Source organism: Nyctereutes procyonoides, unplaced genomic scaffold (assembly GCF_905146905.1).
Source record: "Nyctereutes procyonoides isolate TBG_1078 unplaced genomic scaffold, NYPRO_anot_genome, whole genome shotgun sequence".
Lineage (NCBI taxonomy): Eukaryota > Metazoa > Chordata > Mammalia > Carnivora > Canidae > Nyctereutes > Nyctereutes procyonoides.
This window is the reverse complement of record NW_026575121.1, coordinates 37,766,517-37,838,605: the sequence shown is the minus strand read 5'-3', so window position 1 is coordinate 37,838,605 and position 72,089 is coordinate 37,766,517. Positions and strand designations below refer to the sequence as shown.

Below are 72,089 nucleotides of genomic sequence, written 5' to 3'. Positions count from 1 at the left end.
TAAAATAAGCACTTCAAAAAATTGATGAAGTAGTTGGGACAAATTAAAAATAAGACAAATATACAACCATACAGTGACTATGTTGTTTTTATATTTTTCAAAGAATAATTTTCAAATATTATTCATTGTAGTTTATTTATTTGTTCATCAGAAATCGCTATTATTTCCTCACTGGCTATACATATTTTATTTTTAAATAAAAGCTTGTTTATTTTTTCAGGCTGGATAAATATTTCACAGAAACATTTGGCATTGTTTAGCAACTTTAGCAACTTATAACCCTAAAAAAGTTAACAACAAAATAAGTCACTCAAGGTAACGTAATTTAATAATAATCTGACAAGAAATAAATTAGCTTTGTGGATAGATATAAGAGCACAAAAAAAACAAGAAAAAAGTTTTTCTTTTTTCTGATTGAAATTTCATTCCATGCCAAAAAACTACTACATTATAATTTGTGGGGGTGTTTATCTAAGAGAAGCATAAGATATACTTAAAAGATACCTCTGCTCTTTTTAAATAATTTGATAGTAGATCATGCAATTAAAATTTAAGCTTCACAAGTGGATCTTCCATGCATCACATTAAAATTGATATTTTGACAATATAAAGGCTTATCCCCATTTTATAGTCAGTTAATAAAAATTTGAGAACTTGCCAAGGCCAAGATTTTGGCTTTTTCAAGGAGATAAATGTCTTAATAAAACTCCCTTTCATCTTTATCTTAGTTTAGAATGCATCCCTGATACTTCATCTGAATGCAGACTTTTGCATAACAGTAATAACTAGTCTATAAAGTCTTAATTTCTTATATCCCTACACTAGACTAGTTGCTATAACCAGTAATAATTAAGCAATGACTTTAAAACCATATAACTTAAAATTGAATATTAAAGAAATGGACAAAAGAGTGAGTTAAATATCGATTTCTTTAAAATCACTGGGCTAAAAAAATAAAAAATAAAATCACTGTGCTAATAATGTCTCCATTTTATGAATTAGTTGTAATGACCAATTTAAATGTACAAATAGATTACTGGCTAAAATCATGTAGACATATATATAGCTTTTAAATTCAACCATGTTTTAAAATACTAAATTATTTTGTTGCTTTCATGGCTAACAGCATGGGCACAGAATGTTGCAGGAATATTTTTTTACAGGATGCCTGGGTGGCTCAGCAGTTAAGCATCTGCCTTCAGCCCGGGGAGTGATCCTGGAGTCCTGGGATCGAGTCCCACACCCAGGCTCTCTGCATGGGGCCTGCTTCTCACTCTGCCTGTGTCTCTGCCTTTATCTCTCTCTGTGTCTCTCATGAATAAATAAATAAAATCTTAAAAAAAGAAATACTTTTTTACTGCCCCCAATTAGTTAAATGATTACACACACACACACACACACTGGAATATTAGTCATAAAAAACAATGAAATCTTGCCCTTTGCAACCAAGTGTATGCAACTAGAAAGTATTATGCTAAGTGAAACAAGTCAGTCAGAGAAAGACAAATACCATATGATTTCAGTCATATGTGGAATTCAAGAAACAAACCAAATGAACCAAGAAACAGATTCAACTATGGAGAAAAGAACTGGTGGTTACCAGAGAGGAGGTGGTGGGAGGATAAGTAAAACAGGTAATGGGGATTGAGGAGTATACTTGCTGTGATGAGCACCACGGAAATGCTGAATCACTAAATTGTGCACCTGAAACTAATATTACACCATATGTTGACTAAATGAAATTTAAATAAAACTTTAAAATAAGATATAATTCTGGTTTCACTTGCATATAAAAAATACCTCATTTTTTAAAGATTTTATTTATTTCTTCATGAGAGACACAGAGAGAGAGGCAGAGACACAGGCAGAGGGAGAAGCAGCAGGCTCCATGCAGGGAGCCTGATGTGGGACTCGATTCCCGGTCTCCAGGATCACACCTTGGGCTGAGGATGGCGTTAAACCACTGAGCCACCGGGGCTGCCCCAAAATACCTCAATTATTTTACTTCTCTATTTGTACCTTTTTTTAAAAAAAAATTACACTATGTACAAATTGTAAAATTGCTGTTAAATATTATTGTTAAAAATAATTTACTATTACTCTGTACTTTCTTGCTAGGAGTAAAGAAAATTTGTTCCATGTTACTCCAAAACTAATTGACAAAAAAAATGCCTTTAATATCTGATGATGTTTAATAAAGTGGATTTTTCAACTAGACTATAAATTTAGGTTACTCTCAGGCTACTGTTTCCCCTCTTCTAATATTGAAATTGTGAATAAATTATATTTTAGTATCCTATCAATTTTTAACTGTCAGATTTCACATTTCTAATATATACTCAAACTTCTGCTTAGAGCTGAAATACCTCTTTCCCTAGTTAAATGCTGCCCTCTAAAGATGATCTCAAATCATTTTCAACTGGAAATCAGTTTTTTTAAATATTGTCTTCTTCATGTAACAGGTTATTTTCTAATTTGAACATAGGCTTATATATAGAATTACATATTTTTTTAATAAAAATCAGTCTCTACTGGTTTAAAAATGTATTTCTAATAGTTTAGTTATTAGCATAATACAGTATTTTATTTCACTTAATAGAATATCTTTCTTGAGGAATGATTAGAATGAATTGAGTGAATCAATAGTATGATTTAAAAGAATTAACAGTTTATTATATATGCTAGATATGATATATGTAAATATTTTTAAATATACATTTTGTGATGTTAGCTTTGAAAAACAAATCCAAAAATATAGAAAAATAGACATAGAATGGCTAAAATTAACAAGCCAGGAAACAACTATTGTTGGCGAGGATGCAGAGAAATGTGAACCCTCTTAAACTGTTGGTGAGAATGAAGCTGGTGCAGCCAGGCTGGAAACCAGTATGGAGGTTTCTCAAAAGGTTAAAAATAGAACTACAAAAAAAAAAAAAAAAAAAAAAACAGAACTACCCTATGACCCAACAATTGCACTACTGGGTACTTACCCCAAAGATATAAATGTAGTGATCCAAAAGGTTACCTGCACCCTAATGTTTATAGCAGCAATGTCCAAAATAGTCAAACTACAGAAAGAACCCAAATATCTATCAACAGACGAATAGAAAAAAAAGATGTAGTATACATATATATATATATACTACATATACTATATATATATACATACATACTATATACACTATATTTATATTATATATATACATATACTATATATATATATATATATACACACAATGAACTGCTACTCAGCAATCAAAAAATGAAATCTTGCCACTTGCAATAACGTGGATGGAAGTGTAAGATATTATGCTAAGCAAAATTAATCAGAGAAAGACAATTATCATATGACTTCACTCCTATTTGGAATTTAAGAAACAAAACATAGGATCATAGGGGAAGAGATGAAAAACAAAACAAGACAAAATTAGAGATGGAGACAAACCATAAGATAATCTTAATCATAGGAAGCAAACTAAGGGTTGCTGGAGGAGAGGGGTTTGGGGGGATGGGGTAACTGAGTGATGGGAATTAAGGAAGGCATGTGATGTAATGAGCACTTGGTGTTTGATGAATCACTGACTTCTACCTCTGAAACCAATAATACATTATATGTTAATTAATTGAATTTAAAGAAAATTTTTTAAAAAGAAAAATAGACAAACATTCACAAAAGAGAATTATGAAACTACTTTTGGCATTATAGTGAATATAAAGTGGCATATATCCATTGTTTAAGAAATCTATTAGACAGTTTTAATTGGGAGATATGTTATCAAGTAAAAACTACAGGAGCTAATTTCACAAAAGGATTTTGTTTAGGGACACTGTGAATTATTTAAAGAAAAAGAACTCTATTTTACACTTTTTAAAATGCTGACTTATGGGGTGCTTGGGTGGTGCAGTCGGTTGAGCATCTGACTCTTGATTTTGGTTCAGATCATTATCTCAGGATCGAGAGATCCACTGGGCTCTAAACTGAGCATGGATCCTCCTTAGGATTTTCTCTCCCTCTCTCTCTTTCTCTCCGCCTGCTCTCTCTCTCTCTCTCATAAATAAATAAATCGTTTAAAAATGCCAATTTATGGAATAATGCCCTTAATTGAAACATACGATAGTATGCTGCTTTGATCAATTATAATTCATACTCTTTAAGGTCTGAGCTTAATTTTTAGTAGACATTTTCAAATAAGATGGTATTTTTTGTACTTTAATACTCAGTTTCAAGGAAATTAATTCGATTTTTCAACTTTTGAATATTATAAAAAACTTCTATATTTTTAACTGATGAGTAATTTCCACTATTCAATAAATACTACTCACAAAATGTATAAAAAGCTAGGGACTTAAGGGACTGATTGATTTGTTTGTTTGTTTTTATAAGTTCTTGTAGATTGTGTAGCTTTTTTTTTAAAGATCTTATTTATTTATTCATGAGAGACACACACAGAGAAATATTCTATACAAACTTAGTTAACTCTTAAAACAACTCAATTTCATTATACCTCTGTGTGTGTATTTCTGACAAAAGTAGAAATAGTATAATAAGTAGTTTAGTGGGCTTGGACTTTATGATAACATTTAATAATAAAAGATAACTAAAATATATTCTGAGATCAAACAAAATGTGAGGAAAAAATCAATGTATCAATCTGTTATACAATTTTGCTTTCATTTAAATATTTTGATTATCATGAAATAAGTTAATAAAGTTCCTTCCTCTCTGCCTCTGTTTCTCTTTTTTCATTCTGTCCTCTAGTTTGTATAACAAACACTACTATTGAAAAATAAATCATATCCATAAAACCTAGTGTAACTTTATGATTATTCAGTGTCCATGTACAGCTATGAATTGATAAAATAAATACATAATAATCTATTGGTTTCAAAATCTTCCAACAAATGTTTTGAAATATATAACATGTATTTGCTCAATAGTTTAGAATTTATAGCACACCAAGTATACGTTACTCATTTTGTTTTCCCAATAGTATGTGTGCTAGATATTATTGTCATCTCCATATTTTAAGTGCAAGAACTAATATATAAAATGTCTAAGTGATTTGTTCACACTTATTAGCAGTAAAAATAAAGAAATCAATTAAATAACAAAAATCCACTTACTTTCTTCAACTTTCTTTTTTTTTCCTTCAACTTTCCACAGAGGAAATGGTAATTATTTTTCTCATATATTAAAATGCATAGATTTTTATGAATTTTTTTATTTTTTATTTTTATGAATTTTATAAAAACTAGCAATTCAAAAATTATTCAGTTTGTATATAAGCTGGACACATTAAGTGTACTTCAGGTATTCCTGTATGAAATAGCCCAATTCTTCTCTCACTTGGAATTCTTAGCCAAGAGACATTTTATTAGAAAAGTAAAGTATAAGGTTATTCTCCTCACTCTATGAAGAAGATTAAATAGCTACTGTATGAAAGCATTAAGGATGAGATTACTTTAAGATCCAGAAAAGAACCTCAGACAGCTCATAATAGATTGGTTCTAAACCTAAGTAGGCAGGAAGCTAAAAACAAACTCAAGATTGATTTAGTTGTAGAACTAGCTGCAAGATAAGAACAAGACAATAATACTAATTTTTCTAAAGGTTGGCAAGAGGTTATAAGTGTTTTGTACATTACTGAATACTGATCAATTTTTATTTGTTTATAAAAAGAGAGTTCGGAAAGCAAATAGTAATAAAATTGTTTGGATTGCTGAAATAATTTTATAGATAATACATCCTTGTGCATGGCTTCAAAATTTAAATTTCTTTGAATACATCAAAGTTAATAAGATAACTTGATGTTATAGATTTTATTTTTTAAAAGATTATATTTATTTATTTATTTATTCATGAGAGGAGAGACAGAGAGAGAGGGACACAGGCAGAGGGAGAAGCAGGCTCCATGCAGGGACCCTGATGTGGGACTCGATCCTAGGTCTTCAGGATCAGGCCCTGGGCTGAAGGTGGCACTAAACTGCTGAGCCACCTGGGCTGCCCATATGTTTTAATTATAATAATCAATAGCTAATCTTTCAGAAGGAAATACACACTGCCTTCAATGAAAACCTGACAATATTATTACAAAAAAGCCATAACCATTATCTTAAAGACATTTATTCTGCATGAATTTCTTTAAAAATCTTTCTTCAAGTGACGTATATTTCTACAAAGAGCCTAGGATATGTTAAATACAAAGTAGTGTCAAAAAACAGAAGGCAAAAATATGTTTTGTTTTCCCCATAGAGAAAATACTGTAAAACACATACTTGATAAGAAGCCCTATACATCAATAATAATAAGATTAACAGCAGAATAAAAAAAAATAAAGGCATCTCAGTTGCTCAATTAAGCATCTGCCTTTGGCTCAATTCAGGATTCTGGGGTCCTGGGATCAAGACCCTGCTGAGCAGAGAGCATGCTTCTTCCTCTCCCTCTGCCATGGTCCCATCCACCCCTTGCTTATGCCCATTCACTCTCTCATGCTCTTTCAAATAGATAATAAAATCCTTAAAAATAAATACATAAATAAGTGAACAAAACATTTTACTGATGATGATATGTAAATAGTTAATGGGAACATGAAAAGATACTCATAATCATTAGTTAATGGGGAAATGCAAATGAAAAACTACAATAAGATCATTTTCTACCTATTAGAATGGCTATAATTAAAATACTGGTTAGGATATAAGAAGATGGGAACCATCATACACTGGTGATGAGAATTTAAAATGGTGTAGCCTCTTTGCAAAATAATCAGTTTTGCGAAGAATCAAGCATAAAAATACCATAAAACCCAGAAATTCCAATTCTATGTATAAATTTCAGAGGAATTTAAACACATGTGCACACAGTTGTGTACATGGATGTTTATAGAAGCATTATTCATAGTAGCCAAAAAATTGAAACAACCTAAAGCTTCATTAATTGGTAACTGGATATACAAACTGCAGTATATCCATACTATAGAATATTATTTAGCAATAAAACAGCATGAGCTACAGATGGATAGTACCTCATGGAAGAACCTCAAAAACATCACATGGAATGAAAAGGTTAGGTATATGAGTCCTATGATATAATACCATATTATATGAAGTGTCCAGAAAAGTCAAACTTACAGACAGAAATTAGATCAATAGTTTCCTGAGGCTGGGCTGGAAATTGAATGTGATTTTACATAGATATGAGAAATCTTATTCTCATATCTATGCAATGAAAATCTTTCTTATGTGATGAAAATGTTCTAAGACTGATTTGTGGTCATGGTTTCACTGTTCAGCAAAGTTACTGAAATCATCAAAGTGAACATTTAATGTGAGTGAATATTATTATATGCAAATGCACCTCAAAATTGTCTTGTGAAAAAGAAAAAAGGCAATAGTGTCCAGTTTAAAGATATAGAAATGCCTCGTACAATACAGTAGCCATTAGACCTATACGGCTGTTTAAGTTTAAACTAATTTAAATACAATGAAATTAAAAATTAGGTTTTTTGATTGTACTATCAGATATCAAGTGCTCAACTGCCATAAGTGGGTAGCAACTATACTAGAGACAGCGAATGTAAGATATTTCCATAACTAAAGAAATATCTTTTGGCGATTGCTGTTAAAAAATCGAGATAACGAGATAATGGTGAGTTAGTGAGAAGTGCTGATTCAAGACACAGTCTGAAGATAGAATATGTGAATTATTGTTTATAGGCATAAGACCAAAGGAGATTCAAGCAAGACTCAAGGTTTTGGCTGAAGGTAAAAACACCACAGAATTGCTATGAACATGGTTTTAATGGCACTGATAAACTGGCATGAAAATAAAGAATCAGTGAATCCCAAATTGAAATGAAATAAAATTAAGAAAATGTCATGTAATTCAATCTGAAAGCTAGTTTTTAAATAGAGGGTGTCTGTGACATCTCGAGACCACAAACTTCTGCTGTAATAGGTGAATGGTACTGGTGTGGGAATGAGGTAGAAGCAGATGCAGCTAGGCAGAAAATAATAAGGGAAAGGCCCCAGAGACAGGCTCCTACGCCATCCCAAGAAAACAGATAAGACAGTAAAAACAGAAAAAATAAACCCGGCTCCCTAGTTCCAAAATGTTAGGGAATATCCCCCTTTAACAGTTATTAAGTAATCAAAGAAACTCACCAGACTACAAAGAAATATGTCATTAAGGTGTTATCAATAGTTCCTGTTCAAACGAAGACAGCACAAGAATCTCAAGGCCATGATCGGTTCACAGAAATCCCAGATGTAGAGAAATATTACGGAAGAGATATTAACCAGAAAGAAGGGAACACCTTGTTTGGGCTCATGATATTTACAAAAATATCTTGTTTGTTATTATGATAGTTACAAGTTGACCTTGTTTGCTCTAAAGATCCACCCTGATAATGACAAGATATTTACCAAGTTCCCTGGTCAGTTTCCTATAAAAGATAGACCATAAAAGCCCTCAGTGGCAACCCTTTCGGGACTCCTCTCCCTTCGAGAGTGTTTTCTGTACCTCTGCTTACTAAACTTCTATCGCTTTGCTCACTCTTTGTTGTCTGCAAGATTCATTCTTCGACTCTATGAAACAAGAACCAAGCTCTCCTTTATCAGTATAAGGGAAAAAAGAGTAAACACAGTCTTCCCAAGTGGGTAATCCAATAAAATACCAGAGCAAAAGCCTGGCTTTCAACTCTATTACCTGTCAATGTAAAAACAAATGGTTAAAACCAACCAACAAGGGCAGCCCCGGTGGCGCAGCGGCTTAGCGCTGCCTGTAGCCGGGGTGTGATTTTGGAGACCTAGGGTCGAATCCCACTTCGGGCTCCCTGCATGGAGCCTGCTTCTCCCTCTGTCTGTGTCTCTGCCTCTCTCTCTCTCTCTCTCTCTCTCTCTCTCTCTCTCTCTCTCTTGCTCTCTCAATAAATAAACAAAATCTCAAAAAAAAAAAAAAAAAGCAGCAAACTAGCAAACAAAAACCTCTGAATAAAATAATGGCAAAAGTTTTTGTATTGCCTTTAGTGCTTAGGGGGTGCGGCAGAAACATAAATTAAAAGCAACAAACAAATATTCCTGCTAACAACTGATGAACACAAAATAAGGCTTCACACATTTTTCAGGTTTTCAGAGTGGATGTGAGATTCCAAAATATCCAAGTAGACTATTTAATTTTATTTGGTTTTGTGTTGGTAGCACTCCCACCTTTTCCTTGTAAAAGCAAACACACTTCCCACCTATAGAAACTAAGATTTTACTCAGCCTTCAATAAATTACTCCAGGAAAATTTTCATAAAGATAAGTTTTAAAACCCCCAAGAAATCAAGGCCACAGGAGTAAAAATTAGGAAAAATAAAGGTGGGACATACAGGAAGACCATTGGTACTTTTAGATATTGGAATTATCAGTCAGAAAACACAAAATGACAATGTTTTATACATTTAAGAGAAACAAGAAGCTAAAATACATAAATTAGGAATCAAAGACTATAGGAGAACATAAAACTTACAGAAATAAAATATGCAATAACTAATTAAAATTAACTGAAGATTTTGCACATCAGAAGATATAATTAGTTAGCTAAAATTAAAACTGCAGAAATTATGCAGAATACATGACAAGAAGAAAATGAGATTTAAAATATAAGCTTAAAGGTCAGTGATGAAAAGAAAATCCAGTAAATTACAATTAAAATAAACAACACACACTCATACACACACATACACAGGCGTACTGGTGCACACACATACCTGGATACATTCTAGTTTAATTCAGAACCCCAAAGAAAGAGAAAATAGAGATTATCTTCAGATCAGTGGCAATTATACATATAGCTGAGTTCTCAAAAGCAACAAGGGAAGACAGAACATAAGTGTTGTCACAATAAAGCTGCTGATAAGTAACTGAATACCTAATAAAAATACAAAATAAAACTCAGTCAATTTTGATGGAGAAATGGATTCACTTTCAAACAAAAATAGAGAACTGACCAGTAAAAGTAAAAGCACTCTAAAGGAACTTTGAACTAAATGTAATTCTCAAGAATGTGCTTCAGACAGAAAGAAAATTATTTCAGATGAAATGCTTAGGAGGTAAAAAAGAATTGAGAGCACATGTATTGGTAAGAATATTGGAGACATTAAGCAGAGTCATTGTTTCAAATAATATAGTAATAAAGTATATCTGTTAAAAAATACCAGAGTAGACCTACAATGGGTTTTCAAAAATAGTATGTTTATTTAGGTGAGGGTGATAGTAACTAAATATTCTAGGATCTTTGTGTTTCAGAGCAATCAGCAGTACAAATTCACATTACTATAGATACCACAGTACCAATTCATGCACGTTTTAGGCAGAGCGCTATTTGTCCACCAAAATATATCTTTTCATGGGATGCCTGAGTGGCTCAGTGGTTGAGTGTCTGCCTTCTGTTCAGGGTATGATCCCAGGGTCCTGGGATTGAGTTCCACATCAGGCTCCCTACAGGGAGCCTGCTTCTCCCCCTGCCTATGTCTCTGCCTTTCTGTGTGTCACTCATGAATAAATAAATAAAATCACAAAAATATATTTTTTCTTATTTCAATAGGAATACAAAAAATTACCTGTCAATCTGAAATATCAAATAAATTATGATTTTCAGTCTTCCTTGCAATTAGGAACAACTATGATAGCAATTAAGTACAACTCAAATCACACTATATCACTAAGTTAATGGAAACTGTCTCAACATACTCTCTCCCTCTTTTCCTTCCAGAAAAAAATGAGTATGTGGCTGTGAAACATGCCTGACCATGCACGTAAAGAATTAACTTGGGTTGGCAGAGCAACAAGAAGGAAGGTATCAGAATTTTAGAATAATCTTGTGAAACATAGCTCCAACCTATCTAAGCTGCCCTCATTCCACGAACCCATTACAGAAAACAAAACAAAAGCTCTATTTTAAAAAGCCAAATCAAAACAAACACACGACAGTCACTTATATTCAAAAGTCAGTATGTTCTAGAAGTTTCGCTAATATTCTCTACAACACAATAGTAAAACTGCTAAGGTTACCATTAAAATAGTAGAAATAAGACAATATCTAAAAGTAGAAATAAGAAATATAAAAAGATAACTCTTGATAAAAGAAAACAAATATATAACCACACAATGAAACAGTAGAAATCATCTTAATTAATCCATAAATATAGTAAATACATGACAATAAACTTCCCAAGTAAGAGGTAAAGATTGTGAGACACACTTAAGATTAAAACAAAAACACACATTCACATACACACATGATGTTTACAGGAAACTAATATCTAATAAAAGGCATAAGAAATTGATATATATCAATAAGGATCAAACCAAAGCATTGTGGTTGCTCCAATAATATCAGATAAAAATGTTAAGGCAGAAATGGATAAAGTAAAGAAAGTGATTCTATAACAATTCAATTGTTCAATAAGTTAGGAATATGGAAAAATCTACCCTGATATTAATGTAATTATATAAGTTTCAAAATATAAAGTACGCAATTGTACAATATAAACAGAATTAGAAATATATGCCAGCATAGTGAAGGTTTTAATATATCTTTTTCAGAAATCAGTAAAACAGGCCAAATTTTGAAAAGTACAATGAACAATATTGATCTAATAGATCTATATCATGTATCATAACATGTACACACATAAACATTAGAGAAGAATATACATTTTAAGTACATATAGAAATCTATAAAAATTATGCATATTTTACACTATACAAACAGTACAAAAAAACAAAGTGATGAATATTGTACTGTTTACATTGACCATAGTACAAGGAAGAGTTACCTCAGTAAGTAAATAATAATAGAAAAAATACATTCAAGAACTTACAAGCACTTCTGAACTTCTAAACTTTTTCATCAAAGAAACAATCATAATGAACATTAAAATGACCTAAAATAGGGCAGCCCCGGTGGCTCAGCGGTTTAGCGCCGCCTTCAGCCCAGGGCCTGATCCTGGAGACCTGGGATGGAGTCCCACTTCAGGCTCCCTGCATGGAGCCTGCTTCTCCCTCTGCCTGTGTCTCTGCCTCTCTCTCTCTCTCTCTCTCTCTCTCTCTCATGAATAAATAAATAAAATCCTTAAAAAATATAAAAATAAATAAAAATAAAATGGCCTAAAATAGAATCATAAAAATACTACACTTCATCTCCCCTTCTTCATCTGAGATGCAGCACAAGGGTTACTTAGAGGGATTGTATACCTTTAAATCTTTACATTAGAAAATGTAAAGGCTTCGAAGTCACACATAATCTAAGGTGTCAGAAATCAATGAGTGATACAAGGATTTGCATGCATGTAATTCTTTGGAAGATCACCCCAGTAAACCAAAATGAGAAAACTAGGAGTGAAACCAGGTATCAGATATGAGCTCACCCAAAAACAAAAATAAAAACAGAACAAAACCCCAAAACAACAACAACAACAAAACACCCCACACTTTTAAAGGGGCTACCAGGATGGGCAATCACTCCTATCCAGAAGCCTTAAAGCAATTATGAAATGTACCTCAGAATTACACCCTTCTGAAAAGGGAAGGCTGGGGCTATCCTTCACTGATGCATGTTCTTCATGCTCTCATCTGCTGACTTAAGAGGTGACTCTAGTTGCATTGCTTCTATTATAATTCTGGGCCCTGCTAGCTCATGAACTTCTGTGGATTTGGAGAAAATCCTGAAGCAGGAAAGCTTAAAGATAAAGTACTTGCTTAGACACTATCAGAATGCTTGGATATTTCCTCTACAGTTATATCTATCTATATTCAGAGGTAAATAGATAAGACACGATGTCTCATTTTCCCCAAGGCTGAAACCAGGGGCATATTAACAGCTGTGGGAGACTGCAAATGCAGCCTTCAGTGCTTGACCACATTGCAAAATAGGCAGAACAAGAAGAAATGCATCTGAGGAGAAAATTACCTCAGAACTTGCAGAAAAAAGGAATTCATGCATTATTCTTTTTCCTCCAGTGTAATGTCATTAATGTAGTGGATCAGTGTTTTATCTTGTGGGATCATGATGAATTCAGACTCCCAGGATATTTTGTGATACAGCATGAGAAGAGAAATACATCTAAAGAATATCATAAATTTATATGTTTTCCTTCCCATATAATAAGAATCTGCAAGCAGAGACTGTGTTTAACGTGAAATAAAAAAAAATGGTATCTATAACAAAAGCAACAATTGAAGTCACATATGACTAGGCTTATGATCATCACCATTGTCCTAGACTCAACCATCTAGGACACCAGTCCATAAAAAAATATGAAAATCCAATAGCAGTACACATATTTACAACTAACTCTTTTATGTTCCAAACACTCATGCAGATTAATTTTGGTTTGTTATTTGATTAAAAAGAGAGGTACAAATCTTCTAAATATTGCCTTATTACCATCCATGCTAATTCCTACAACTCAGCTTCAAGGAAATAATCTGAGGATCCTTAAAGGTTCTGCATTTATCCAATGTACACGTAGGAACTGAAAAACTAGCCACGATTTCTGCGGGGCTACTGACTTTATTAGAGCAAAATTCTTTTGAAACCTAAACGATCTTAAGCCCCCACATTGTGAATGGTTAGTCCCAAATCACTACCCAATTACCCTCAGAATTTGGTTATTTCTCCTTCCACACTTAAGGATAAATTGACATCCCTTGTTAACAAATGCTAGAAGGAAACTGCATAGTAAATAAATATAAAGCTACTGAAGAATCTTTTCCCAAGAGTACTTGAATCTCCTTTCTTTTAAGGGTCATTTACACATATTTGGATGTTGAAACACACATGTAATTTTTTAATCCAGAAAAATGCCTTAGTCTACTGAAAATTTACTTGTCAACTTTAAAAAAAATGTAGAATTGTCAGAGATTAAATTTAAAAAAAACTAAGAGAACATTACAACTATCTTTCCTAACAATTTGATATAAATGTGTACAATTACAAGAGCCATTGAAAAGAAATGTCATAGAGTATAGATAATGCTCTTACATTGAATTTGAATTCCCATGTCGAATAGCTCTAATCTGTGTCTTTATGAGATATACATCACGAAGTGTAAAGGGATCTGATTCCTGACAATTCACTGGGTGATGCCTGTGAACCAACATGTTTCTAAAGTACTCGGATTGAGCTTCTCATATAATCAGTCTATTTATAAAACTGATAAAATTTTTAACTAGTTAAACTTATAAAATATGTAATTCCTTTAGAAAATTTATCTGCTAAGTCATACTATTTCAATTTGGCAATTATGGCAGTAAATATCAGCTATTAATCTCTGTTTAGCTATTGCAGATTAGAGAGGATAAACCACCTCATAATTCTGACAATGGTATTCTAGAAAACTTTTTCTTCTTTTAAGTAGCTACTGAATCAAAAGAATCACTAGTGGCATGAATTGAACACTTTATTTTAATCCTTATAAGCATCACAAGCAATTAATTTTCCCTTCATACTCTAAAGTTACCTTCAAGGATAACAGAATTAACAACCATGAAAATATTCATAGACAGCTGTACTCCATGAAAAAACAAATGAATTAGTACAAAGGGCTATGAAAACTTCAGCGGTCCCATTTTCAATTTCCCATTTGATTGTTGTAGGTTGAATATCAGTATTTGGTATAGAGAGTGATTTAAAATTAATAAATATTTCAAGAATAAGTAAAATCAATTATATAAGCATTTCATGATACTGCTGTTACTAAAATTGTAATGAACACAGGAAGACAATGTCATCACCTCCAAGAAGCTTTCTTTGACTTTACAAATTGAAAGTGATAGGTTTTTTTTGCATAGCCTTCTTATAATTTGAACAAATCTCTATGCTTTATATTATAATGCCATGCATACATTAGGAACTTTCTCTCCACAACCATTAACCCCTCTCCTCATGTAAGGTAAGTTTCTAAAGGGTAAGGAACAATCATAGTCATTGTTCCTTCCCAGGTGCTAGTAAAGTGCAGTTATTTAATAACAGAGAAGTTCAGTATAGGTAGATATTAAATTAAAGTGAAGAAGGACACAGAGAAGAGGTATGAGAGAAGAAAGGAAGGAAATAATAAATACATATATCACTCCTACCCAATGTGTTTCTTTCCACACCACCATCATTGTAATATGCCTAAGTGAGGAATACAAGTCACAGGATCAAGACCATCATCAATGTGGCAAAGTAGGTTGTTACCTTGCAGAAGGGAATAAAAAGTGAATGACAATAACCCAATCTACTACAAGCACTAATGTTATCCCTATATACACACAGAAATGATATATTTTGGATTCAACACCTTTAAACATTCACCACAAATACAATGGCACATATATTCAGACACTACACCACACACACACACACACTCACACGCATCTTTTGTTCTACTATTAGTCTAAGAGATGGCATTACCTAGATATTTTATAGAAATTACTAAGTAGATTTCATGATTTGGAAAAAAAGAAAATAAATTATATACAAGTCTTTATTCATCACATAGTACAAACAACACAGCCTCAGATCTGATGACTATCATTTCCTAATGTCATTGGTAAAGCATTTTAACCACTGCCCTGACTTCCTCACTTATAAAATGAATATTTTTATGCGTGAAATTGTGCCCTATATAGATTCTTCTCTGTTTTTCATCTCCTACTATTCTTATCTTGCTCCAATCTGTTTGAAAATGGAATCTCCAGATGCTGATAGTCTTTGCTAGCCTGATGCTCTGGGAATATTTCAGGGGAACAATCTGAGTTTTTATTTATAAATAAGTACCCAAATACATGAAAGCTTATTGAGGGATCATTTAGGGTAATACCTAAGGCAATCATTTTATAAGTAGTTAAAAGAAAATGAGATTATATATTTCTCTAGTACTATACTTTTAGGTGCAATTATTAAATTAATTTAGCTTCCAAACAAAATATATAAAGTATACTCAAGCATTAAAGAAAGTTTTCATAATTTATAAAAATGTAATGAGATCTATTCTTAAAGGGAATTAGACATTTTAAGCCATATTCTTGTGTTATTAATTTAGGTAATACCAATCATTTTAGTTCTTTGAAAACTATGCTTTTTATATATTAGAAAATATATTTTTCTATAATATTTACCAATTTATTGAGTGTTATTAATTTAGCAAATTTAAAAGCTGTTTCACTGTGAGGGGGAATATTTGATTCATGGTTTTCCCACATTTTAGTTTCAAGCAGGAGTAAGAGAAGTATAAATTCTAAATTTCGCTTCAAATATGTCTTTTTTAGTTTAAATGAAGTTTTTATTTTTTGAATAATAAAAATACTTAAATATTTGGTTATTAATTTTTAACAATTATTTATTGTCTATTCTGTGCCATGTTATAGTTTAACTTCACCATTGCAACAATTAAAAAAAAGGAAAAAGAAATATGTACCCTGTCTCCACTGCCACAAGCTTGCCAGTGGGGGAGACCCTGCAACCAACAGCCAACAGCCATGGCCCTTCAGCTGCCTGTGCCCTGATCCAGCCCTGTCTCTGCACCACAAGGCTCACCTGCAGCCAACCACTTTAGCTATGCACCTGCTCACCCTCAGCCTAATTGCAGACACCAGCCTCCACTATCCAGAAACTATGGCAAGACCCAGCATCCACAATAACATAACACTGACAGCCAGGGCCCCCATGCTGCCAATGAGCCTGCAATTGGCCTGGTGTCTGCCAACACAGCAACTAGATTGGGAGGCTGGCTGTAGTTGAGCCCAATGGTGTAGCCCAGAGACAATACAGAAGGCTGAACAGGGGCCCATAGGCAGCTGCAGAGGCACTACTTGTCAGCATGCACTCTTGCAAGTACAGGATCTCTCTATAGGCACACAGATGTCAGTGGAGGCTGATGACAACAGGCCAGCAGTGTACAAGTACACAACTGAAGGGCCTTACCCCAAATGTGTATATGGCTGTGGAAATTTACAGGTACTAGCCTAGCATCTTGTACTCATACAGCCACTGAGGCCTGAGCTCAGTGGATCTCAGTCTTGGCAAAGGCAGAGAGACTCAAGTGGCTGAAATCTGCTAATACAAATATTTCTGGGGCAAATACTGATTAAATCTGCAGGGTGGGTGTCTATGATAGTGTGCTGTCCCTTGGTTTCTTCAGTAGCAATAGCTGCTGGGGTCCTCTGCAGAGCAGGTCACTGGGAACCACAGCAGCTCCTGTTTGGCGGCTCTGTTATTTGTACCTGTTCTTCCTTAGCTTCTCTCTATCTTTCTATCTTTGCTGATCTCTGGGTGGGGTGAAACACAGCACAGCACTGAACTGTGCCAGCTTTGGGGATAGGACACTGAAAGAAATATGAAGCTGTTCTTCTTTTCTCCGGGGGGCAGTTATTCTCAGGGTTTTTATTGTTTTACTGTGTTGTTGAAGTCTCTTAAGCGGACTCCTTAGCTCTCTCAGAGATGTTTGTGTTCTTGTGTTAATTGTTGATGTCCATGGGCTTGGATTTTAGGGCCTCCTATTTTGCCATCTTGGTGACACAATCCCTCAACTTGACTCTGACTTTTTTAAAATCACCTTGACATGAAATGTATTTAATGATCACAGACCTAACAGGTCTCTTGTCATGCATACTAATTGGAAAAAAAACCCAAATTTCATCAGTTTTCATATTGATTTTCATTGTTTTACAAATCTGTTAAAGATATGGCTCTTTAATATATTATCATTTATGCTTCTTGAAATTTTATAAGTAGAAATAATCTCCCCAGGCATTGCACCTCAATATTTATGTTATTTGGCAACAACTGTTAAAATCATAACCTTTTCTTTTTCTAGATGTTCTAGAAAGTCAAAGATATTACCAAGTTTGTTTAGTTTCAGTAATTTATCTATGGCAAACAAAATGTTCCCAAGTACGCCATTTATAAAGTTCATTTTAAAAGGCCCCAATACTGCTGATACTTATATAACTTCTCTTTGTTTTGTTCTTGCAAAATCCAGAAGGCACTAGGGAATGACTGCATTGGATCACAAACATGAATATTTTAGTACTTTAAAGGCTCCTCCTCAGCATATTGCAGAGTATAAAACAAAGTGCTATTTAAACCAAGTTAAGGAAAAAAATACCACGTATAAGATTTTCCAAAATGAAGCCAACAAGGAGCAAATGCTTTTTTAAATCAAGAGTTATTATGATAATATAATGGTATGAAGAATGATGACTAACATTTTTTATAAACAGAAAAATGAGAATTTTTTTACCATTTTGATAATTCTAGAAAAGGGAAAATCTTGAGCCCACTGAAGGGTTGGGGGAAGAGCAGACTGTATATTTTCAGTCACCTTCATACATCAACATGTCCGTTCCTGTTACGTTTGTTAATAGTTCTAATTTGAAAAAAAAAAGTTCTAATTTGACACCTGACTGGTATTTAAAACATTTAATTATTGTTTCCTTAATTTAAATATTCAACTAAAAACATAAAAATAAATGATAATGAGACTAAAACTAAAATATTTGAGAACCCTGTAGCTCACTTATTTTTTCCTGTCTGTCTTTCTTGTTGGGAGATCAAGTAGAAATTGATTACATTGAAGTCATAGAAAATTCCATGATAATTTAAAATGAGATGCGTAAAAAATTCATAATCCTTTAAAAAGAACTCCTAAACAGAATAGTAAAACATTTGAGAAAGCTACTCTAAAGAGCATATACTTAAGATAAACCTAATAATGGTACCTGAGAATGGGGAAAAAGCAGTCCAAGTTAAAATACCTTAAATAGTAGAATAAGGGTCACATAAGGAGAAATGTGCAGATGGCAATGATAATTCAGTATTGAATAACTACTAAAACAACATAGAATTTCCTTTTTTGAAGATGTTTAGACTAGGTTATTTTCATTATAAATTAAAGGAGTGTGTGGCTGTATATAAACATTATCTCTTAGACATAGTGCTGCAAAGTATCTTTAGTGATAACTGGATGGAAGTTCTTGTAATAAATTAATTGCTTATCAATAAAAAACCAAAAATGTGTGTGTGTGTGTGTGTGTGAGAGAGAGAAAAAGAGAGACTTCTGTTTCTATTGTATTGTAGATAGTTGCAATAGAACGTTGCCTTCACACTAACAACACAACAAGCCAGATCTGCTAAAATACCTTAGCTTTCCTGAAGTCATCAGACATCTAATATGTAAAGAAACATAAAGTGATCTGCCTTTCATAAGAGAGTAGAGACCTATGGTTCTTCTCATTACTGGCAGTGTCGACAGGAGGAAAATCCACCATGGATGGAGGTAACAGGTCGATGACAGAAAAGCTGAGAGAAACCCATCTTACACAGTCCATCAAAAGATGTCTCCAGGCACAGAAAGCATAAGTCAAGACTAAAGAGAGAAAAAGGATTACCCATTGAACAAAAAGCTGACAGTAGGTGGGATATAGAGCACACAGAGAATTATAGTGTGGAAAGTAGAAGCTCAGCTGTAAAGCATAAAAAAAATCTGCCGAATCTTATCTTTTCTCAGATATCAAGTCCCAAAGATGGGAAAACTTTTATCTTATTCTAAAAAATATTTGAACCTAGTGGTAAAATAAATCAAGTTAAACATTAAAAAATGCCCAGATCCTATTCAAGACTGAATCAATCTGATTAGACTGATTCAGCTCCCCACTTAAGTAATCTGGCTCAAGGAAGAACATGTCATCAAAAAATAAGAATAACCATATTACACTAGAATCACAATATACATAAGTAAATAAGAAAATTCGATACATGGTCATAAGAAAAACTGTCAGTAGAAGCACACACAAAGGGATCCCTGGGTGGCGCAGCGGTTTGGCACCTGCCTTTGGCCCAGGGCGCGATCCTGGAGACCCGGGATCGAATCCCACATCGGGCTCCCGGTGCATGGGCCTGCTTCTCCCTCTGCCTATGTCTCTGCCTCTCTCTCTCTTTCTGTGTGACTATCATAAATAAATAAAAATTTAAAAAAAAGATTATTTATAAAAGAAAAGCACACACAAAGATTTCCCTGAAATTTGGGGCCCCTTGGTGGCTCAGTGGTTGAGCATCTACCTTTTGCTCAGATCGTGATCCCAGAGTTCTAGGATCAAGTCCCATATCAAGCTCCTTGCTGGGAGCCTGCTTCTTTCTCTACCTATGTCTCTGACTCTCTCTCTCTGTATCTATCATGAATAAATAAAATCTTAAAAACAAAAAAAAAAAGATTTCCCTGAAATTATTAAAGTGACATTAAAGTAAATAAAAATCCTAAAACACATACTGAAAATTGTGGACAATATGCACTAAGATATATGAAAATTCAACAGAGATAAAGAAACCAGTGAAAAGAAATAATGTGGAATGGAATATTAAATTAAAAATATAATATTGTAAATAAGTCACTGATAATTTTTAAAAGAACGTCTTGAACAGTTCAAGGGAGTACTTGAAGTCAACTAAAATTTATATCTATACTGAAAAACAATGAGGAAAAGACTAAAAACCAAAAAGTTTCAGATTTATAGCACAGCATGATATGGTCTAGCACATATGTAGTTTGGTTGCTAAAATGGAGAGAAGAGAGAAAGTGGGGCAGAAGAAATAAAAGCATAACAAATGAGAGTCTTCAAAAATTAATTAGACATCCATTACAAATTTAAGGTTAGGAAACCCAAGCAGGATAATTAACAATACATTGCCCTGGAGATGGTTAATTTTATGTGTCACCTCAACTAGGTGAGGGAATTTTTGGATGACTGGTAAAACATTATTTCTAAGAATGTCTGTGAGAGTGTTTCCAGAAGAGATTAGCATCCGAATCAGTAAACTGAATAAAGGAGATTTTCCTCACCACTGTAGGTGGGCCTCATCCATTCCTTTGAGGGTCTGAAGAAAAGACAGGGGGCATAGGACGGGTGAATTTGCTCTCTGACTTAGGGCATCCATCTTCTGCCTTTGGATATTGGTGCTCCTGGTTCTTGTTCTTCCAGGTTTAGACTTGTACCTTACACCACTAGCTCTTCTGGTTCACAGTCCTTCAACTTTGGACTGGAACTATACCACTGGCTTTCCTGAGTTTCCAGCTTACAGATGACAGATTTTAGGACTTCTCAGTCTCTGTAATCACATGTGCAAATCACTAATAATAAATATCTTACTATAGAGGTGCCTGGCTGGCTCAGTTGATTGAGCCTCTGACTCTTGGTTTAACTATAGATCATGATCTCATTGGTTGTGAGATTGAGCCCTGCCTCAGCCTCTGCATTCAGAAAGGAGTCTGCTTAAGGATTCTCTCCTCCTATACCTTCCCCAACTAGCATGTGGTCATGGGTGCATGCATGTGCTTGCTCTCTCTTTACTAAATAAATAAATCTTCCTATATATATGTATCCCATTCTGTTTCTCTGGAAGTCTGACTAATGTACCCTAAATAAATATATACCCAGGTGTACACATATGCCAAAACTCATCAAACTGAACAATTTAGATCTTTGCACTTTATTTTATGTAAATTATACAACTAATTTTTAATAAGGAAGTGAGAAAGAATGAATGGTAGAATAATATCTAAACTCATTAACATTATATATTCCCCTTAGCATGGTATAATTTAATTCCTGAAAGATAATCAAGTTTCCAGGGCAATAAACTAACAAAATTTAAATTACATTGAAGAAAAAGAAATTTAGAAAAAAATGGATAACAATGAAAATCAGTGAGAGGTGGAATATTATGATGGGACTAATTGGCAGTCATGAGTCAAAATCAGGCAGATTATCATCTGTAAATACATCCTCTAAAGCTCAGGAAACAAAAGAAAAATGTGAATTGGAGAAAGGCAGCAACCTATTAATATTTCTGTTCTTTTCCAGACGTCTCATGCTAATATATTTAGATATCTGCCTGGTTGACACTTTGGCAAATTAGTAAATATTTTGTTTTCCTGGCTACTGATATAATTCTATCTTCAGAATTAGCAAACATGTATCAGTTCAGGGCATCTGGTTTTCTTAGATTTTAAGATCTGAAGGGCCTATACATAAAGCAGCTACAGCATGTAAGACTCATCTTATTTTTTCAAACAATAGTCTCAAATAATATAATTTATGTTCTTTCACAATAATCAAAAAGCTGATATGTGTTATTGCACAGGTTGCAACACAATACCCATGTACTGCACAATTTTAAGTAGAGTTGAATATTTTTTTGCTAATCTACCAAGTGGATGCTTTTCTTGTATTTTTAATGGAGACTTGAAAAAGTAATTATCTCCATTGTACAATGAAATCTGAGAAAAGAGCTTCATTTTTTTTGATGATCATTTTATCCCATAGCCTGGTGACAAATGACAAATAGTTGCCAAATAATAGAATAAATGACTTAAATGACTTGGACAAAAACTATTTGGAAATACCTTTTTAGGGATGCCTAGGTGGCTCAGTGGTTGAGTGTCTGCCTTCGGCTCAGGGTGTGATCCCGGGATCCTGAATCGAGTTCCACATCAGGCTCCTTGCATGGAGCCTGATGCTCCCTCTGCCTATGTCTCTGCCTCTCTCTTTATCTGTGTCTCTCATGAGTAAATAAATAAGATCTTTTTTTTTTAAAGATATTTTCTAAAAAAAAAAAATACTTTTTTACAGTGTCCTCCATCATAGCCAGATATTTAGATTATTTGGATTGTAGATAAATAGAGCTTATTTGAATCATAGTAACTCTCAACTATGTTTCAAATTAGATCATAAAATTCTAGATTTATTGACATTTTCAATAGATAGCCTGTACTCTAGAAATACATATCGAATATCAGACCTGTGTGTTTTCCAATATAAGGCTGTATTTGTTCTTCTGTGACATATCTCTCTTTAGAAAATATCAGGATATTATAAAATTACTTGGAATAAAATGATTATTATAATCATTTTAATATATATTACATAATATGTGATGGCACATATCTGTATTTTATTTATTATTGATTTTCCATACTTAGAATAGGAAAAAAGATTTTAAATAATCTTTTCCTAGTAAACAAAACATAAACTTCCCACAACTTCTCTAATGTTACTCTCAATGTCTCAGATTCTGAAAATACCACTAAATTATTCCAATGAATATTTCAATGGAAGTATTTCTGAATTACTAACTCCTAAAATGAAGACAGTCAGTAAGGATGTAAAATGAGAAAAAGGAAATTACCACCTTTGAAGTGCAGTTTCAGACAACTCCACAGTGATTTGAGTCAGTAATTCTAATGTCATTGTGAAAGAAAATGTCAGCCTTCTGCACAATAGCAGTGTGGTGATATTATGGGCTTTGTAAAGACAGTAACAAATTAGTATTTCATCTGAAGCATGTCTCTGCAACTTGAGCTTAAAATGGAGGATCACAGATACTATCCGTACCTATAGTGTTAAAAATATTTTGTTTTATTTTTAAAGACTCGTTAGATATATATTTGCTTTTACATCTAGATTTATTAAGAAGGAATAATCTATTTAGTACTCTGCAGATAACTAGCAGTGAAAAAAAGCAAATATTTTGTCACTTAACGAAGTTTGAAGGCAAGTCCCCTCATTATTTATAATCCATAAGCAGCCTCATTGCTGCTCTTACTGAAAGTTCCAGAACCCGAAGGAAAGACTAATAATAGACTGAATGGGGAAGAGGCCTCCTGAAAGTGTATTGTCTTACTTGACTCTTTTATTATGATGCCAGAAACAAAAAAGATTTAGCAATCCTTTAAGGTAACAACTTTAACGGGGAATACACCCATCACTTTATTCTGTGCAAATATATCACACATTATGGATATCCAAAGTTGCCGGAAATTATACAAAGGAATATGCAACATAAAGCAATACAAATTTTATTCACACTTTAACTTTGCCATCTACCTTTTTAATAATATCTATAACTTCTTTTTTCACAGATTTTCCATGTAGCCTGGCAAAAATGGCTCAAAGCTCTTTGTTTTTAGAGATCATAAAATTTAACACGGAAGAAGATATAAAGATTAAGAGCATGTTTTGCAATGTTTAACATGATGTGGATTAGGAAATTTTAAAGACGATACTCTAATTCATCTAGAAATAATAGTGACAAGAAAAGTAGGGGAGTGCATTTTGTGAACTACATGCAATTTAACACATAATTGTGTATTACATACCTGAAGGGTTGCATTTATACAAGATGCTGGTGTGGAATTAGTAAAAAGGCAATATAAAAGAAAATTACTTCTATCTTTTGTGGCAATCAGCAGACGGAGATAAACAAAAAGTAGCTTATGGAAATCTGAGCATCTTTTTTTCCAAAAAAATATTAATCAGTCTAACTGTATATTGATGGGTATTTCAACTTTGTTCTATCCTTATTAATTGAACAATTAGAAGAATGTATTTCAGAAAAAATATTTTTTTATTTTTGTTTTTGTAGAACAGAAACAATGAAGGCATCTCATTTAGAATTTATTTTAAAATATATTTTACAGAGAGTTTTAAGTTTATATTTTTGTGATTACACACAGGAAACTATTTTAAATACACTACCTCTATAGATCCTCATTTTCTTTTTCCCAGATTCAGTACAGTATTTTTCTTGTTGATGGTAAAGTAAGATCAATTAAGATAAAACATGTCTCAGAGTTTGAGGTGTTTTTACGAGCATATACACACACATCATTGCATATTTCTACATGCAGTTTTACAAGAATATGGTAACTTAATATAAAGTTTTGGACAATTTCCTCTTATATGTTAAGAAACCTACTTATTATTATTAAAATTTGGATCACTAGAACTAAAAAATTAAGGTCAAAAATACTTTTTGTTATTGCAAAAGTTTCTATACAGGAGTTTTTTGGGGTCTTATGCAATACACAAATGTGTGTGTTTATGTGTGTGTGTGTGTGCACATGGATGCATGTGTACAGAGCTGTATAAATAAGGTAGCAGAAAATTACAGAACATTAAGGTCTGCAAAGATTCACTGGAATCTGCTTATGGTGAATTAAGGATTTGGATGAAGTTTGAGGGAAAGTCCCTAATCTTCAGAGTGTTTTAATGAAATCTAATCAATTTCTTTTACGATCCACCTTATTCACTTCTGCTCTAAGAGCCTTCAGATACTCTATGCCAGTTGATAATATCAATTTAAGCTATGAATTTCCTCACAGAAATTTAAAATGTAAATACCATCGAAACTAGATCCTAAATGGTTGCTACTACATATAAGTTCTGAAGTCTCAAGGTCTCCCTTATCCCTGGAATCATTCTGATATATATATATATATATATATATATCCTTTTCATAGTCTTAATCGTTTTTCCTGGTCATGACTGGACATACAGAATACTCTCTGATACAGTTGCATGATTGCTTAAGAATATCATGTACCCTCCTGCTGAGAAAAACATTTAACGTGTTAACTGTGGCCAAAAAATACCTAGAACTTATTATTCATTCCCCATATTATGTATAGAGATTCTTAGAAACAGTTTTAGCTACTAGTGACCTTCTTTAGAGAAGGGTAATGCATAAATAAGAGAATATTTAGGAGGAAAAGATAATAAATTCTCCCTTAAGATGATGTACAGAAAATTATATAGCAAGCATCCTATTTCATTCAATTAATCTCATTCTTTTAGTAATTCATTAAATCATACTTTTATTCAACAAATGAGTATTAAGTACCTGCTCTGTGCCAAGAACCTAAGTTACTTAGAATGGTAAATGTGCTGGCATAATAAAGTCTTAATCTATTATAAAATCTTAAGATGGCATTCTTATCCTTAAACTGAATTTATTTTGATATCAATAGGCTTAGTCTTGCTTCTTTGTTGTTGTTGCTATTATGCAAATTTTTCTGCTGTGCAGCATCTTTCCACCCACAGTCAAACATCATTATCAACTCAACTAGTTCATATGCATGTGGAAGTCATGCATTAATTTTGGATGGAACTGATATTTCTCAATATTAGTTTTAGGAACATGAATATAAAGTTTTGCTGGTTGATTTTTATTTCTTATTATTTTTATTTTTTGCTGTTTGATTTAAAAATATATTGCATAATTATTCTCTTAAGTTTAGTGTTGGTATTTGATAACTTTATTTTCATTTTGAAATGAGACAATTCTCTAAATATTTTCTAACCAACAATTACAGACATGTTGGAAATCCAGTGTTTTTGCTTATCTGTTTTAAGCACATTGTACCATCTCTTTAGATATAGATATTTCCATATTAATTTGTAAACCATTTACATATTGTTTCCTCTGAATAATTTAAATAATTTAATATCTTATAAACCGTTCTAGTACTTTGGTTGGGGTGTCATTTATGCATATAATTTCCTCTTGTTCCAAGTACAATACCCACTTTTTCCAGGTTTCTTCAATTTAGCTATGCTTCCCTGTTTCCTTATTTGCTTAGTTACAAAGAGAAATAAATAATAATTTCATACTAGTGATTTATAATCATTCTAAACATAATGAACTACTCAAATATCTGTACATGTGGCACACAGCTTGGCCTCTACTGTGATGCTCTGGAGAATTTGAAGTGAATAGACATGGTATGGCAGCTCCTGAAGAAATAGTACAAGTGAAATAAATGGATTTACATAATTTCAGAAGGCACTAAATTACATAAACCCAAACCTGTATGAAGGCTGCATATTTAAGTTTTATTGACAGAAATAGTTATAAAATGGAGCCTCATTTATAACAATCAGGGATAAATTGTTCTTCAACCTAGAACTTGCAACTTCAACTGCTTTATGAAATTTTACTTTTCCTTTTAGATATCATAAGATTAATAAAGTGCTAAGAAACTACAAAATTAGATTCTTTTTTTTTTCAAAATTAGATTCTTATAGAATTACTGGAAGTCTAAAAATACAAAAATTGCAGCTTATAGAAGGTATAAAAATACTGAGAAATATAAAAACAAATTCCTCATTTTTACCATTTTTGCTTTATGTGTACATTAGTTTTACACTTAGAGTGTGCATACATTTACTTTTATTAGCTTTCTAAAGTATGTACAGCACTTAAGAAAACTGAATTCATCTGCTCCAAATTTTTAATTAAATATACAGAACACATTGCTAAATAATTTTGTAATCAAGGCACATGTATTTAGAAAATTTTAGTAAATTTAACTGATACTTTTTTATTTAATAAATGCATTTTAATATTTAGGAAGATTTAAATTACTTTGCACTTAAATAAACATTAATCATTTAAAATCCATAAGCCTTACAAATTCAGTATTAAGAAAAAACATCACAGTAATGAGTATTTTTTTTCTTTTTATATTAGATTCCTCTGTACATTAACTAATCTATTGACATCTTTTCAAAAGTATTTAATATTAATATTTTAGAGCAGCTGTAGTGGCTCATGAAGACCAGAAGTAATTTTCATATTGCATTTCTTCTGACAAATACAAGCTGTAGCTGAATGTCACTCCCTTTTTCCAATATATTTTTTTAGATAGTGTGTTTAATAGCAAAATTATGCTATAGAATTTACCATGATTAAAACCCACTAGGCCAATCTCCTTAAGATCAAATCTCATAATAGAGTCAGTGAATTGTGAACACATGTGTGAAAGCAACTATTGCTTTTTTCTGCTTCGCATAAGCCAGAAATTAATATTAAATTTTCTAATGCTGGAACATTTCACTGTTTTAAAACTAAATCCATAAAGAAATTGTATGCTACCTTCAAACTTTTCCTCTGTAGCTTTCTCACCTCTCAGGCTTCACAGGAAGACAGTTAAGCCCCAGCTCTGAAATAGGCTTTGGCTTAAGGGAATGTTGTGACTGGTTTGATCTATCCAGCCCATTAAACCATCTTTTGCATCAGCAATAAGATCATGCACTTCCTACCATTCATGTGTTCACTGGAGTAGCACTTTTAATTTCCTTCAAAAACTTTTCTTTTGTATTTGTAAGTTGGCACTGAAAAATAATTACAATAGTAACATCAATACTCACTGATCACAGATCACCACAAATTATATAATCATGAAAAATTTTCAAATATTGCAATAATTAGCAAAATATGATACAGAGACACGAAGTGAACAAATGGTTTTGGGAAAATGGTGCTGATAGGATTGCTCGATGCTGGGTTGCCACAAACCTTCAATTTGTAAATCACAAAATGTCTATAGAGTGCAATAAAGAGAAGCATAATAATACAAAGTACTTCTATACCATACTCACCCTTCTTCTTGTAATGATGTGAGATGATAAAATGCCTAGACAATGAGATAAGGTGAGGTGAGTGATGTAGGCATTGTGACCTAGCATCAGGTCATGTACACAGCGTCAGGTCATGTTCGCAGCGACAGGTTATGCACAAACCAGCAGGAGGGTCCTGTGCTTAAGCAGGTGTTTTACTCTGGGTAAATGAAACCCTGCATAAGAGGGAACTAATGTAGTTCTAGCAAGAACCTGTATAGATGTGATTGTGAGGGAAAAACTATCAGGGCAAAAGCAAACTCCATCAAAAAATAATAAGCTTGGTAGACAGCCACCCAAGAGGCCAGAGATCAGTGCTGATATGAATGTTACATGTGAAATAAAGCTTTGACAGCCACAGACATGCTTTATGACAGAGACTCCATTCTGCTGAGGGCTAAAAATGTTTTTATTATTCTAATTTGTAGGAGTTAGCATGGGTCAATCTAATATTTAGGAATGTTTCCCTCTTTTAAAAAGTATAGGACTGGATTAGATATCCTAAAAAAAATGATTGAATTTTTAAATATTGTATTTTTTACCAATGATAATCATGTAAAATATTTTATGCAGTGAAATGTGTTTGTATATTAGAGAATAAAAAAATCTAACAACAAATGTAGGGTATATCAAACAATGTCTTAACATAGTCGTGTAAGTAGAAGGATGATTTTAATTATAACATGTGCTATCTCACCAAGTGAGGCATTCCTAGGGCAGAAACAAATGACTGGAAACTCATAGCCCTCCTTATACTTTTTTGACAAGATAGAGGTGAGTAGGAGATGATTTATTTCTCTATCCATTCTTTTATATGGAAAATAAACAGAAATATAACAGTAGTAAAAAATAAAATATAAATATTTTAGAATAAAGGTAAACAGAAAATGTAACAGTAGTAAAATCTAGTGATATTATTGTGTCAGGCTCGGTAGTATGACCTATAGTTGATCCACATGAAATTGAATCCAATTAAACCTTCTTAAGAATTCAAGAGGTAGTTATTTTATTATTTCTGTTTGTAAATCAGAAAACTGAGGTGGAGTGATTAGTATTTCAAGTTTATATAAGTTGTACCTAAAGAGCCAAGATTCTGAACTTATCCCTGGCTCTTACCTATGACTTTATAGTTCCTCTTTAATTATCCCATGATACTGCCTGTATCTGTAGCACTAGGAAGGTACCTTGAAACTTATTCTGATGTCTGTAACCTACTTTGTTCCCGTATGCTCTAGACTCCCATGCCAGAACCACCTCAAGTCTTGGGCAAACCTCAAGAGTTGGTCATCCTGCAGGGAGCAGTCTTCTATGGAAGTTAATAAAGTGCAGACTGAGACCAGACTGACCTGCACTTGCCTCCTAACCCTTCAAATTTTTATTTACACGAAATTTGGAAAACCACTTCTTTAAACTTTAGTTTCCTCCTATGACATGATTGTAGAAATTCTATAGAATTTATACATTTTCAAGGAAGACTTGAACATATAAAAATTTTTAAGTGCTTATCATATAGTAAATGCTGAGTGAACTTGAGCTTTTACTAATATTATAATTATAGACATAGAAAAAAAAAGCCCATAAAAAAAAAAGCCTGGGAATATTAAGTGAAATATCCACAACAACACAGTCAGTGATTAAATTAGCAGAAATATCTATGTCAGTTGGTTCCTAAATCAGATTTTAATTCAATGATGTGCTTTTGAAATAATCTGTTAATATATCTAGATTTGCAAGTCTTTTAATGGTTTAATCTTTCCAGCCATATTTTCTCTTTGCCTAAAACTTTTTGAAGGAAAAATTATTCTCTTTTTTTAAATGAACTTTATTATCAAAGAGCACATAAGCATTTTCTCTTCTTATGCAGAGTTAACATGTTTGAGATCGTAGGGGTATGTCAATCATCACTTGTAAATGCTGAAAAGTACATTTCTGATAGTAACAGAAGTCGTAACTCCTGAATAATTCAAATTGTTATTTTATGGGATGCCTGGGTGGCTCAGGGGTTGAGCATCTGCCTTCGACTCAGGGCGAGATCTTTGGGTCCAAGATCAAGTCCTGTATTGGGCTCCTCATGGGGAGCATGCTTCTCCCTCTGCCTATGTCTTTGCCCCCCTCTCTCTCTCTGTGTCTCTCATGAATAAACAAAATCTTAAAAAAATGTTGTTGTGTGCAACTCTTTCATGTCTTAGCCTTGCTGTAATATTTGTAGCTAGAGTTGCTTGAGACGAGGACTAGGAAGGTCTTTAGTCTCACCTAGATAATGCAAGTTTCCATGGCTCTTCTGCAATAATTCTAAATTCTTCTGAAACTTACTAGAGGTTAATCCTTCTAACATTTATTTTTTGTAATCTTGCCCCAATTTTCTTTGTATAAGTTGTCCTATTAACTTCTAAGCATTATTTGTAGATTAAACAAGTTATATTCATTTCTTGTTTTCCAAAATGTTTACATTTGTCTATAGTATATTGCATTATATGTGCAATTCCTGAATTTGCACTGACCCTATGCTTTTAATGACTCCTTTAATTTAAAATAGTATTTCTAAAACCCAGTTATCTATTAGGCAATTTTATCAATTGTCTGTACAAGATATTAATTAGTGTATGGCCCCTGTATTCATATTTTTAAATGAGATTTTTGAGGCAATTTATTATGAATTTGGTAAGCTTTCTATATTGTGCTTTATTTTGCTGTATTTTAATAATTTTAAGAAGTGTGTTTCTTTCTCTCTACTAGTTGTTAATCAGTTTCTACCTTATATAGGTGGTTTCATTACACTATCATGTAAATATTAGAAAATGGATCCTTATTTAATAATGGATCAATTTTTAGCCATAGGTTTTATCTGGTATATTTAATGAAGTCTTATTGGTCAAATCTCCTAGAATTAAAAATCACAGTGTCAACTAACTGAAAGAAAATGTATAGTAATTTATTATTTTGTGCTAATTTTTACTTAATTAAAACACTATGTTACTTTTTTGTCATAGTTATTTACTTATCTTTAAAAAAATTAAGACTCTCAATGTTGCCATCTGCTGGAGAAGTATCATTTGTGCAATCAGGTTGATGTTGATGCATGGTTTTTAATTAAAATCTTTGAAAAACCATCATCTCAAATACTTAATTTTTTAAAACATCAAAATAGAAACCTTGCAGTTTATGCCAGATTTGTCTTACTTAATAAAAATTAATTTAGCCCATATTTAATTTATTTATGCTTCATTATAATGACTAAAATTTGAGAATAATTGAACATACCCCTAAGTCATTAGTGATCTAAATTTTTATCCCGATAGACATATTTCTTTCTCAAAATTCTAAGTCATATATCTTGGGATTTTTTTTTATTTTAGATAAACAGTATTTAGCAACTGGGACATCAAAATATATTCAATTGCCTGTAGCCTGTAAGGCATGCAAAATTGGTGGCATCTGGCATGGTTGTAAGACACCTATTTCTTGATCAGCATAATACAGAAAAACTGAGACTGTTCTTTAACTCCTCAGAAGCCACAGTGCAACTTTCTGAAAATTGCTAAGTACTGATAAATTGGTTTCACAGTCAAAAACTATTGGTGAATCGATTTTTTTGAGTTAAATAAATATGTGAAACATTTAAAAACTATCATTCTATCTCATAATGGCTTATTTCCCTAGTTCATATAAGTTTGAAGTTACTTGGAATTCTTAAACAGTATTCTCTTTAATCAAGTATAGAACCATCTATTCCTTGCTATGCCATGTCTATGGTAGCTCTTTTACAGCAGATGGCAGCACTTGCAATATCATGACATTAAAAAAAAAGAAGAAAAAAAAACCTAAATATTTAATTTTCAAATTACTGAAATTAGTTAAATAAGAAATACAAAGATTTAATTATTTTAGTAGTGGTAATATATCTGATGTACTTATGAATTTAACGTTATTGAGCCCATAAAAATAACATAAAACACATCCTACTGAAATATTTAAGATGAATTATTTGAGCCAAAAATATTGAATGCAATATATAAAATCTTTACTAATAAATCACAGAACCAAACAAAATCCAATTATGCTCACTGTATATAATAATATCTATATTTAAAATAAAAAATAACCTATTCCCTAATTGTTTAGTGCCTCAAAGGTTCTGTCACTTGTTAGGAAAGTGACTTGCTAAAACAATTTGGTTGGTGAATGGTATGATAAAGTTATAGCTTTTCAAATAAGTAGGATCATCTATTATTCATCAATCAATATTAATTGAGTAAAACTTTGCAAATCACATTTGGAATGGTCTCACATAAACTGACTTTCATATGAATGAAACTTGATTAAAAATCCTTAAAATCCAAAAATATGTACTACTACTTAAATATTTCTGAATTGTACTAACCTGTAGATTAAGACAAGTCACCTAGTTTCACTTGTTCACATGCCAGGCCACTACAGTACCCCCAACATGTCACTATCAGTTTCTACAGCGTCTCCAGTGCTCATAAACTGATCTGATAATGTCAATGAGTCTGTTTTTCCTCTCCTTCTATGGCTCTTCATGTTCATTGCCCTCTCCATTACTTTTGAGTAATCTCATCACAGTCAGGGGTTGTGCTTCTTCTCCTGCTGAGTGCATCTTTGCTCTCTAAGCTCCAGCAGAGTGCTGTATCTTGCTTAGAAATGGGTATTCACCCCATCTGACCCACACTTTGTCACACATTAATTAGCAAACACATCCATACAATGTGTGAACTTCCCACTCAGAACTTTGTCCTATGGAGTTCATCTTGAAAATAACTTCTGATTTTCTATCTGCAAAGGCACAAAAATGAACACTTCTTAAAAATAAAACCTAAAAGAATCATGAGTTTGTATGCATTTGATGTGTCATAATTGTCACCAGCTAGATCCCACGACCTGATCTTTACTGCTCATCTGCTTGTACCCAAAGACCTTTGTCCCACATTTTTCCTTAAGCTCTTATTTCCAGCTATCTCTTAACTCAGGCAAAAGACTGGATAGGAGTCAGTCTCTCTCTCTCTCTCTCTCTCTCTCTCTCTCTCTCTGTCTCCATGTCAAATAAATAAAATCTTAAAAAAAAAAAAAAAAAGAAAAGCATCTGCCTTTGGCTCAGGTCATGATCCTGGGGCCCTGGAATCAAACTCCACATCCAGCTCAATCCTCAATGTGGAGGCTGCTTCTCCCTCTCTTTCTGCCTGCCACTACCCCTGCTTGTGCTCTCTCTCTCTCTCTCTCTCTATCTCTCTATCTCTGTCAAATAAATCAATAAAATCTAACAAGAGAGAAAAAAAAAAAGACTGGATGGGCACAGCATCCCATGATGGAAACTGAAACTGCATCTTGAGCATAATAAGTGCCTGAAGGAAGAGCCCTGGCCAGCCTGGACCACCAGATTAGTTTGAACTTAACCCCTGACTCAAGCCTGCATAGATGGATCATGGAGTGACCCATGGAATGACTGACGGGTACTTTAACCTTGCTATAATACTATGCTCCAGGAGGAGCATAAGCCTCATTTACATAATATACAATATATGTATAGGCATATTTTCTTAAGGTGCATGCACAACCTTATGCCTGCTTCTATGTATGATAACAAGGCTCCATTTTCTCAATATTCATCCTAAACCTAGCGGCATCTGGGTGGTACAACTGCTTGACCATCAGACTCTTGGTTTCAGCTTAGGTTGTGATCTCAGGGTATTAGGATGGAGCCCATCACTGACTCCATCAGTGTGGAGTCTGCTTGAAAGTCTCTCTCTCCCTCTCCCTCTGCCCTCATCCCTGCTCATGCTTCTGTACTCTCTCTCTAAAATAAATAAATAAATAAATAAGTGTTTTAAAAATAAACATAAAAAGATATAAATAAATATTCATCCTAACCCCTAAATAAAAGCAAGCAATCCATCATTTCTTGGGAAGTTATGGTTTTGGAAGTTATTCCTCTTGATTTCCTTATGTCCTGCAAATAAAGTTTCCTTTGTGTGACAACTCATCTGACATAGTTTCTATCTGTGACTCATCAAGGAGGGAGCTCGTGTTAGTTCCCTTACATAATAACTGTTGTCTTCATCACTTCTTCTTTCCAGCCATGGTGTACATATTTCTTTCAAAACTAAACCCTATATGTCTTCCAAAAGTCATATTTCAACACACCCAGTAGTCACACTTCAACAAACCTTACAGAAGACCCTGAATTCCCTTTATGTAAAACTCTATGAACTATTGAAAGGATGGAATAAACAAGACCAAGCATCCATGCTCCTTATTCTCCATACTAACTTCTGATTGATGCATACTGCAATGGCCATTACGGGGAACATCCCAACTACACAAAAAGTGTATTTGAAAGCAAGTGTTCCCAAGTCAAACAGAATGGAATAAATATTTTAATTGGCATGTAGAAGACTCCAGAAGGCTTCACATTTCTGAAATAGCTTGATTGAAAGATTCATTGCAAAGGCTAACGAAAACTGAAAGACACAGAGATACTGAAAACAAAAGACTGCAAGACTGAAGTGACTCTTACTACTTCCCTCTATCCTCCTTTTCTTCATTACTCACTTAACAAACAGAAGTGCATCAAGGTAGTGGCTTTACAACAGCCACAAGGCCAGAAACATAATTACCTGGGCCTCCCCCACTGTACCCTCCTACAGGCCCATTATCAAAACACTGCCCAGAAATTGGTTTCTTATTTGTAATCCCCCAGAACACTGGAGGGAAAAAATAAAAATATATTGTCCTCAAAAATTATGCCAAACCTTTTGACATCAACTTGAATGTCCCCATATCTACCCTCTCAGGAGGGTTCCTCTCTGGGTCAGTCCCTGGATTGACAGGACTCAGAGCAATTCTCTGGTAAATTGCTACCAGTTATCCCCTTAAACAGCTTTTTTTTTTCTTTTATATTGGTGAGGGCGCCCTGGGCTGGAGGTGGGACCAGGGAGGAACCAAGGATCACGAAGTGCCAGGACCAGTAGCCAGGGCCAGAGTGGCCACCGGAGGTCTCCCACTCACGTGTGATGCCACCCCAGTCACCCCTCCCGTTCCTGAACAGAGATCTGAGAATGTTCCAAGAGTCCCGCCAGCCTGGGCCATCTGTGTGCAATAGGGAGGGATGTCTCTATTTTTTGCTGCCCCCTTCTTGCCCACCGTCAGGGTCAGGGGGAGAAGATATTTTCGAGACAAAGCACAGGCACCACAAATAAAAGTCATGAAGTTGCCACTCAGTGACTGTGTCCCTGACTGGAGGTGGGACTGTGCTTCTGTGCTCATCTGCACTCCTCAGTGGCCACACTGTAGGCTCGTGTGGGTGGTGCTGAGGGGTGGGAGAAACTTTTTTTGTTTTTTTGTTTTTTTAATGGAAAACTATGCCAAATTCTTTCAGATACTGGGACTACGTTTTCTACTTTACACCTTATATCAGTTTAAAGACCTCAGATAAGCTGTGGGAAAACTTTCAGTAGCTAGTGAAGGGTGAGAATTCTTACCAGAGTTAGTTTTCCTGGATTTCTATAAGCCAAATTCGTAGAGGAAGGTAAAATCTTACCTTGTCCCTTATGGGTTATAGATCCTTTTTTCCTCCAGAGACAGCAATTGCCTTCTCACTGATCAAGTTTTATGTATCAAGAATTTGTTTCAGCTCTCTGCCTACTTCAGCTACCCATGCTGTCAGTTCCTGCATATGCAGGCAGGGCAACCATCAGGCTGGGGACTGAGATGTGGCCAGACAGAAACATGGATTGCACCCCATTTGCGGTGAGAACCCTATGGAATGTCTCCAGTTTTCAAGAGAATTGCCTGAATTTTTCTTTTAGCTCTTTTTGGGAGTGGCTCTAGACCTTGGGAGGGTGGTATCTTTTAATCTTTTACACCCTCCTTGGGGGTGCCTCTTTCATCCACGGTATCTTTCAATTTTGCTAGAATATTTACTGTTTATCCCAGCTGAAACCTGACAAGATATTTGAAAGGATTTTTTTTTTAAGTAGCTCTATAGTCAGAAGTTGGGCAAATTTGAAGCTGATATTCAGAACTTAATAGGAACTTTAAAAGGCCTTCTACTCTGAAGTAAAATAAAGCTATGTGTCCAGAAAGAAAGAAAAAAACATCCAAGGACAAACAGCTCTAAATCAAGAATATAGATATATTTGATGTCTATCTTAAAAATCTTCTCCCTGATACAGAGAAGCAAACTAACAATAATATAGTTGAAAGCACTTCAGATGTCAACCCAATTCTTTGAGGAATTGAAAACATCTGTCCTACAAATTGAGGCCAAATTGTACAACTTCTCCATCAAACTGAGTCTTAGGGGAACAGAAAAAGCCCACCTATTCCCTTTACTAATCCCAAAATCTTTCCTTTTTATCTCAAAAGGCTTATATGTATTGTAAAAATTCTGGACTCAGGCAATAAAAAATAGTTCTTGGAGGAATTTGAATTATTTATCTGTAGCTTTGCAATGTAAAGTCTGCCCAACTGTTTTTTTTTAGGAACTTGGAGCCCTCTCTTTAAATGTAAACAGGTAGATAATTCTTATCAAGAGGGGGAATAAACACTGAGAGGAAGGCTACATGGAAACCAGGCCAAAGACAAATCTTAAAAGCCTTCTTCACGGTTAGTAAGTAAAAAGTTTAAGTCATCTGTACAGATAAACTTAACTTACTCCATCTGTCAGTAACATGATTTGGATCCAACCATTCTTTTGTAAGCTAGTGAATTTTGCATTATTATACCAATTGTGTGGCCAAAATTTTAAAATAAAAGCTGTAAGAACTCTGCGTCTGTATGTCTATATATGCATGTTATAGATGTACAATAATGTTCGTGCACTTTTCTATGTCCTGATTCATTAGGTGTTTTCATCTACTTAAGCTCTAGGGGAAAAGAAAAGAACACGAAGAGGGACCTGATTATACACTTGGCATGTGGTTAGGAGGAGATGGAATGTATGAAAACTTTCGTCTTCAGTGTATATAGATCATAGTCTTAGTTTCCTACCATGTGGTTATTAGTGAGGACTGCAACTGCCAGAATCCCATACACGTCTTATCTTTTTCACATCAAACAACCCCTCACATAAATTTTTACATGCATTTAAGTCATTTTCTGACTCATCATTTTTTTTGACAATGTCAACATAAATTCTATGTGGAGTCTTGCTTAAATTCTCAAATCCAATTTGTTTTCATATTATAAACCAAACAATTTTTATCTTTACCATCATTTACAATTATAATTAACTATAATGCTGATATTTCTTTTCTTAGCTATTATGTAGCAGGTATAATCTAGAAAAGTTAATCCAGAAAGGGTGGAATACTTTTTCATGTCAATTAATATATCCAGCAGCTCTAATTGATCTGACAATGATTAAGTTCTCCATAAATAGTAAATAAAATGATAAAGTAATAAATTGTGTTGCCACTAAATAAGCTACAGAAAAAGAAGAGTAGTGGATATAAAATCTGGCTTTCAAAAAATCAATACTCAAAAGAATACTCAAAAGTAAAGGGATATAGATTATAGATTTTAAAGCAAGGATGTGTGTGTGTGTGTGTGTGTGTACATGTGTGTGTTTTGTCTGACGGTGAGATGGTGATAAGAAGTTGTACACTGAGGGCAGCCCAGGTGGCTCAGCAATTTAGCACCACCTCTGGCCCAGGGTGTGATCCTGGAGACCCAGGATCGAGTCCCACATCAGGCTCCCTGCATTCAGCCTGCTTCTCCCTCTGCCTGTGCCTGTGTCTCTGCCTCTCTCTGTGTATCTCTCATGAATAAATCAATAAAATCTTTTTTTAAAAAAGTTGTACACTGATTTTTAAACTGACTTTGAGACAATTATATGTCTTTAGTGTTCTTTATTCTTAAAAATTGTTTATTTGCCCCTCCTATCTGCAATAAAAAATGGTACAAAGAAGATATTAAATCATAGACATCACTTAGCTTGCCAAGGAAGATTTTTTTTTCCTAACATAGGAGCCTTTAAATATTGTTGCCTTATGGATAAAATCATTCAAGTGAAGAAATAAGCCACTAAGCTAGTTTTGTAATTACTCAGATTTCTCTGAGGGTTTCATATAAAACTCTACATTAAGCAAAGGAACAGATGGACAAGTGCTATGTTTTTTGGCAAATTGTTTTCCCTTATATAAACTAAATAGACTGTTTTCATATGTGTAAGATATACCTCTTTGATCTTTCCCATTACTGCAAATATTGCATATGTCTATTCCACAGATAGCTTTTAAAGATCATCTTGAATCTCTCGGTATTTATCTAATCATCTTGATACTTTGATATTGCTTGTTAAGCATATTTAAAGGGCATAGAAAAGAAAGTTGATTAACTGTCAGAAATTGTGCTTGTAAATTTAATTAACTCATTTTGTTACAAGCATAATAATATATTTTTGTACATGTCTAACTTCAAAGGAATATAATTGCATGTTTTTGTACTACTTTGTACCTATTTGAAATATCAAGCCAACTCAAGGTTGCGCTTAATTTTATAAATAGCAACATTTAAAATGAAATAAAAATATAGAAATAAACTGAACATTTTCCTAAAACTAGTACAAAAGTAGTTCAGTAAATTAAAGATAAAACACTTAAAGATACATCACTTTCCAAAGGATGCAGGAGAACTTTGTCATCTCTTGAAAACCACAAGCAAATGTGCCAACATAGGCATTAAGCTCATATGCCTGTTACTCTGTCATAGGCATGGGCATTGTTATTTGTAGGGATGTAAGTATTACAGATGGAAGACCTCTTCCAGATCAAATCCAGAGGAATCTATGACTATTGATTCCAAGTTCTCATGTTACTTGGCACTTATTTGGAATATGCTGCAACTCTTCTCAAGGTTAAACCATAGGTTTAAAAGAGAGGGATAAGGCAGCAGATATATGATTTTAATTTCACATTTTTTGTTTTATTTCTCTCATCTTCCTTCTCACACTTCTCCACAGCAAAGACAAATTTTTCTTTTGCTTTTCTTTTCTGAGAGGGACCATCATTTAATCACATCCTCTTTCAAACTGAAGTGATACAGGAACATGGCATATTCCTGCAGAAGGAAATCGCAACAAGCTTATCAATCAAGGAATATACCAGATAGTAACAGTACTGCTACTCCAAAACAAATTAGAGGAAAATACAATCAAGAAAAGGCACTAGTGACTTTTAATTTTTACCAACATCAAATTCACCCAACAGAACTCTGAGGTAATGTAGTAAAAAATGTTCTATACTACTTCAAGATCTAGCCTTAGAATGCTCTGGAAAGCCTTCATGCTTTCCTTGTCACCATAACTAGAAACTAGGAGTGAAACATAAGAAGGCTTTAAAATCTGTAAGCACCTACAGGTGTGCTTATGAGACAGGACTCCGATCACTGTGAACAGGGGAAATTTTGGGCCAGGAACAATTGCAATCTGTGCAAGTGAGGAATCATTTTTCCTATATGAAGTTCAGGTAAAGTGGGGCATAGAAATTAACCAGAAAATATATAAGGCTTAAAAAAAAAAGTTGTGATGGGAACATTTGAACAAATGGAGGCAGGAGTGAACATCACGGTGGGAGAAATCAGTTGTATGCTGGATGGCTTGACTGTGATTCTGTGCTTGTTTTTACCACTCTATATCCAATTGCACATTATTATCTTGCAACTAGTTGTTGTGGGAGTATTTAAACAACAAAAAGTTGCAAATAGCATATAGATTAAGTTTCTTTTCCTCCCAGAAAAGATTGATGTGAAACATTTACCATCAAATCACTAAAGTGTTTTGTACTTGAAATTCATAGATTAAAAATGGAGTATTTGGGGGATATGACACGCAACTATGTGTGATCATGGAAGTGAATAGCTGAAGAAGAAATTAGAATCAGTGATCTGCAGGTGAAAAGACAGTTATCACCATCAGAATGATGATTTGAAGTGGAAAGGAAAACAGTAAGTTCATTTCCATTTCTTTAGATTGAGGACATGATGAATCTCTGACAGTTGTATTGCTGGAAGGAATTAAGGAAGAATATGGGATAGCTATTGATCTTTGGCCTTAAAGAATCAAAAATTTTTACAAAGATGTCAGGGAATAAATAACTAGATGCAAAAATGGGAGCAAACAGCCGAAGTTTAAGCCTACAATATATTAAAACATTAAATTTGATATTTCTATTATTAGCATATTAATTTCATTGTAAAATTTATTTCATTGGGTTACAAAGCACTTTTTGTTTTTTTTTTTAATCCTGGATTTATCTGAATGTAACTTACATTCTCTCTTTCCTTTGATAAAAGTACTTAATTTTCTCACTTATTTAATCTTCAAGTTTTTATTTTTCGACTGTCGTAAACAGTAAGTATTAAATGATAGCCATGTAATACTACCTACCGCAAATATAATTTTAGGAAACAGCATCTAAAACTATTTCTAGCAAATGTGAAAACAGTATGTTCTATAACATCTATGCTATGCTCTCTCTCATCTTAAAAAGAAAAATGTTGGTAATAATGTAATGTTTTTAGGTACATAGTTTGATTGGGCTTTTTGTGTTTGTGTCTCTTAATCTATGATTAGGAAGTTATGGTTAATACTGTATTGAGATTCTATTAATTTACTAAAGTAGCCATTGAAAAATTGTATTTGGTTATAGTAGTGTATTATCCTGTAAACCTGTGAAATTGGAAATATTTTTCTTAAATTTCAATTTTATAACAAAAAAAAAGCATTCCAGTGCCAAGTAATCGGTCATGTATATGTTTATTATTTAAAGTAACATAGAAAGAGTTTTCAGGTATTCTTTTATATGTAATACTCATTGTATAGGATGAATATTCCCCCCAAAAAACATTCAACAGACATCAAATTTCAGAGTAAATTAATCATATTAAGTTATTCACTGTAAGTTTAATGTCTAACATTTACTATTTTTACACATTTCAAGTAAATGAAATATTTCCTTAAATGTAATCTAGAATTCACAATTTTAAAACAGGAGAAAATGTCATGAAAATTTTAATGTGTTTTAGTGTTTTAAAGTACAAATATAGCCTATCATGTAAGTAAACATATATGCTTAAACAATTTTCATTAGTGTGTTCTAACAGCAGAGGGAGATATTGAACTACAAATTATTTTTCAGTACGCCTCCTTAGCTAGATGATTTATAGCCAATTTAGACATTTGATTTTGAACGTAATTCTCTTGAAACATCTTCTAAGTCATTTATAAAGACGTCTTCCCTCAATATATATTTTAAAAACAACAAGGTATTGTATGAAATCGAAAAATTCATATAATGCTAATATTTCACTTGATATTTTACTTAAATTTCCCAGACTATGGGAAATATTAAATATTTCAAACCTTATGCATTTTATATTTTATTAGAACTGGTTAGTGCTGTAAAGCATGATTTTTACATTTAGCCAGACTGTAAAGAATGCCCCTTTTCTGTTATTTACTAGCTGTGACCCTTACCAAGTTATTTTTTATTCTTAATTTTCTATTTCTTTGTCTGTAGAGTGAAGTTAACAATATCATATCTTTCATAGGGTGTTGCGAAGACTTTTTAAAAATATAGTAGGTGCCTAACAGTAAATTCTTATTTAAAAATATCAATATTTATTTATTAATGTTCTTAATATTATCATTACTTTTAGAATTAAAGAAATACGTATTGAATGACTTAATACATTACTAATATCCACAATGATGAGTCTAAGCTACCATGAAAAATATAAAATATAGTATCTGAACACTTTAACAAAGAACAGCAAAATCAAATCCTTAGGAGGATGATAAACAGTATTAGGTTGTTATGTTTGTTGTGAGAAGGAAGAATGGGGTAATCAGGAAAAGATAGACAACACCATAGCCCTTTGCCATGGATGGTGGGTATATCCTCTTATATCTCATTCCTGCCCCCATTTGTTCTTTAGATAATCATGGCATCTGGTGCATGCCCACTCCCACCATTAGTACCTGCACAGTCCTTTCATACCTAAAATACTCCTGTATCTATTATGGGCTGGAGTGCAATTGGTGGGATGGAGTGAGGCATGTATATGATAAAGGGGAGATTATATGTCTACCTGGGGAATTTTATCTGAGGTATCTGGGGTCCACTTTAGGTTAGGAAGTATGGGGTCCACTCTAGGTCAAGGAGACTGCAGAACTCATTGGATGTAAAGCATACAGCATGAATCTGATCCAAAGAGCTTCTGGATTTATATATTGCACAAGGGGCTCTTCCCTTAGGCACACCTAAAGTAAGTAGAGTGGGATCTGACATAAACTGATTTCCTCTTAAGGTCAGTCTTTATAGCAACTTGGTTCTCATTGATTAAGTAGGCCTCAGAAGTATTGATGGTTATTATAATAGAGTATGATAAGTAAACTGCAATATATGTATGTATGTCACTCAATTATACAGTTTCAGATATATCTAAATATACTTACATAAAAAGGATTCATCTTTGTGTTTTCAACCAATATAATTATTTGCCCATAATTGTCATAATACTTACATATTGAATGAAATATGCTCTAGAAAAATTATTTTTAATTTAAAAATCCCAAAAGTATTCTTTTTAAATTTATTCCTATTACATGTAGGACCAAAACCTGATCTTACTATAAATTATTCCTACTTATGAAAACATTTGTCCTGAGTGGCAATTTTACCTTCTGAATAAAGAAATTCTGAAGCCAGAGTGAATTGGATTAAAATCTAAATTCTGCCCTTACTAGTTCTGTAACACTGTATATATCACATTTATGCTCCAGTTTCCTCATTCCAATAGCACTTCCCACATTGGTGTGTTCAAAGAATAAATCTGTTACTACATGTAGGGTGATAAACATGGAGAGTACTCACAGCTGGAGATACATACTACTAGTACTTATTGTTGTTAAATAAAAATCTGAGGATAAAAAAAAAACTTTTAAAAAAGTAGTTAGACACTAAAGAATAACTCTAGCATGTTCTTTGGCTTTTTGTCTTTGGTTTAATTGAGGAACATTTATAAACCTTCCCAAAAACATTATAGATGATAACTAACAAAGGAGATGGTCATTTATTCTTACAAATAATATAGTCTGTAATATTTTGCTTCTAATCATGTTCAAATTTGGTTACATTTTTCTTAACAGTTACTTTCATACATCGTAATAATTGTTATGGACCAGCAATAGAACAACTACTAACATAATCTACATGTTTAAAGTAAAAATTCAACAGAGCATACTCTCCAAGTTTAAAGTTAAGAATTTTAAAAAATATCCACTAGAGGGAGCTAAAAGAGTGAGAAAGCTTTAAACCAAGGGAGGTGTTAGGAATGATTCCCTTAGTTCTTATTAATATTATACAAATATTCAAGATTAGTTTTAGATTAAAAATTCTTATTTTCAGTTTTTTTTATTACTGCAGATCAAGAATTATTAAACAGTGATTTCTACTAGTATCAAAGATCTGTAGTTTTGTGGAAGGCATGTGTTTCCAGGTATGGGAAGAAAAAGCAGGTAAGTGCTCTTTTTAATTTCTTCCTTTCTTAACACAAGTAAGAATGTTTTTAAATTTGTTTTTAAAATTGTTTTACTGCTATATCATTGTTTAGAGCTGTGAGGTTCCTAAATTTCAGTAGGTTGGAGTTGCAAATGCAAATGAGGAAATACTCTGTATAAATGCCTCTCGGACCACAATTAGTCAAAGAAAAGAATACAGATATCTCAAGGAGTATTTGTTTTACTATAGTCATGTGACTTCAACCTTAATACTGTTTGAGGGGGAAGGAATTGGAAGTCTTTAGTTCAAATGAGTGTTTTATGAGGATGGAAATTGTATATTGCCCAGGAAAATCTGGTGTGATACAACCAAAATACCCTTCTGTCAACTCCCTTTTCTTCCTCTCCCCTCAATAAACAACAAAGGATATCTGTCCATTTAAACAAATATAACCTATAATCATTTGGTTATTAGGTGTTAGTTTTTATTAGAATTTTATTACTGTTGGTATATTATTAGTATGTATTAATTATTATACATCACAATGCTCTATGTCTTATTACAATATGAAGATTATAAATAATACTGCCCTTATTTTCTTAAACAGACAATATACATACATAGTAAGATATGGGATATGTAGATTATTGAAATATGTCACAAGGAAGCCTCAATTATTTCAGAAGAGAGATTGTAGATTAATATAGGTAAAATGTATACAGTGAAATCATCAAAAATAGTTATATTAACAAAAATATCTATATCTTCACGTATGCATATAAATAAGGCATAAATGCATTTTTGTACATTGAATATAGATTCTGAGGGAATATCTCTGGGTGTCTATGTGAACTATTTATAACTCAAAAGCTCATTCTCCTCTATGTTACATTCCACCTTTTAAAATGCTATATATTGAAAGGTAACATTGCTTAATTGTTTTGAGGTTTTCAGTAAAATTCCTGTTAACAAGAAAAGCCAAGATTATTCAGTGAAATCTGACGCTAATGATTTATTTACTTTCTTGTTTGATATTAATACTTCAATGATGAGACTAATAGTTCAGTAACTGTCTTTTAATATTAACTCTGTTGTTATCAAGTAAAAATAGTGCAAAATAAAATAAATAATTAAGGAGTCACTCGTTGAACTATTCACTTATATTTCTCAACAAACGTGTTACATTGTCAATTAGTTTCTTTCTTTACAGAATATAGATCCAATTGTAACAAAAACAATTATTTCTTTCCAAATGACTGTAAAATTTGGTGTTTAAATTCCTGTATCAACTAATCAATCCTAGATTGGTAAAGATAACTACTTTCATCTACAATGCGTAGATCATCTCCATGTAGATGATTTCAAAGTGTAATTAAATAAATATACATATATGCATGGTATTCATGGTCATAATATGCACAGCTTTATATTATTGAAATAATACATTGAACTAAATAAAATTGACATATTTTGTAAAAATGGGTATCACTATTATGAGATTAAAACAATTTGAATAAGTTTGTATCCCTCATTACACAGCAATAGATGATAGGGATAGGCTATGATTTCCTAATTGTGACTAGCAATAGAAAGACAACCAGAAATTTTACATCTGTAGGTGAACCACCAAGCTGATCATCTTATAATGTTTATTTGATTTAGTGGTATTTACCTAGCATTATTGTTAATCATCTGTTACAAAGTGACCAGTCACACACATTGTTGTAATAATAACTGCCAAACAACATTTGGAAAGGTCCAGGGGCTCATTTTCTTAAAAATTTTCAATCATGATCTTTAGCATTAAATTTTTGTTATATGGGCAAAAAATTAAAAATTATATATATAATATAAATATTTTATTTATATATAGATATATATCATATATAATAACTTTATTTTATATACAATATATAAATAAGTTTTAAAATTTTATATTATATATATATTCCTAAGAACGAGTGTTCTAAGATTAAAGGATAATGAGAACATACAAAGAAAATATTCAACTTCAATAACTATTTATTTGAATGTTTCCTATATGCAGCTCACTCTATAGTACTATAGAAAAAAAAAAGAAGTAGATAATAACCTCCTCTAGGGGAGTTTTTGCAATCAAAATAACTCATAGTCTACCATTATTACACTGGACCCTGTTTTCTTTCAGACTGCTCATTATTCACTGAAAAACATTCATCAATATGTTTTAGGTTTTTTTTAGATAATTTTTTAAAAGTCTTCTTAGTTATCCATTTGAAGTAGATAATATTATGAATCATAAATATGATTTATAGGAAGACAGAGCTTATAATCCAAGCTTCCAGGAGAAAGTTTTTTTTTGTTTTCTTCAGGTTTGCCAAGTTAAATAATGGTGTCATTATTTCAATGATACCATTTCAAATTAAAACAGGAAGTATAATTGTAAAAGCTCTCTTAGAATAAGGCAATTCCATTATTAGTTTTATACCTTTTGCTATCAGATCAGATTGAGCATGAAGGAAACTTAAGATTTAAATAACAATTTAATATTTTTATTAAAGATTCAATGCAAAAGGCAAGTTTACTAAAATCATGTATGTGTGATTTATAAAATATATCATATAAACTCCTCTCTAAGACACACAGATTTTTACTTTAAGTTTGGTATTTAAATTTCTCTATCAACTAATTAATCTTATGGTGGTAAAATTTTTACTTTCATTTCACTATGTGGCGATCATCTCCATACAGATGACCTTAAACCATGATCTTAAAGTACACACACACACACACACACAATATTCATGGTTATGATGGTTACATGACTATGATATTTATCTTACTAAAATAATGCATTGAACTAAATAAAACTTACATATCTGGAAAACTGGTTAAATATCACAAATATAAGCCTAAACAAATTTAAAATAATTTTGCATCCTTCAGTGAAGTCATTATTCATGATGAATACATGCAAATGTCTTTCTCATGTACAGAAATGTTCTTGCTAAAAAGATGAGTGATTTTTTATTTTTCTTTATACAAAGGTCATGTTTCTTTTGTTGAATTGCATGTTATTGTCAGAAGATAAAGTGTCCATAATTATTGTATTCTGATTCTAACAGAACCAAAAAATAGTAATGGTGGTAAAGTGAAGCAAGTTTCTTTCCCAGTGAAACATGAAAGAGAGTTCTAAGTTCAATATTTGAGAAGCAAATTCAAAGGTTACTGTATAGCTTAGCATCGTGGAAGATAAAAGGCTTCTTTGCTATCTTCTATGAATAGAATTTATGTAAATAAGTCCAGTTATATATTTAAGTAGACATTACCTAATTATTTTTTTAAAGATTTTGTAAAATTTTATTATTAGAGTTATTACTTTTTTATACAATGAAAAGGACAGGAATACAAAATAACAAATATTTGAGTGGGATTTAATCTCTGGGATTGTTAGTGGATTTAAATGTTCTTATTTCTTTTGAGTTTCCTTTAGAGTTTTATAATGAAACATACACGTTTACAAAAGTATATACAATTTCAAAGAAAACCTTTCACTTGAAATAAGAAACAGAAAACATGTCTTTGTTAATATTTGTAAAACTAATGCCCAAACTTTCTACATTCCTGTAAATTTGGAGGTTATTTGCAAATATCTGTAATATTAAATTTTAATAGCATTTTCATGAATTTCAGTGTGATTCTGTGATAGTACAGAGCCCATAGGAATGCTATTTCCCAAGAATTTTTCTTGAGTATTTTTTGAATAATTATATACATAAAGTGTCATAAAGTCATAAAGTGACACTAATGTAGGGTTATTTTTGTGTTTAAATGTTTCCTAAAAGAATGAAATCATCAATGAAGATTTAAAATCCATCTATAGTTTAATCCATAAAGAGTGACTAAAGGTTATAGTTTCTACCTTCAGAATATGTAAATATGCCTCAGTCTACACTACAGATGGTACAAAGACCTTTCTCTTCAAGCCTTCCAGATTCTTGTGTTAAGTCAATCTGACATATGTTTTCATTTTACTATTTAAAGGTGGCACTGAAAAAGGTGGACAGATGCTCTGATGTAGAACTAGTCCTCTACAGCACGAATCAATCTCTTTCATTGTTATTATTTTTTCTTTCTTCTTTCCAATGCTAATGTTGGTCTTTTCATTCTATTTATCCCACATGCATTATTAGTCTAGTAAATTTAATAAAACATTCTTCCATCTGGTCTTTGTCACCATTGCATATATAGAATATATGCAATATATTGTATTACAAGATTACAACCCCATCCCCCACCCACCATCCATGTCAGCCCAAAAGAGCGGGCATTCTCCTGAGTCCTGGTATCCTAACTGTGCACTGTGCTGCTCTAAAATGACTGACAGAGGTCAGTTTATTTCTTCTGACTGCTTGGTATTCTTCATTGTAATTAGAATACTTTCATGTTTGCCCTTGAAGATGCACATTCTAAAAAGTAGTTAAAAGTCACAATAAGACATAATATAGAGTATGTGATTCAAAATAATTACTGATTTTTTAACAGTTTTCAATATAGAGTCACTGGGGGGTAAATTATCTACAAACAGTATCACAACCTAGTATTTATTATGATCACTTAATGATTTATTATCAAAACTTGGAGAAAGCTACACAGGGCAAGTATTTTTCCATGCCACACTTGGAAACTGAAAATACTAAATACTGTTAAATGAAGTGTTTTCTGGCAATCAAGGACATGTTCTGCCATAAGTATTTTGGAAAGAATGGTGGAATTACTGACTTAGTGAAATAACTGAGGAATTACAGTTACAAAATATAGAGAACAGTGGATTGGGCTATAATCATTTTGAGTGTACCGTTACATATTTTACTATTGTGTTTAAGATAAAGCTGAGTAATTCCTTACAGTACCACTCCTTTGAACTAAAAGTTACAGAATGCTTCTTAAAACAAGCCTTTACCTAAGCCATTCTTTGTGTTCCAACTCAAAACCTAGAGAAAAAGTAAACAATAATAATTATTAAAAAGGCTCATTAGTTACTGCTCTCCCTTACCACTGAATTAACCAGTAATTTATGCATGAGAACAACATGTCATACATAGGCAAAGGATTCAGGATAAGTAACTTGAAATATGTGCTAGGTGCATGTTATGGATAAAATAGACATATCCTCAAATTGGGGGAAATGAAAGAAATCTGTGTCAATCCATAGGGAATTTAGTTCTATTTGTCCATATGTCTGTTTGAACCACTTGCCCTCCACAGACTTCCAGAACATTTCTCCCGTGGCCTTGCTTTCAAAACCAAAAGGAATGCATTTGGAGAATTATGTGTACAGTACTGGAAGGGAAGTTATTCTATTTCCTTGTTTTCCCTTTGATTCTAAATCAATTTTGTCACCACTGAGCTAAATCATTAGATTGATCTAAGTTAATGTAACCTGGCTGTCAGCTAGCAGCAAATTGTGCCTGAGATTAATTCCCGGCCTTGATTTTCTCTCATTTCCTTTAGTCTCTGATTCCTTACCTTTCTAATCTTTCCCTACCCCCTTATCTGTATCATTATCTCTATGTCATCTTAAAACACACAATGTCATTAAAATAAATGAGGACCTTAGTGAATGAAAGAATATAATATAAAGGGATGTGAAAATATTAAAAACTGCTCCAAAATCCATATCTTTAAAGCAATTATTCCACACTATGGATATGAAAACTTTATGAATTTGAGCACATAACTGGAGACAATCATTAAATAATAATCCAATTGGATATTGTCCCATTCTAATGATTTAACCTACATAAAGTCTCTTTTTTAAAAGTAGCTTTTTCTTCCTGGAATGATCATATTATACAGGTAGCCTCTAGAACCTATAATCAAAGTTGTTTCTAAACAGAATATTTCAAAATGAATAAATAATAGCATCTAGTATATTCGTTTTGATTGTGAAAAAGTTTGGGTACTTATAATACAAGTAAAGAGAAATGATTTTTTTAAACACAGGCATTTTGGGAAATAAGGAATCTGACAGTTGAATGTTTTATTAGTGATGATTCAGAAACTTTTGAGAGTTGAAGAAACAAGTAGCTTTTTAAATAGAAACTTTTTGGGAAAAAATGCTCTCTCCAGCTAGTACCATAAAAACCAGGATATTGTAATTTCTACATATTCAACTTGTTTCATTTTACCTGAAGAGACATAATTTCAGATTTTCGAGAGTGTTTGATTAAGGACAATCATCCATAATAAATCTTGAATATGTTTTAAAGTAATCATATTGCCACTCCAAATAAATATTATCTTAACTGCAAAAGAACCTTGTCTCTATCTCATTACTGAACTTTAGCTGTAGGGAAAGAAATAATGAAGTGTATGACTTAGAGTCTCTGGCACGAGGCTTTTCAAAAAATATAAATGGTGAATATGAAAATGCAAACATTGCAGGAAAGTAGTTCATGTTAACATTTTAAAAATTAGTGCACCATTTCAACCACAAATACCAGTAAAAACAGAAAAAAAAAAAAAACTAAACCTGAAGCAACTACTCTATAGGCAGCATGCTTGCAGTTTTTTTCAGCACACTTCTGCCTACAGTACAGTACTGTGCTAGCTGAGAATGTAACATATTGTATTATTTAGTTTGCTATCCAATACAAAATATTATACAACATTTAGAACAGTGCATAATTATTTACATCAAAATTTACTTGCACTCTTTTTGGTATTAAAAGGGAGTGGAAAGGCCTTTTGCAGAAAGAGGAGGAGTTGAACGGTCCCAAGGTGGAGCTGTCTCTTGTGTTAAATGACACTGGCTGAGTAAAGCTCTCTGCTGGGGAAGGGCTTAAAGGCTGAGTCAAAAGCCAAGAAGTCTCTTTATTTACGCCTACCTCCCAGCCCTTGGCAATCTGACTAATAACAAACTGAGCTAACAAGAAAGACTAGAAAGGGAGGAAAGAGAACACTGCTGCAGCTTGGATCTACAACCAAGAAAGCAAGAGTGATCAATGCAGCTCTGTGAAACATCTTGTTTATTTACTGCTTTCAGCAGCTTGCAAATGGTTAACTATATGCAAAAAAAGTCAGCATAGCTGTGAAGTATGCCGTGAATTTTAATTGCGGAGAAAAGGCAACTGCTTCAGGATGATCTAGTATGCACTCTGCCTGAAATATTTTCAATGAAATGCTCAGCATTTAGTCTTTGAGCAGAGCTTTTCAACTTTATGAAGCAATGGGACCTGCCAAAAAGTGACATTTGAGAAGAAAGTACGTAGTGGTTGGTGTTTTCTTTTTTAATAAAGAATCTGAATTTACTTTGAACATCTCTTCCAGCTGTGCATTACAGATAACGTCAGGAAGAGTCTCTGCTTTACAGGTAAGATGAATGTTTCCAGGCTTTTCTAATATCTATCTTTGCATTATCTTAAAGTGATTGAATTTGTATGTTTGTCCTTTTAAAAAAATAACTTTGCATTAAAAGCTATCCAGTTTCATTCTTACTCATTGGCACAACTAATGCTGTAGCAGATGCCTGTTTTCTCTGAGCAGGAGACAGTCCAACAGCTGGCTGTACAGAAGAATAAATAATATAAGATGCCACTATTTCTTGCATAGCATGCAGTTTGTTATTGGAAACTAAATAATGTGTGCTTTCTGAAGGGCAGATGACTTCCAAACACCATTATCGAATTTAAAATATAGGCAGAATATTAAGATTCTTGGTATTTTGTATGCCACTTTTATTATTTCCTGACTTGAAAATATGTTTTCTGAATATATGTAAATGGAGATTTTTGACCTCTTTAACATTGGATCAGGTGTTATCAATACAGGACCGGTCTTCAAATTTGTGTGCATCACTGAAAAGACTAGAAACTGTTCCCTAGAACATTTTGAGGAACAGGAAATGAATAGAAGATTTAAAAAAATAACTAGAGACTGTCATCTGGAAGTTATTTACTGTTTTCTGAAGATGCTGTGTCTGGTGAAGTGAATAATATTCTTTCTTGGTAATCTATGAGGAAGTACTTTAGTGTTTGTGGAAGCTAATCCACAAGTTGAGGAGTTCAACTATAAACTGTTGGATTCTAAGCATAGACTCAGCTTTTCGAAATCAATTTCCCTATGGAAACATTTAGACTGCTAACTTTCCTCTGTGTAGAAAGGCACTGCACTGTTCTATTTCTTCCGTTGTCTTTTGCCAATCAGAAACTTTATACTATACATGTTTTCATGCAACAATGTATTTTCATGGGATGATTTATTTTTCATGATTAATGATTGGGTTTAGGGATATTCTATCTGAATGTGAATTTTAAGTAGATTCAAAATTATTTTCACAATCCATTAAAAAATAAATAAAAGCAGATACCATTTGGTAAAGTTGAGGAGTTTTGAGATATGGTGTTTATCTACCCTTAAATTCAATTTATACAAAATTAAGATACACTAAAGGAAAGAAATGCAATTAAATATAATGAAGTTATGTGTATTTATCTAGTCACTGCCATCACCTCAGAATTAGAAAAAAAATTGCTGTTTCAGATACATGTTTTAAATTTTTAGGGATTTGGAATATTTGATGTTGTTAATCTGAACTATCATTTTTTATTTACCAAATTAGAGGTACCTTCAAATGTCTTAGTGTAGTACAGTTTGTTTTAAAGTTCATTGTTTGTGACTTTAAGACTTATAATAATAAGGGAGATCCACTGCTTAATTATGTGATGACATTCAGTGCCCTAAAGCCTGTTTCAAGTCCTTGTTAGAAAGTCATTTGCTAGAATTTTATAGGAGGCATTGTTTATTCTTTCATAATAGCCAGAAATGTGTTTTAAAGCTCAGTTTTTCTTCTTTAGGTTTATGATACTGATGTTATTCATAACAGAATTTAAAAGCATCAGGAAATATCCTACCTTTAGAAATTCAGCATAGAGTATGACAAGTGAAATTTTAACAGGTACTTTTAGCCATATATATCTAATACTATCAAGCTTATACATATTTCCCTGGACAGCATAGTTAAAACTGACCTCCTTAGTAATCTGCTTTCTTACATGGTCAGAGACTTATTTTCCCAAGGTTTTTAAATAGATAATAAAATTGATAAGTATCTTGAGCCAAACTCAAAGCAGGTTAAAATACAGACACAATTATTAGATGTCATATTGTGACATCCAGTTCAAAAATATAAATAAATAAAAGAAATGCATTATGTAGGCACACATGCATAGATATATACATGCATGTAGATTTTTATAACTTTTTCTAAATATATTTTTTTAAATTTTTATTTATTCATGATAGTCACAGAGAGAGAAAGAGAGGCAGAGACACAGGCAGAGGGAGAAGCAGGCTCCATGCACTGGGAGCCCGATGTGGGACTTGATCCCGGGTCTCCAGGATCGCGCCCTGGGCCAAAGGCAGGCGCCAAACCGCTGCGCCACCCAGGGATCCCTTTATAACTTTTTCTAACATTTTTGTATCCCCTTCTGTTTTCTTGGCTTCTGGCTAAAACCATGTATTTGTCTTATACTGTAATCCTCTAGCCCTAGATTTACCAACTTTTTGGTTAAAAAAAAAAAATCAAGGTCTTTGCAAATATACACCTTTGCATCAAATCAAGGTATCTATGGTCCAATTATTAAAATGCAGTTTATTTGGCAAATGTGAACACCACTGATAATACAATATTTTAAATTCTCCTTTAACTAAATTTTATATTTTTATCACAGTGCAAGTTAAAGGTAAACCAAAACATGGTTGCCATAGTATTAGAAATGATAAAAGAAAATATAGATGCAGCATGGTATTCATATTTTCAAAGTGATTAATATTTTTTTTTCTTTTTAGAGGAAACCCTCTTATTTTATAATCACCAGGTTCATCTCTTTCCTGCTTCTGCCCACTAAAGTGCATTGCTGTTGCATTTTGTTTTACAGAATCAAATTTCATCACATGACAACATGAAGCTGTGGATTCATCTCTTATATTCATCTCTTTTTGCCTGTATATCTTCACAGTCCCAATCTCCAATGTCCTCAGTCAGAGGTTCTTGTGATTCTCTTTGCAATTGTGAGGAAAAAGATGGCACAATGCTAATAAACTGTGAAGAAAAAGGTATCAAGAAGTTATCCCAAATAAGCGTGCCGCCATCACGACCTTTCCACCTAAGTTTATTAAATAATGGTTTGACAATGCTTCACACAAATGACTTTTCTGGGCTTACTAATGCCATCTCATTACACCTTGGATTTAACAACATTGCAGATATTGAGACTGGTGCATTTAATGGCCTTGGCCTTCTTAAGCAACTTCACATCAATCACAATTCTTTAGAAACTCTTAAAGAGGATACCTTCCATGGACTGGAAAACCTAGAATTCCTACAAGCAGACAACAACTTCATTACAGTGATTGAACCAAGTGCCTTTAGCAAGCTCAACAGACTTAAAGTGTTAATTTTAAATGACAATGCTATTGAGAGTCTTCCTTCAAACATATTTCGATTTGTTCCTTTAACCCATCTAGATCTTCGTGGAAATCAGTTGCAAACATTGCCTTACGTTGGTTTCTTAGAACACATTGGCCGGATTTTGGATCTCCAGTTGGAGGACAATAAGTGGAACTGTAATTGTGACTTATTAGAGCTAAAAATTTGGTTGGAAAACATGCCTCCACAGTCCGTAATTGGTGATGTCGTATGCAACAGCCCTCCGTTTTTCAAAGGAAGTATACTAAGCAGACTGAAAAAGGAATCAATTTGCCCCACTCCACCAGTGTATGAAGAACACGAGGATCCATCAGGATCATTACATCTGGCAGCAACGTCTTCAATCAGTGATAGTCGCATGTCAACCAAGTCCACATCCCTTTTGAGACCAGCCACCAAAGCACCAGTCTTGATACCCTATATTACAAAGCCATTCACTCAACTTCCAGGACCCTACTGTCCTATTCCTTGTAATTGCAAAGTACTATCCCCATCAGGACTTCTGGTACACTGTCAAGAGCGCAATATTGAAAGCTTATCAGATCTGAAACCTCCTCCACAAAATCCTAGAAAGCTTGTTCTAGCAGGGAATATTATTCATACATTAATGAAGTCTGATCTAGTGGAATACTTCACTTTGGAAATGCTTCACCTGGGAAACAATCGTATTGAGGTTCTTGAGGAAGGATCATTTATAAATCTAACAAGATTGCAAAAGCTCTATCTGAACGGTAACCATCTGACCAAGTTAAGCAGAGGCATGTTTCTTGGTCTCCACAATCTTGAGTACTTATATCTTGAATACAATGCAGTTAAGGAAATATTACCAGGAACCTTTAACCCAATGCCTAAACTTAAAGTCCTCTATTTAAATAACAACCTCCTACAAGTTTTACCACCACATATCTTTTCAGGGGTTTCTCTAACGAGGATAAACCTTAAAACGAACCAGTTTACCCATCTCCCTGTCAGTAATATCTTGGATGACCTTGATTTATTGACTCAGATCGACCTTGAGGACAATCCCTGGGATTGCTCCTGTGACTTGGTTGGATTGCAACAATGGCTACAAAAATTGAGTAAGAATACAGTAACAGATGACATCCTCTGCACTTCTCCAGAGCACCTAGACAAAAAGGAATTAAAAGCACTAACTAGTGAACGTCTTTGCCCAGGTTTAGTCAATAATCCATCCCTGCCAACTCAAACTAGCTACATAATTGTCAGCGCTCCTACAACCACAACTACAGCTGATACTATTTTAAGATCACTTACTGATGCTGTACCACTATCTGTTCTAATACTAGGACTGCTGATTGTATTCATAACCATTGTGTTCTGTGCCGCAGGGATAGTGGTTCTTGTTCTCCACCGCAGGAGACGATACAAAAAGAAACAAACAGATGAGCAGATGAGAGACAACAGTCCAGTCCATCTTCAATACAGTATGTATGGCCATAAAACAACTCACCACACTACTGAAAGACCGACAGCATCACTGTATGAGCAGCATATGGTGAGTCCCATGGTTCATGTCTATAGAAGTCCATCCTTTGGCCCAAAGCATTTGGAAGAGGAAGAAGAAAGGAATGAGAAAGATGGAAGTGAGACAAAACATCTCCAAAGAAGTCTTTTAGAACGGGAAAATCATTCACCACTCACGGGGTCAAATATGAAATACAAAACCACAGACCAATCAACTGAATTTTTATCCTTTCAGGATGCCAGTTCATTATATAGGAACATTTTAGAGAAAGAAAGAGAACTTCAGCAACTAGGAATTACAGAATACCTAAGGAAGAACATTACTCAACTGCAGCCTGATATGGAGGTACATTATCCTGGAGCCCATGAAGAGTTAAAATTAATGGAGACGCTAATGTACTCAAGGCCAAGGAAGGTATTAGTGGAACAGACTAAAAATGAGTATTTTGAGCTTAAAGCTAACCTACATGCTGAACCTGACTACTTAGAAGTCCTGGAGCAGCAAACATAGATGGAGAGATTGAGGGCTTTTGCAGAAATGCTGTGATTCTGTCCTAAGTCCAATCTTGTAAATAAGTGCCTTACATGAGTGTGTCATCAATCAGAACTAAAGCACAGCAGTAATCCTATTGGGGAAAAAAGAAGAAAAAGAAACTCAGGGATCATTGGGAGAAGCCATTGCATTGTCTTCAGGCAATTTTGCCTGCCCCCAGTAAAATAAATCCTTGCATGTAAATCATCCAAGGATTATAGTGATATTTCTCGGTATACGTAAAAGTGTTTCAGAAAAGTCCTCTTGCACATCTAAAAGGGTTGAATATTTAAGCAACCCTTATTTCCTTGAATTACTTTACCAGTGGATGAAATAGAATTGGGCTTTGTCACTTAAAAGTTATACCTGTATATGTAGTTATAATATATAAGGAGTATATTGTTTATATAATCAGTATATACCACAAAAATGTACATTGTCAGATACACCTAATTTTCTTGCGATAAAGGCAAAAGGAACTGGAACTTCAAAATTATGACTAGTAATAGTAAAGAAAAAATAGGAGGTTGAACTATGTAGGCCATGAGTGGCCCAAAGCTTTGAACATTGGAGGGTTAGAAAAATGTCACTGCTATGCTTTCTGATTTTAAAAATAAGAATGATTAATAGTTCAGGTGGATGAATAAGCAAACTTTTTTGGTTTTTCTGCACATTTTGTGTGGACAATCTTATTGTCAATGCTGCTGTGAATTAAGGTATGTCATTTGTGCTCAAAGTTTGATTCTTATTCTTGGGATGTTTTAAAAATGCTACTGATACTCAACTGTAAATATGATTAGTGCATAAATTAAGTTTGGTTTCTTTCATAGCATTAATCCTTTATAAATTTGAATGACCATGATAGAAATATGTTTCTTGTGGCAAGTAATAATTCACAGGTATAAAGCAAATAGGGAAAATTGTGTTTTTAAAAATTTGTATTGATGTAAACTGATAGTTGCCATAAATTAGTAGCAAAAGTCACGTCTAAGGGTAAGTGGTTAAGTTGTCTCAAGAGTGGGACAATGTAGCTTTATTTTACAAGAAAGTATAGCTAGATTTCTATGAACTATTTATTCTGTACAGTTTTGTATATTTTTGGTTCACAAAGGTAATTATTCTTGGGTGCCTTTCAAGAAAATTAAAAATACTGCTCACTACAATAAAAATAAAGTGAAAACTCTCTTTTTAAATGAACTTTCTTCAATTAGTCTGATCTCTAATTCAATCAAGTCAGAATTAACATACACATGCATGCACTCATGTACATGCCTGAGGAGATTTCTGGTTTTTTTTTTTTTTTTTTTTTTTTTTTTTTTTTACGATACATTTATTTATTCATGAGAGACACAGAGAGGGGCAGAGACACAGGCAGAGGGAGAAGCAGGCTCCATGCAGGGGGCCCGACGTGGGACTCGATCCCAGGTCTCCAGGATCATGCCCGGGCCAAAGGTGGCACTAAACTGCTGAACCACCCAGGCTGCCCTCTGTTTGCTATCCATACAGAAGCATCTTGTTAACCATCTGTAAAAAGGCCACTGAGTGTCTGGGTATGATTGACAGGGAGCCAAACTTAAGTCTGGCAAGTAGTCCTTCCTTTCCCCCAAATCATTTTCCCATGCAATACAAATGAAAGTGATTTATTTTTCTTCTTTCTAATTATACAATCAATGATTCGGCAGATTTTCACAAGGCAAAATGGAATTAATCGAGGTGATCTTGTTCTGTTTTCTGAACACCATGAAGATACTTGGACAGAGTTAGGAAGGAACATAGTTTCAAGTTAGACAGGACTTTCTTTAATTTGCTTACTACTATTTTAGTGAGTCCTGAATGTTCTACTAAATGTATTGGTTTCCACGCAATTGTGCAATACTAGCAAATCATACATGATGTTCTGGATTTTGAATAAGAAGGCTTTCTGTTTAAAAACAGTAAGGGGTCTGTGTTGCTTGATATGAGGATGACTTATGTGTCTATTATGAAGTCTTATCACTAAGTTTTCTTTTCAATAATTTTATGTATTAATATAAAATGATCAATAATTATGTATTAAAAGGTTGAGAACCTTAATTTCTCCATTAATGCCCAAGATTGGAAAGAACAAAGATGAGAATTCCTTTTAAAGTTATACTTACTAAGGGGAAATCTGTGTGCACTTGGGTTGCTATATACATTTTATCCACTGAAAATTAGCATGATGATAAGTAATAAATACTCCAAAGCATGTTTTTAAAAGTTACATTCTAAAGAGAAGAACAAAAGAAGACCAAATTTCATGTTATTGCACTTCTGTTCACTAGGGTGTCTGCCTATATTTTCTGAATCCAATCAAGTGTATAGAGGTATTAGAAGGACTTAAGAAATTCCCATGCCTGGAGGACCTTGGAATAGATCCATGAATGCAGACAGAGACATGTCCTCAGGAACACTCTTCTCCTTTGGGTGGAGGAATTTTTTTTAATCTTTATTTATTGTTAGAGACATATCCTCAGGAACATTCTTCTCTTTTGGGTGGGTGATTAAAAAAATCCTTATTCATTATTAATTGTCTAAAGTAATAGTATTCACTCTCCAATTTATATTAAGATGGAAGAGAGTTGATTATGAAGTCATGTAAATATATTCTCCAAATTAAATATAACTGCAAAACTAAACACCCCATGGGAATCTGGATATAACTTATAATGATGTAGACATCATTATGGTTTCTAAAGTGTAGCAAATTTTAAAGGCTGAAATATTTCATTCATGATGGGACCTTCCTGAGCAATTTGCTTCCCTATTGGAAGGAGTTGAGAGTTGAAAAAGCTGTTGATGGTCTTTAATTCTTAATAGGTCTTGTGACCTGTGAGAATCACTCAGAACTTTGATGATTTTACCTTCATTTTCTATTTCTTCTCACTCCCACTAACAATAAATTTTATTATAGTTTTTTATTTCATTATTTACTTAAGTGGACAATATGGTTTCTTTCTTCCACTAATTATTAGATTCAAAGTTCCAAGTCTGAATTCAGTACCCCCAACCTTATTCTGATGTACCTCACGAGGCACTCTAACAAGTAAACAAGCTTACAGTTATTCTAATTTTTCTTGATTTATATAGAAGTTGTATTTTGCTCATTGCATATCAGGGCAAGTTCTGATTCATGTCTGAGTCTTGAATTTTTGTAGTATAGTGATACTAGTGTATAATCATACCAGGTCAGTCTTTGTTATTTATTCATTTTTTTAAAGATTTATTTATTTATTTTAGAGAGAAACAGAGCACGAGTGGGAGGGTAAGAAGGAGAAAAAGAGAGAATCTGAAGCAGACTCCAAGGTGAGCCTGGAGCCCAATGTAGGGCTTGATCTCATGACTCTGAGATTATGCCCCTGAAATCATGACCTGAGCCAAAACCAAAAGCCAGATGCTCAATGGACTGTGCCACTCAGGCACCCCCAGATCAAGAGTTTTTAGTTCTGTCATCTGTTAGACATAGATTGTATTAATCTGTATTTGACAAATCATTTGTCATTAAATTATCATGAAGAGGCTTACTGTAAATATATCAAAGTGTTCTTTAGATAATCTTCCATTGATCTCCGTACTATGATGGACATTTTACAATACATATAAGAAAGGATTGTATGAATGATGCTGGTTTTCCTTCTTGAATCAACCTCTCATACCATGAAGGAAGAAAACTTATTCTTGCTGCTCAAATAGTAAGTAAGTTGAAGTACCAACTAAACAGCCTTTAAGCTGCCTTGATGTTTTCACCCAATTAATTTAAAGGGCTTAGGCTTTGATCTGAAATTGGAAAATGTGATATATGAGTATCCCCTTGTCATTAGAATGCAACTTTTAAAAATATAAGTAATAAAATGAGACAGAGTCTTTGTATACATGTAATTTATTTTGTATTTTCCCTTTTTAAGTGATTTTGTATTTTTATTTTTCCATGATAACTTATATATAACCAAAGTATTTTAAAAGAAAATGTATGCTAGTAACCTGTAGAATTGTTTGACAATAAGCACTTTTTAAAATATAAACAGACACAAACAAATAAATATCTAAAGAAAGCTCACCAAATTCCCCATATATAAAACTTTCTACATAATTATCATTGGAGACTATCCTCTATATGAAAAGAAAATTATCCAAGTGCATAAAGTGCTATTTGGGAAGAGAAGTTTAGATCTTCCAGTAATTTAGAAATGTTTTTATGATGAATTTAAGGATTCCTCTCTATTCTTTTCCCTGAACATTTTTATGATACAGTCATGAATGGCTGCAGTTTTCTTCTTGAGAAGATGTGGTATTATAAAAGCTTGTTCTTGATAGGGAAGGAGACAATTACAAGTCTGTCTCAGGAGGAATGATCCTATGTATCTGGGCACTCATACCAGAAAGATAAGTGATTAAAATATAATATTCCTTTCTGCATTTTCAATTCCATACATCCCGAAACAGATATTTTCCCAAATATTCCCTGAGGTTTATTACCATGACAATGTCTCAGATTAAAAGTTGTGTACACCGGTATATTCCTCAATTTAATAAGAGTTCTATTATTAAAACTATGTTGTTTAACAAATTTCTGTATTATATGGAAATAAGTGCCAGTATCTGTTTTACAGAACACAATTAGATTTTAAAAGATGAATTTATGGTTGATTATATACACATTCATTCTTATGTATATATAACGTAGAAGAGATGGCCAGATGTAGAATTCTCTTCTAGCTGCTTTGAAAGCATAATACAATAGACAAGTACTCTTCTGTTAGTAAACGTCTTTCAGCAGATTAGTGAATGAAGAATAGAAAAAACTCAAAATAACAAATTACCCACACACAAGACACATTCATGTATTTCCAATAAAATAATTTAAAGTTATACACTTTTTAAATAAAGTACTTTTGTCCCATAACTTTATTTTTTATATTTTTAAAGAGTTTATTTATTTATTCATAAGAGACACACACACACAGAGAGAGAGAGAGAGAGAGAGAGAGAGAGAGGCAGAGACATAGGCAGAGGGAGAAGCAGGCTCCATTCAGGGAGCCCGATGCGGGACTCGACCCCGGGTCTCCAGGATCAGGCCCTGAACCAAAGACAGATGCTCAACTGCTGAGCCACCGATGTGTCCCTGTCCCATAATTTTAAAACATAGAAAGCAGAAGACTTGACCTTCCATAAAATATATATATATATATATATATATATATATATATATATATATTGCCTCCTACTTGTCTTAGTTTCCAACAGTTAGAAAATTGGTTATCTGCAAATAAGTAATATATTTTGACTTACTCTTTTAGTATAAAATCTCTGGTCCTTTAATTGTCATGTCATCATAGTTGGTGTTTTAGTCGGAATTGAACAGATGCTCCAGACAAAATAAACCATTTTTTTGCCAAATTAATGCACTCAGAAATTCAGTGTTGCCAGTTTGAAATCACCATTAATGAATGGACATTAAATACATTTTCATTTCATTACTTGGTGGTATGAGCAATCCCCTGTTACTCTATTTTATGATTCATATCTGTCATAAGTTAATATAGCAATACATGGTAGAATAAGAAAGTTAATAATAGAGTTCAGAGAAGTCATGATTCTAGAAGATCAGTTTAAATGGTACCTATGATTCATCAATTAAGATTTTCATAGATACACTTTGGGCCTATTCCTAGCATTCTGAAGTACTTTGCCTTAGAAAATACATATTTGAGGAACACATTGTATTATGATACAGCAAACACAATTATCAGATATTAGCACATTATAAACTAGAGTTTATCTATTCTAATTTTTTAAATTTTTATAAATAAGTTAAAATATTTTTCTTGCATTATATAACTAGCAAGATTAACAACATCAGAATTATAACCCTGTTTTGTTGTTATTGTTATTTTATTTTGCTTTGTTTTTATTATCAGGGCAATGGTCTTCACCAAACTGCCTTTCATAACTATGAATATTTATAGGCCATATGGAGATCCAAAAAAATGTATGTCTTTGCTTCTATATTTAGGTAGGACACTCTTTTTCTTTTTTTCTTTTTTTTAAGATTTTATTTATTTATTCATGAGAGACACAGAGAGAGAGAAAGAGAGAGAGAGAGAGAGAGGCAGAGACACAGGCAGAGGGAGAAGCAGGCTCCATGCAGGCAGCCTGACGTGGGACTCGATCCCGGGTCTCCAGGATCACACCCTGGGTGGAAGGCAGGCGTTAAACCACTGAGCCACCCAGGCATCCCAGGAAACCCTTTTTCTAAACCTTTTATTGAAAGAAAAATCAGACATTTCAGTAACTTTAGACATATTGCATAACTGTAGATTGTTGAACATAAGCACATTATAGGTACACTAGAAAAATGCTAAATGACTTAGTATATTGAAAAACAAATACACATGGCAGCTGAAACTCATAGTTTTTTTTCAAATTCAGAATAATTAATTCCTATTTATCAATAATCTATATTTTAAAAAACAGTTAAGTGTTTAATTTCTATTTCATAGTATCAAACATTGACGAAGACATAATTCTTGTGATATATTGTATTAACTAAAAGCTTCATATATAAACACATAATTTAAATGTTGTTATAATTATCTTACACATAGAAATTATGGTATTAGATAGTTTTATTACTCCACTTTTATGACCTCTGCCTGAAATGACTTCATCCCTTTGGTAAGCTTTATAATGTGAGGATTTTCTTATTATTTATTTATGTATTTATTTATGTATTTATGTATGTATGTATGTATTTATTTATCTTTTCTTTTTAAATAAACCTTACTCTTAGTGTATTTTTTAGGTTTGCTGCAAAATTGATCAGAATATAGAGTTTTGGGAATCCCTGGGTGGCTCAGAAGTTTAGCGCTTGGCTTCTGCCCAGGGCATGATCCTGGAGTCCTAGGATCGAGTCCCACATCAGGCTCCCTGCATGGAACCTGCATTTCCCTCTGCCTGTGTATCTGCCTCGCTCTCTCTCTCTCTCTCTGTATCTCTCATGAATAAATAAATAAAATCTCAAAAAAAAGAATATAGAGTTTCCACATATCTCCTGGCCCTATAGAAGCCCCGCCCCGCCCCCAACTATCAACATTCCCTACCAGAGTGGCACAGTTTTTGCAATTGATGAATCTGTATTATTTCATAATTATTATCCAAACTCCATAGTTAACATTAGAATTCACTGTGGATGCTTGCATTCTATAAGTTTTAACAAATGCATAATGAAATGTATCCACTGTTATTGTAACATGGTGCATATTTTCACTCCTCTATAAATCTTCTGCTTTGTTTACTTCTTTCCCCCCTGAACAATCACTGATCTTTTTACTTTTGCCTCTTTTAGAAAGTCATAGAATTGAAATCATACAGTATGCAGCCTTTCCAGATTAGCTTCTTTCATTTAGTAATATGCATTTACGTTTTCTCCATGGCTTTTCATAGCTTGATACCTTATTTCTTTTGAGTGCTGAATTATATTCCACTGTCTGGATGTACCACAGTTTATTTTTCCATTTGGACAATTATGAATAAAGCTGCTATAAACATATGCATGCTTGATTTTTATATGGATATAAGTTTTTTCCTTATTTGGGTAACTGCCAAATAGCACAGTTGCTGGATCATATAATAAGACCTGTTTAGTTTTGTAACAAATTGCTAAATTGTCTTCCAAAGTGGCTGTACCATTTTGCATTCCCATTAATAAGAGTTTTATTTCCCAGGACTCCACTCCCCCACCCTAGGATTTGGTGTGGTGAATGCTCAGGTTTTGGCCATTCCAGGAGGTGTGTATTGGTATCTCGTTGTTTTAATTTACATTTCCCTGATGACATATGATGTAAAGCATGTTTTGAAATATAATAATTTTTGTTATTGTTGTATCTTCTTTGGTGGAGTGTCTGTTAAGCTCATTGGCCTGTTTTTAATCAGGTTGTTTCTTCATTGTTGACTTTTAAGAGTTTGCTGTATATTTCACATAGCAGACCTTCATCAGATATGGTTTTGTTGCAAATATTTCTAGTACTCTGTGGCTTGTCTTTTCATTCTATTGATAGTATATTTTACAGAACAAAAATTTTTAATTTAATGAAATCCAGCTTACCAATTTTTTAATAGATCATGCCTTTGATGGTGTCTATAAAGTCATCATCATATTTCAGGTCCCCTGATTTTGTCTTATGTTATCTTCCAGCAGTTTTACAATTTTGAGTTTTATATTTAGGCCAAAATACATATTGAGTTAATTTTTATGAAGGGTATAATGTCTGAATCTAGATTTTTTTTGGCATATGGATGTCCATTTGTTGAAAAGATAATATGAGGGATTTTAAAGCCACATACAATTTAAAAAGTTTATTTACAATATAATTCATGTTGGTCTTTATATTTAATATCTGAATAGCATTAATGCTATGCATTATTGCACATCTGAGAGAGCATAACGTTTAGGAAAGAAAAATGTCAAGTTATAAAGATTATTATCATTAGGTCTGAATTACCCAAAGCTATGGGAGTGTTGACTATGAATGTAAAACTAAGCTTAACTGGGCTTTTCTTTTTCAAAAGGTGATACCATGTCATTTGAACGAGTTAAATATAACATTGTTCACTTTTGTAAACATCATACTCTTTCATCATATTTATCATATTGTTTTAATTTTGAATAGGTTTGTTCAACTCATGTCTTAAACTTATCAATACAAACAGGAATCTTTGATCTTTGAGAGGGCTGAAGTCTCCATATCTTTGTTTAAACATTATTTAATTTCAAAAAGAACTATTGGGAAACATGTACTTCAGACACTGGTGAATCACTTCAATAAAGATTCTTCACATTCACATTTTCAGCATTATTAATGAAATATATGAGAACACAGAAATAAATTTGCCTAATTTTAAAAAATTTGGCTAATGTAAGTAATTAAGAATAAATAGTAATGGTTGCTTTGTTATGAAAAGCTTGGTTTTAATTTATAAAATCTATTTCCTAATTCTTTTGGACTTTTAACTCAACTACCTGTTTTCTTTTTCTGCAAGAACACAACCATAAGCCTACTTACTCTAGGCAATGCTCATACACTTTCATTAACATGTAGGTCATGTTTTCTCAACCTACCCCATATCAGGCTGTCACAGCTTTATTCTCTTTTCCATGTTGTGTATTGGCAGCCAAAGGCATGCAAATCATGCATAACATACTTGCTGGTTATAAGAGTATGCAGGTCAAACTCCACCTCCACAGCCCTCCCACATACACTGTGAAAATAGGTTCTCTGCCACTTTTAAAAGTCTTTCATTCATCATCTTCCTTTCAAGATGTAGGAACACAAAAATTTACCTATCCAATCTCCCATGGCAGTTTCAGGAACCCTCATGAAACAATTCTTAAGTGGTATTAAAATAAAAAAAATGGAATACAGTTTATAAAGATCAATTTGTAAAAGGTTATAACTAAAAGATGAAAAGAAGGAGGTTGAAAGATTGAATAAAGATGGCCATTTGCTTCCTGCCTTCTTATATTCCTGGTCCTTTTCCATGCCTGATGCTTCTTTTCCCTTGACCGTCATGTAATCATTAACCTCCTGTAGCCAAATGGTTGTGAGAGCTCCACAAGGAATCATGCTCTGCCATCCCTTGGACCATGCATTTTACGCTTTTATTTTTCTCTCTAAATGTAATGACCTTCCTCTTTGAATTATTGCTGTCATCCCCAAACTGAACCAAATCAAATCAAAACAAAACAAGTTCTCTCATTTATACTCACACCAAGATGTGAGCATTTTAGGAGACTTAGCAATTGACAATCATATGAAGCTTTAATACAGGGAACTTCAGATCTATAACAATAGAGCAGTCATTTCAAGAGTGTAAAGAAGATACTTTGGAAAGAGCAAGCCATAGGCTATTTATAGTCATATCATAAATTGAATCCCCAGATCTTACTTGACACAATTATTTAAAAGATAAGCTTGTTTAGGATAACTCAATTAAGAAACATGCTTTATACAGCCACAATGATAATAAAGAATCATGGGTTACTGAATTTTGAAAACTTTCTGAAGCCCATTCTTGTATTTTAGTGTTTTATCCAATTTTTAACTCTGGTACTATTTCTTGCTCACATCCATAATGCAGAAGTTCCTCTCTATAAAATGTGCCTGGATCATTGATAATTCATTTAATCCAATTCAATATTCCTAAACTGGTAAATAATTATAAAATGATATATCTAGCAATTTGAGCGAATGGCGACTCCAAGGACATCAAGTCTAGTATCCATTCAAGTCAATAATTTCTCTCCACAAAACTATGATAATGTGATACTAGAACATCAGCCTCAGGGTCAGAATGATATGAGTTCCAATATGATCTCCATGATCAATTATGTGACGTTGAGACACTTATTTAGCCTATGTGAGTCAAAGTTTTCCTTAAAGGGAATAATAACTTACTTTTCAGAGTTGATTTTATGATTTATTACCATATTTAAAATAAATACTCTGCTTGTACATTTTCAGGAAAAGTTAGGAAACCATTGTACTATAGCAATGGAAGAGATTGGAATAAAGGTAGGAAAAGTGATTAAATTACCTGAAATTCATATTTTCTACTTTTAAATGAAAAAGAATAATAGGGGGATCCCTGGGTGGCTCAGAGGTTTGGCGCCTGCCTTTGGCCCAGGGCGCGTTCCTGGAGTCCTGGGATCGAGTCCCACGTTAGGCTCCTGGCATGGAGCCTGCTTCTCCCTCCTCCTGTGTCTCTGCCTCTCTCTCTCTCTATGTCTATCATAAATAAATAAATAAATCTTTTTTTTTTTTTATTTATGATAGTCACAGAGAGAGAGAGGCAGAGACATAGGCAGAGGGAGAAGCAGGCTCCATGCACTGGCAGCCTGATGTGGGATTCGATCCAGGGTCTCCAGGATCGCGCCCTGGGCCAAAGGCAGGCGCCAAACCGCTGCACCACCCAGGGATCCCAATAAATAAATCTTTAAAAAAAAGAAAGAAAGAAAGAAAGAAAGAAAGAAAGAAAGAAAGAAAGAAAGAAAGAAAGAAAGAAGAAAGAAAGAAGAAAAAGAAAGAAAGAAAAAGAATAGTGTTCCATTAATTTTAAAATTTTTGAAGACTCATTGAGGCACTCTATGTAAAGGGGATTTGAAATAATTCAGTGACATGTAAATATTCAACTCCCATTGAGAATTTACTAGCTCTAATTGTTAGGAAGTCCTATTTATTTTCAACTCCAATATTCTTCCCTGACACATCTAACTCTTAACTTTATTTTCCACATAAAAGAAGATAATTTTTTCTTTTTTTATCTGTTCCCATAGTACTCTTAACCTAGGATCATTTGCATAATGTTCTTTGTCATAATACCTTTTATAGTCTTTATAGTAAAAGTGACAGGTTGTTGTTATTGTTATTTGTTTGTTTTTACCACATCCACAAACTGGCTTCAATATTGAAAATACATTTCTTTATAAAGCACATAGCTATTTTTTCTTAAAAATTTATGTGGAATTAAAATTTAAAAATAAAGTTGGGAAGGCAAGTAGAAAGAAAAAATATAAAAAACTGTAATTGTTATATCTTTTCTATCCATAAGGATAAGGCAACATAATTTCTTAGCTTATCATCTTTAAATTAGTGTGTATGATTTTTCTTTTAAGTAAAATTTTGTATCTTTTTGTTTCAGCTGGATTCAAATGATAAATATATTTCTTTGTGATGCATCTCTTTTGTATATACATTCAGATGGAAACCAGACAAAACACTCACAGTGTGGAAGGAATATGAGAAATATATGATAGTAAGATGAGAATAATATGAGAAAAAAGTCTTTCTTCAGTAATGCTATACTCAATGAATTAGGAAGGTGTTTGCTCTATAATAGAAAGAATACCTGCACTGTAGATGCTAAAGTGCTATGTGCCATTGCTGCAATTAAAAAAAGAAAAATAACCCTGGAAATAACTGATTTCTAAAGAAAAGAATATGATTCTCTCGCTAGCTCACATATTGTGTTACATAATCATGGAATACAGAATCCAACAAAATAGGGAAAGTAAAATCTTACTCTTAGTACTTCTTGGAATGACATTAAAAAATGAAGCATCTAGCAATAAAGTACATGCATATATGTGTTAATGTATAAAATATGTAAAATAATCTCAGAATAAAGTTTCAAAATTATATTTATGCAGCTCACAGGTCCAAAACACATTACTACTGATGCCTAGAGGATTCATGATGAGGTAATGTCCAAAACCATATCTTATAACATATCCGGATGTGATTAGACTTCAGTTTTACTACAGGATCATAGTTCACCAAACAATTTCCTATTGCTTTTGTTAAAGTTAACACTGCCTTTTCTGTATTCCTACTACTCTTCTCTATAGAATTCAGATTAAAGGACACTCTATATTTGAGTTTCCTTAACTGATTTTTTTCCTTCTACTTTTTTTTTTAACCCTGGAGGAATTGAAATCCACAGGAAACTAATTACAAATGAACTTGACCTTTTCACTTAAAAAATTAACTTCTCTGATAATCAGTCTTTTGGCTTTGAAATTTAGTAAAATAATAATGCAATGACACATAATTGTGTAATTAGTATTAAGTTCAAAGGAAACATGAATTGATCTAGGGCTAGCTAGTGTTTCATCTCAGGGTAGTTAATTCTCTCAAAAGAATTTTTTTGTTATCATTCTGTCTAGTGCATGAGTCACACATACAGCAATAAAACATCAAATAGAATAAAAATAAAAGCATTTAATTTTTGGAGCTCTCAAATTTTTTTGAAGACTCAACCTTCTGTGACTTGATGATAAGAAGTATGAAGTTATTGCTGATATATGAAAATGTGTGAGGATCTTATTTGTAGATCTCCTTCAAAGAACAATCATTGGTTAGAAAGATTAAATGAATAAATCAGTGTCTTGGCTGGGAAGAATGATATATACGTAATTCACAGAAGTTGCAGGTTCTTAAGGATACTTAATTTTGAAGTCTTTATGACCATGCTGATTAGAGACAGGAAATTTAAACATCTAAGACAAAAATCAGAAAAAATGATAGAGTTTATTGCTTAAATTACACAGAAGGTCTCAAGAAAGATTAAGATGAGTGTCAGGACTTCTTCCACTCGATTCCATGAAATTTTTCTATTATTTTTTAAAAAATCATCTTTTATTGCCAAAATTTAAAATTTAACTGTGGTTTAAGTAGTGTAACATATGGAGTTCCACAAATTGATTGTAAGTGATCTTCAGTATAACGGAACTTCCAATCTTTCATTATTTTGACAAATAACATTGTTGGATTAAGTGAATCTATTCCCTCCAATTTAATTTTAGTTCATAGCATCAGTTTTATAAAAAAAGACACAATCTTAGCTGCTAATAAAATGGCCATTGACTGTTTTATGTTTTATCTTCTCAGTTTTCCTCTTATCTGGAGTTGAATATGCTATAAAGATTAAAAACAAAGCAAACTTTGGCAAGATAATAGGAATAGGTATTTGTTATTATTACCATGTATATTCTACATGAAAAAAATAATTTTTGAACAAGAGAATTATGTGTATCCTCAGGGAATGTTTGATTACCTCATTATCTACAAATTTTATCTCAGAAAATGTATTGTGGTAAGAACACTTAACATGACATCTACCCTTACAAAGAGATTTTTAAATGTATAATACGATATTGTCAACCATAAGCAAAATGTTGCACAGCAGATTCCTAATTTTTTTTTTCTTTCTTGAATAATTGAAACTTTATGCTTATTGATCAGCAACTCCCCAATTGCTCTGGTGACCACAGTTCTACTCTCTGCTTCGTTGAGTTTGACTATTTTACATACTTCTCTTAAATGGAATCATAAAACCTTTTTCCTTCTGTGACTGGCTTTTTGTGCTATCTTCAAGTTTCTTCTGTGTTGTAGAATATTGCAGAATTTCCTTATTTTTTAAGGCTGAATAATTTTATTGTGTGTCTATAGCACATTTTCTTTATCCATTCATCTTTCATCAATAATTAAATTGTTTCTAGACCTTGATCATTATGGATAGTACTGAAATGAACATGGGAGTGCTAATATCTCTTTAAGTTCTTAATATTAATTATTTTGGATAAGTACTCAGAAGTTGGATTGCTGAATCATATGGTAGTTTTATTTTATTCATTTATTTTTTTTTGAGGAACCTGAATACCAGTAGTGGGAAAACTGGATATTCACATGCAAAGGAATAACATTGAACCTTATCCCATACAAGAAAATCAACTCTCATGGATTAAAGACATTAATATAAAGTTCTGAAACTGTAAAATCTCCTAAAAGAACACATAGGAGAAAAGCTATATGACATTGGTCTTGGAAATGATTTTATAGGTAAATGACACCAAAAACACAGGCAACTAAATAAAAAGTAGACAAGTGGGTATCCAACAAGCTAAAACAGCTTTTACAAAGCAAAGGGCAAAAAATCAACAGAATGAAAGGCAATCTATAAAATGTGAGAAAATATTTGCAAATCATACACTTGATAAGTGGTTAATTTAAAAAATATAAGAAACTCCTATAACTCAATTGCAAATACTTTATCATCCAATTAAAAATGGGCTAAATACTAGGGTAGATATTTCACCAAAGAGACATACAATGGCCAACATCCATAAAAAGGTGCTCAACATCACTAATCGTCAGGGAAATGCAAATCATGAACCACAGTGAAGTATTACCTCAAACATCTTAGGACACTTATTATATTTATAAAAAAATTAGAAGTGTGATGAAGATGTTGAGAAACTGGAACACTTTTACACTATTAGTGAAAAGGCAAAATAGTGCAACCTTTTCAGAAAACAAAACTACATTTTACTAAGTAATTTCAGTACCATGGTGGTGATGATTTAATACAATAGCAGAAGATATAGTTGCCTATAATGAATTCTTTTTTTCCCTAAATTAATATTGTATGCGGATGGTGACTTACTGTCTTGCAACTTAAAACAAAATTATCTATATTTGGTCAATTTATTAGGGATGGGGTGTCAAAATAGATTGAATTTAAAGAAAATAAATTAGATTCTGATCACATATTACAGCATCATTTTCCCATGTTTGTGACATTAAAGATTCTGATTTATTAGTATATTATCTTCAGATTATTATAGATTGCTAAAGATCATAGAAGAAAGTGAATATGCACTCATTCTATTCTTCTTGAAGGTGCTAGCTATATCCATTATTGTGTTTTGTTTACAAACTATTTTGGAGAGATTACAAAATGACCTAAGCATATAGTTAAAAAAAAAAAAAAAAAAAACTTGTAAGAGAGTGACTGGATGGTTCAGTTGTTAAATCTCTGCCTTTGGCTCAGGTCATGATCCCAGGGTCCCAGGATCCTGGTAGAGAGCTCCACATTGGGCTCCCTGCTTAGCAGACAGCTTGCTTCTTCCTCTCCCTCTGCCACTCCCCTTACTTGTTCTCTCTCTCTCTCTCTCTCTCTCTCTCTCTCTCATTCTGTCAAATAAATAAATAAAATCTTAAAAAAAAGAGAGACTAGTATAACTGAAGCTCTTTTTAAATGTTTGATTCAGATTGGACAAAGTAAACAAAGATGTCAATGGACAAAGGTATTGTCCATAAAACTAAATTTTATGCTGGGACACCTGGGTGGCTCAGTGGTTGGGCGCCTGCCTTCAACTCAGGTCCTGATCCCGGCATCCAGGATCAAGTCCCCCATCAGGCTCCCTGTGAGGAGCCTGCTTCTCCCTCTGCCTGTGTCTCTACCT

At 33.1% G+C, this 72,089-nt stretch overlaps 1 protein-coding gene across 1 annotated transcript; it reads left to right on the top strand.

Moving 5' to 3' along the window:
* Positions 1–50,658: 50,658 nt before the first annotated feature.
* SLITRK6 (SLIT and NTRK like family member 6) lies at positions 50,659–57,412 on the top strand. The gene is made up of 2 exons (XM_055335941.1): positions 50,659–51,135; positions 53,702–57,412. Exon 2 carries the CDS (start codon positions 53,726–53,728, stop codon positions 56,246–56,248), a length of 2,523 nt encoding a protein of 840 aa, XP_055191916.1. The 5' UTR covers positions 50,659–51,135; positions 53,702–53,725; the 3' UTR covers positions 56,249–57,412.
* The last annotated feature ends 14,677 nt before the right edge of the window (positions 57,413–72,089 follow it).

Excerpts from the sequence above, each read along its gene's own strand:
- SLITRK6 (XM_055335941.1), top strand. The coding sequence starts at position 53,726 with ATGAAGCTGTGGATTCATCTCTTATATTCATCTCTTTTTGCCTGTATA.